Source organism: Gekko japonicus, unplaced genomic scaffold (assembly GCF_001447785.1).
Source record: "Gekko japonicus isolate JY-2015 unplaced genomic scaffold, Gekko_japonicus_V1.1 scaffold510, whole genome shotgun sequence".
NCBI classification, from domain to species: Eukaryota; Metazoa; Chordata; class Lepidosauria; order Squamata; family Gekkonidae; genus Gekko; species Gekko japonicus.
In genome coordinates, this window is record NW_015165250.1 from 159,821 (window position 1) to 231,909 (window position 72,089).

Genomic DNA, 72,089 nt, shown 5'->3' on the forward strand with positions numbered 1-72,089 from the left:
CAGTCTCAGCATGAGCACTGAAGTCTCCAGGGACAACAAACCCTGGTGTCCTCAGTGCTAAATCCAAGACTGGCTTGTCAGCTCAGGCAGGGAGAGTGTTGGGCAGCAGGGTGGGTGGTATAACAACAAAATCCCTATTGTGTCCTGGATCTCCAGCATCAGGGATGTGTTTGTGTTAAGTGCCATCAAGTCACTTGGGACTTATGGTGACCCTATGAATTAGTGACCTGCAAAATGTCCTATCAGGTCTTGCAAACTGAAGGTCATGGCCTCCTGTTATGAGTCAGTTCATCTCATACTGGGTCTTCCCATCTTCAGCTTTTCCTAGCATGATTGTCTTTTCCAGTGACTCTTGTTTTCTCATAATGTGAGTGTGACCAAAGTACAATAGTCTCAGTTTAGTCATTTCAGCTTCTATGGAGAATTCAGGTTTCATTTAGTCTAGACAGAACCAGGTCCACATACTAACATTGGGGTTTTAGCTAACAAGGCACCTGGTAAGTGCCATAGAGGCCCCATAAACATAGCCACCCTTGCTCCTACCTCCAAGTATAGGCTGATGATACTGCACAAGGAAGCCTGGGGAGCAAAGCTGGGAGATAGCCAGATTACAACAGTCCCTTTGGTTGAGAGAAGGAACAGAAGAATGGTTGGGCACTACACGACAATCTCTTCTTCCCTTAGCTGGCCTGTCCTCCTCAATAGTGGCATCTTTTGACCCTTCCCCCCAAATGCTACTCAGTCATATGATAAAATAAATACAGCCATCAGGTGCCCACTGCTCCTGATCAAAAGATATTAAAAAATCTGTCCTGGTATCCTGTCTGTCAGCCACCAGAGGAGCATTTTCACTCCTGGGCATTTTGTAGTCAGTCCTCTTGTCCATAGCTACTGTTCTGGTTCTTATGATGGTGTACTGCCTTTCAAATAGGGCAGACCAATGGCAGCTGGGTTCCCTACCAGTCAGGTGACCCTCTGTCTCTGCCACCACAATGTTGTTCTTGCTGCTATAGTACAATGTGCTCACTTTGCCACTGTTGCATTTGTACAATGCTGTCCATTGGAGCTTTTGGGTTGTGAACAGCTCTTATCTCCAGCCCCAGAGAATGTCCCCCCCCGTTTATTTTCATTTTTCAGAAACAAAAAATTTCATATACATTTGCATTTCAAATTAACAGAGAATCTTCCAGAGATTACTTAACTCTTCAGTCTTTCACTTAGCTAACTTTCTCAAACTTTTTGTAGCCATATATACATTTTAGTCCAATATTTATCATATTCTTTTTCACTTTTACCTTGTATAGTAAATGTTAATTTTTCCATTTCAGCAACTTCCATTATTTTGTATATAAGTTCATCTTTCATAGGTATATTTTCATTTTTCCAGTACTTCGCAAATAGAATTCTGGCTGCCACTAATATATGCATAGTTAAATATATTTCGTATTTCTTAAATACCTCAGGTAACATATTTAATAAAAAGAATTCTGGTTTCAATTGTATATCTATCTCAAAAATCTCTTCTAACATTCCTTTCACAATTTTCCAAAACTTTTTTGCTCTTTTACATACTCACCAAATATGAAAATAAGTGCCTACATTTGCCTTACATTTCCAACACTTTACAGAGATAGTCTTGTTAAATTTATTAAGTCTTTCCGGTGTAATATGCCACATATAAAACATATTAACAATGTTTTCTTTAAAGTTACTTGTTTTTATGTATTTTAAGTTTCTAGACCAAAATTTCTCCCATTCTTCAAAATCAATGTTTCACCCAATATATTGTGCCCATTTTATCATTTGGGGCTTGCATATTGTATTCCAGTAAATAATTATACACTTTACCAATGACTTTTTCATTATTATTTATCCATACCTCATCTAGCCCCGTAGAATAAAAATCTATATTTTTATCTTTTGCCCATCTAGACCAGCCCCAGAGGATGTTGATTTGGAAAACATACAAGCCTGCTGTGGTTCCTTTGCAATGCATTTTGCAGATAAAATTGCTTGCATTTCCCACTGTTTAGATGCCACAATTGGACTGATGCAATCTCAGGGTACTATTGGTGTGTGATCTGGTTCTAACATTCCATTCTTCAGCAAGGTGCTTGAGCAGATGATAGCTAAAAAGCTTTAGCTGGTCTTGGAGACAGTGGACTATCTAGACCCATTTCAATCTGAATCCAGTTCTGGGTTTAAGGGGGGGAAAGGCCTTAGTTGCCCTGACTGATGACCTTGAGGGGGGACAGACAGGTGTCCCTGTCGATTCTCCAGGACCTCCTAGACGTTTTCAATACAATTGACTGTGGAATCCTTCTGGAGAGGCTGGCTAGGTTGGGATCAGGGAGCACCATACTTTGGTGGTTCCACTCTTACTTGACAAAGTGATTCCAGAATGTGGTACTGAGGGACTGCTGCTTGGCACAATGGCATACATGCTATGGGGCCCCAAAGGATTCCATCCTGTTTCCCATGCTATTTAACATCTACATGAAACCACTGGGAGAGGTTGTCTGGGGATCTGAAGTGAGATGTCATGAATATATGAATGACACCCAGCTCTATTTTTCCTTAACAGCTAAGCCAGGTGGGTCCATAGAAGTACAGAATAAGTGCTTGGAAAAGGTACTGGAATGGAGGAGGGCCAACAAATTGAATCTCAGTCCAGACAAGACTGAGGTACTGTTGTTCAGTGGAGAAGCTGCTCAGGGACTGTGAAGTCAGCCTGTTCTGGATGGGTTTGCATGCCCCCTGAAAGACCAGGATCATAGCTTGGGGTACTACTAGATTGCCTATGGTTGGAGGCATGTAGAACCATTTATCATCTCCAGCTGGTTCTCCAGCAAAGGCCATTCCTCTAGAAGCATGATCTGGCCGACATAATCCATGCTATGATCCCATCCAAGTAACATTAGTATAATGTGCTCTAAACCTTTGAAAATAGCTTGGAAACTTTACCTGGTCCAAAATGCGGTGGCCAGGTGGTCAGGGTTTGGTTACGGGGATAGTAAGATGCTGAAAGGAATTGTAAGTGCTGAAAGATCTGTACTAGCTACCCATCTATTTCTGGGTATAGTTCAAAGTTAACTTTAAGGCCATATATATCTTGGGGCCAGGATACTTCAAGGACCATCTCCTCCCATACTATCCAGCTCACATCTCAAGTACTGCTCCCTCTGTGTCCCTGACTTCAGAAGTGAGATTAGAGACAAGATTTTGTGTGTGTGTGTGTGGTGGCGCCTTGTCTGTGGAATGCCCCTCCCCTTGAGGCTCACCTGGCACCTACTCTACTTTCTTTTAGGCATCAGGCCAAAACACATCTTTTAACTCAGGCTTTTAATTAGGGGTTAACCAGCTTTTTAATAGCCTGCTCTGCCTCATGGACTGTTTTTACATGGCTTTTGTTTAATGGCTTTTTAAAAATAATATGTTTTCTAATTGTAAACTGCCTCAAGCAGGACTCTGAAGAGGTGGCATAGTAGTATTCTAAATCAATAAATAACAAATTAATCTTTTAAGATATCTACCAGGACCAGAATTCATTGAAATGACCCAGCATCTTTCCCAAGTAAAAATGCTCTTATATTTCAGCATCTAAGCCGCACTGATGCTCTCCTCATGGAAATCAAAACAATATTTCTCATTGTTAATCAATGTATGCATATATTTCTTTGAGTGTTTTTATTATTCCAGTTTCCAAATGTGAAAATGTGGGAAATATGGTTGCTATCTTTTGGGTGTGCAAACACTTCAATTCTAAATTATTGGACAATGTGTGGAAAATATCTGTGGGTGCTTAAACAAGATAATAGCCCCGGTCATACAGGCAGGAAACTGCGGGGGAGAAGTGTGGCTGTTTGCCCTGGGGCAAACTACCGCGTGGTTACGCGATCAGACCTCCCGTGGAGGTCCTGTGGAGGTACCGTGGAGGTTCCATGGGAAGGGAGAGGTGCCGATCACAGGACAAGCTGGCGCGCAACAAAAAAGCGCGCGCTGCGGCAAACTGGGTTTTTTTGTTCGTACACGACAAATGCGCATGCTCCGTTGGGTGCGTGTGCACATCCACAGAGACTTGGACAAAAAAACCACACACCTTATTTGCAAGGGGACATGGGCGGGCGCGGATGCCACCGGAAACGCGATCAGACGCACGCCCTTGCCCCACAGTTTCCAGAAACTAGTACCTCCAAGGTACTAGTTTTTTGCCACGCAGTTTCAGCGGGAAGCCTTGGTTGAGCCACGGGAGTGCTACGCTTCCCAGATGTGCTGGTGAGATCACGCCCAGAAACTCTGCCTGTCTTCCGTCTCACTTGTGTGGCTACTGTTCCGTGTGACCGCAGCCGATGTATACTTTTCAAAAGATATTAAAATATTTTCAGACAGACTTTGATAAGGATTAAACTACATAATGATGTTGGAGTTCTTTGATTGGAAATCCGGATGTGGCATTTGGTCTTAAAAAGCAACCATGAGGAAGGGGAGGGCCATATGGATTGTGGCCAAAGTGGATCCTTGCACACAAATCAAATGTAAAGTGTAGAATTAAAAGAAGAAGAGCTGGTTTTTGTACCCTGCTTTTCTCCACCTTGAGTCTCAAAGCAGCTTTATCGTCTTCCCTTCCTCTCCCCACAACAGACACCCTGGGTGGGATTGAGAGAGTTCTGAGAGAACTGTGACTGGCCCAAGATCACACAGCAGGCTTCATGTGGAGGAGTGGGGAATCAAACCCGGTTCTCCAGGTTAGAGTCCACTGCTCTTAACCACTACACTGTTCTGGCTCTCATAGTCCCTAAAAGACTATGAAAGGCAAGTAGTACAGTCTATGACTATCTCTATGAGAAACTTAAGTGGGCCATCAATTATTTATCTTGTGACTGGTCACTTTGTGCTTATTTAGATTATGTTTGAGTTTTAAACTTGTTCTTGCATCTCATGATCTGCTGCAAAGCAGCCAGTTCTCATCTCCACACACTCACACTGCGTAGCCTTAGGCAAACCCGCCTCTCTTAGTTTCTTCTAAAACATATGACAGCCAAGGGTTAGAGTGTTGGTCTAAGAGTTGGGAAGTGTGGGGCAAATCCCTTTTCAGCCATAAAGGTTGCTTCACGACCCTTGTCGGTTGCTTGCTTTTTCTCTCTCCATCAGCCCAATCTATCTCACAAGGTTGTTGTAGAGGTGCCAACCTCCCAGTGGGGCCTGGAGATCTTCTCAAATTACAACTGATCTCCAGTTCCCTTGGAAGAAATGGCTGCTTTGGAGAGTAGACGCTATGTCATTATGCCCTGCTCCCCTCCCCTCCCCAGGCCGCACTTCCAAATCTCCAGGTATTTCCCAGCCTGGAATTGGTAACCCTAGGTTGCTGCAAGAATAAAACGAGGTGAGAATTATGTATGCTGCCCTGAGCTCTTTGGAGACAGAGTAAGGTAAAAGCCCTGACCTGGATAGCCCAAGTTAGCCCAATCCCGCCAAATCTTGGAAGCTAAGCAGGGTCGGCCTTGGCTAGTATTTGGAAGAAGAAGAGTTGGTAATATATCCCGCCCTTCACTACCCGAAGGAGTCTCATAGTAGCTTACAATCACCTTAGCTTCTTCTCCCCACAATAATAATAAAGGATGTGTTTACAAAATCACAGAAATAATTACATAATTAAAGGGTTTTAAAATGACAAATAAGGCTCCAGCAGATTGTGAGGTCCTAAGCTGTAGCTTATTTAGCTTATGCGTAAATCTGGCACTGGGTGCAGGGCTGATGAAGGGCCACATAACCAGGTAGGGTTAACTGAGATAGCTGCATCCCATCATTTCCCCCTACCCAGGTCTTGGTAAAGCAGGCTGGATCCATTTTCTCTTCCTCTATATAAAATGGGGGCTTGAAAACCCACAAAGGACATGCAGGTGAAAAGCACGAAAGCCTCCTTGCTTATCTCCACAGCAGGGTTTTTTCCTCCCAAGCAGGCTCAGAATCTGGATGAGGCAAAAGTATCACTGGAGGAGGGCCTGCATCAGCCCATCCGAGGGTGATAGATTTTACATGCTTCTAGCCTTGCACCCCCTTCACTCTTAAAATCATGGATTGGGGTAGACTCAGATTTAATAGACGGACGTCTAGTTTGCACCTGATACTCAAGGTAGTCATCCATCATGTTTACATTGGGGTTTGAGAAAGTTCTTCAAAATATTCGAATTAAACAGGAAGCAATTAAGCAAGCTGTGTAAGAAGCAGAAAGCTTTGTTTTATTTAAAACGAATGGCTTGGATTCAATGGAGCAGGAACAAGGCAAGAAAGGGTTCCTTTCAGGTGATGATTATATTAGGAAGGCAGGAAATGAAGTGGACATTCTCTTGTAGGCTCTCTTTACTCTCGTGCATCCGTAAAATTTTAGCAAGCTCCCATGTGCCTCAGGCTAAGCCTCCCACGCTGCCAGCTGGCATGAAAAAGACAAAACAGAGAAATCAGCATGCCGATCCAGAAGATTGCTCATTAGAGAGCTAAAAAAAGATTTTTTAAAACATATACTTTACTTCATTTTTTCCAATGGGTATGCAAAGTGGCTTACTTCATTCTCTTTCCCATTTTATTCTCACAACAACCCTGCAAGTTGGGTTAGGCTGCAAGAGAGCGACCGGCTCAAGGTCACCCAGAGTGGGGATCTGAACTCGAGTTTCCCACTACTTTATGTTGGCTGACTCACTATGTCCCTAGTTTGCACTCTCACTTTGTGGGGCAAATGCAACCCATGGTTTAGATTAGGGGTGTCAAAACATGTGGCCCGGGGGCTGGATCAGGACTCACAACAACCCTGTGATGTAGGGTAGGCTGTATGATTGGCCCAAAGTCACTCCGCAAGCTTGTATGGCAGAGTAGGGATTCAAATCTCAGTCTCTCAGATTCCACCATCACAATCTTGTATGGCAGAGTAGGGATTCAGATCTCGGTCTCTCAGATTCCACCAACACCACAGCCTTGCTGGATCTGACCAGTGGGCCAGCCAGTCCAGCATCTTGTTTGACACAGTGGCCAACCAATTCAGAGGTCCAACAACAGGGCACAGAAGCTGAGGCCTTCCCTGGATGTTGCCCCCTGCCACTGGTATTCAGAGGTGTATGGCGTCTGAATGTGGAGGTTCCCTTTAGTCATCATGGCTAGTAGCCATTGATAGACCTCTCCTCCATGAATCTGTCTAATCCATTTTTAAAGCCATCTGTGCCCGTGGCCATCATGACATCCTCTGGCGGTGAATTCCACATTTTAATCACTTTTGTTTGTCCTGAATCTACTGCCCATCAGCTTCATTGGATAACCCCTCAGTTCTAGAATTTTAGAAGAACTTTTCTCTGTCCACCCGGTGCATAATTTTACAAACCTCTATCATGCTCCCTCTTTAGTTTTCTCTTCTAAACTGAAAAGTCCCAGTCTCTTCAGCCTTTCCCATATGAAAGGTGCCCCAATCCCCTAATCATCTTGGTTGCCCTCTTCTGTCCTTTTACCAGCTCCTCAATGTCTTTTTTTGGATACTATGACCAGAGTAACAAAATGTTAGAGCTATTGAAAGCAGCCCATGATGTTTGATAAAATATTTTTGAACATCATTGCTGATCTGTATCAGCAAAAAAAATTTAAATCATGGTTCAAAATTTACCTGGAGCAATTATTAGTTTCAGAATTAGCCTTAAACAGGCAACAAGACCTTAGAACTGCCTTGGCGTACCTCTGTTCACCTTTTTCAGTTGTTCTTCATCACTAAAATCCAGGGCTTTTTGGGGCAGGAATGCACAGGAACAGAGTTCCGGCTGGCTCCTGAGTTGGCCACGCCCAGCAGGAGCTCATTAGCATAACAGGCCACACCCAACAGCAGAAACTCATTAGGATTGGCTACATTAGGGGTGTGTGGCCTAACATGCAAAGGAGCTCCTACTACAAAAAAAGCCCTGGGTTTTGACAACAAAAGGTAAACAGAATAAGAAGCAAAAGGTGGGTGTGCCTGGATGACCACACTTCTGGTATAGCCTAATATGCTAATGATCTGTACTATCAGGGGTGTGGCCTAATATGCTAATGAGTTTCTGCTGTTGGGTATGCCTTATTATGCTAATGAGTTCCTGCTGGGCTTTTTCTACAAAAAAAGCCCTGCTAAAATCTATACTCACACGTAGGCATTGCAGAACAAACACTGGTTGCTATAGGTTATTCCATCAGTACCACAAAGAGGACGGTAGTCATAGGTGCACGCTCTTCTGGGATACCCTGTACAATCCAGCTGCAAAGAGAACAGCAGAAAATACACTTTAAATGTTATCTTTAGAATACAGGACTTAAAAAAAAAAACCATTAGGCACCTGAGGCAGTATGGAAAATGATTTAAGAAAGATTGTGGAAATCCAGATTTAAATCCCCACTCTGCCAAAAACTCACTCAGGCCCCGGTCACACAGAGATTTTGCCGCGTGAAAGGCACGAATGTCAGGCAGATTTTCAGGGAGATCACACCACAACATCTGGGAAGCATAGCGCACCCGTGGTCAACCCGTGGTGTCCCGCCAAAGATGCGGAGTTAAAAAGTACCTTGGAAAGTGCAGTAGTATCCGGAAAATGTGGGGCAGGGGCGGGTTTCTGATCGCAGGAGCGCTAGTATCCCATGGCATCCGGCGCCCATCCACGTCCCATCGCAAACCGGATGTTTCCCGTAAGTGTATGCGCTCAAACACGAAACTGAAAGTAGTGCTGCTCCGTGGAACTGCGCATGTGCACAAACGCGAAACACTTGTGTGATTGCGCTGCACCGCTTCTTTGCCACGCTGCAGCATTGCCGTGTGAGCGACAGCTAACAGCCGAAGCACGGAGATTCAGGGGACCATGTGATCGGGCTATTTTGCTCCGGGGCGAACAGCCACGCCTCCCCCCGGTGTTATCTGGCCTGTGTGACCGGGGCCTCAGTTGACTTGAGTCAGCCACTGTTTTTCAGTTTAACCATGATTTGTTTGTATGTGTGTGAGGCTAAACATAGGCAGATAGAACCAAGTATGCTGCCCAGACCTCCTAGGAGGAAGGGTGAGATAAAAATCTAATGAACAACAATAAAGGTAGATTCAGGTGGGCAACCGAAGCAGCAGAACAAAGTTCAAGTCCAGTGGCACCTTTAAGACCAACAAAGTTTTATTCTGGGTATAAGGTTTTGTGTGCAAGCTCACTTCCTCAGATACAATGAAAACTGTGGAAGTACGTATGCATACAAAAGCTTACATCTTGAATGAAATAATAAAGGTACTTACTTAAATGAAACTACTTACTTAACCTAATGGCCTTGAGCAGTATCACCCAAATAAAGTTGAAAACAGTAGTAACCCGACTCCACACTTGGACTCATTTATTTATTCATATTACTATATCTTGCCATAGCTTGGGGGAGGGAAACTTTGCAACAACCAAAGTGGCCCTGTGTTCAATGCCTGCTAGGAGCACTCTCAGTTTCTCTCAGTTGGGCTTCCCTTGAAGAAGTGGCAAAATCCATAATTCTGTTATATCCTAATAAAACACACATTCCAAAAGACAGTGTTCCGATGTATCAGTCCACCTCAATTGACCCAAACATAATCTTTTCGAGTGAGGAAGTTTCTTATAGTGACCACACATTACCTGAGAAGGCTATCGTGTTTAAGCTGGCTAACATAACTGCTCTTCTATATTGTGGAATAGTTAAATATTTTAAATATTCAGGAAAGGCCCTTGGATATGATATGATAAATAAAGGGGGGAGGAGCAAACTATGTGTGATCTATCACAAGAGCTCAGGAAATCCAGTTCATACAAAAAACCCTCAAAATCAGCATTTGAGCAGCTTCCATCCCAGAGGACCTCAGGTCCTCAATCTGAATTCCCCAAAAGGAGAGCTTAGAAATAGCTGGAACCACATCTGAAATGCAGCAGTCCAGGGTATAGTTCCAAAGAGTGAACTCCCAGTTCTATCCATGGTATATTTCCTGCTACACAACCTGGAATCCCAGTGATTTTTTGTAGAAATTGTATCTTAAATTCTAATAGCAAAGTCAGCCAATCTTTGGATAGTTATATCTGGTGACAGGAGCTGTGAATGGGCAAGACAGATCTTTTTACAACCCTGAAAAGGGCCCTGGGTTTGCAGAAAAATGTGACATCTAAAAACAACAACACTGGGGCTTAAAAAAATAATAATCCGAAAATGATAAAAACAGTGCCTGTAGCCTAGGGGGGAGTCGCTCTTTCGGCCGAGGGTCGGAGAGCGAGGCTCTCGCCATGCCCTGCCCCAATGGACGTTGCTGCGTGAGCGACCCCGAACAGGGTATAGCGGAGCCACCAGACGTCACCGAGTGATAAAGCGACCATCCGCAAAAATGGAAAAAGAAAAAGAAAAGATCGGCTTAACTGTGAGTTGTCAAAATGCAGAGAAAAAGAACTGAAAATTGTTTTCCCCCCCCTCCCAGCGAAAAAGGCGAAGAGGTTAATCCTCCATCGGTACAAGCGAAAAAGAAAAGGAGGGGGGGGATGAATTGAGCGGACAGTGATGTTTTCCTTTGATGTATTTCAAAGCGAGAAACTTGTCTCTCTGGAGCACATTTTAAGAACTTTCTAAAAGTAAACAAAAAAGAAAAGATGTCGGAGCTGGGCAAAAGCGAGCGGAGAAGAAGGGAGGGACTTCCGTCTGGGCGTTTTGTTTGTGTGCGAGAGCCGGCTGTTGAGTGTTTGGACTGTTTATGGCTGTGAATCCGACGGGAGTTTTGTAAAAAAGATAAGTTGGAATTGTGACAGCGAGAAGTGCCTGACAAGCGCTTATAAGTCAACAATTGCGAGGAGGACCCATAGAGAGTCTGGGAGCGAATATAAAAGCGAAAATGAAATTGATACCATTCTCGAAACTGGGGACCTCTGGTAATGGCATGAGAAGAAGAGGATTTATAGTACATGAACTGAGCGTATTAACAACAACCCGAAGGAGGATCTAACAAGCCGGAAGGAGAAGACAACAGAGGAAGCTCCTCCACGTCAGCGATAGTAAAAGTACCCAGCACGCAAAGAAGCGGTTCTGAATGTGCACAGAAGAGATCCTTTTTATTAACAGAATCTCAAAGGAACATTACTAACATACTAACAGAGAATACGTGTAACAGGACTAAGAAAAGAAGTTTGGCAACACACAGAAGAAGCCTAAGAAGATTAATTGGATATTACTAACAGTTTAATTTACCAGTTTATATATCACTCAGCTTTCTCTTCCTCCCACTGTCTACCCTTCCCTTTTTTTCTTTTAAGCGAAATACCTCCCCTTTTTAGGGGAGCTAATAAAACCTTTATTAAAAAAACAAACAAACAGTGCCTGTAGCTTTAAGCAACAGATTCTCTCAGTGGCTGTTGTTGGGTCACAACAGTGTTGCAGGCTGAGTTTTAGTGTGTAAAAGGCAAGGGGAGAGGGCAGGTCCCTTTCCAGGCCTATTTTGGCAGTTGACTCACTGGGTCCAGCGGCCTGTTAGAGAATGAACTGGATATTTGCTTTATGAACTATATTTATTGCTACACACAATGGACTGTGCACACACACATAGGCTCAAAGAACTGTACACTTTAAGTCACCTGTTGTGATGCAACACATAGAAGGTGCCTACACAAGCCTTACACGTGAATAAGGTTTCAGCTACACAGTTACCAGCCTGGTGAAAGAAGCACACACCTCCATTATTGTGAGCAATGAGAAACAACAGCTCTGAGCAGAGACAGCCCCCATTGCTGAACTGTTTGTGGTCACGTACCACCCATCAACTGCTTTGTTCCTGCTTTGGTATTTCCTGCCAAATGGACATTTGGTTCACAATGAGAATGGCCAGCTTCATCAACACTACAATGAAGTTTCCTGATGCCAAGGTTTTCACACCTGTCCAGATGCCATCCTTTGAGCAAGGTTTTAGGTTTCAATATTGGCCACCCCTCTTAGGTAATCACCCCTCCCTCCATGCAACCAATAGGATTGTTTTTGGGACAGACTAACAGGTAGGTAGGACAAGAGGTTGGCACGGTTACCACCCATCTCTTGAAACCACTAGAAAAGGAGAGAACCAGTCACCTGCCCCCCCTACCTGCAACTACCCCTGTCTACTTTTAACCCCTCTTAAGTCCCCCTTGCTATCCCCAACCCTTGCCTCTACTGCCCACGCGTTTCGGCTGGTTCTGGTCGTGTGTGAATTCCTTAGTTTTTTATTTCTTCCCCTCTATTCTTCATTGGGACCACCAAGCTGCAAGACAGATAAGTATCACCTGCCATCACCCCCACCTGCTAATGCAACTGTGCTTATTTCCTACTGTAATTCTTAGGAACTTGATTGGATGTCTGAGTACATCAGTATTGTTTGTATGAGATTTATTCTTTAAGTAAAAGACATCTATTTTAACAACAACAGTCTCGTTATCCTTCTCTGGTAATCCTTGTGGGAACAGGACCTTGGTATAAACTGGCAAGAACCCATTTATAAATTGCCAATTGCTGTAAATAAAGCAATTCGGCTAACAGGCCTGACTGGGATTGACAGCTCCAGGCTGGGGAATTCTTGGAGATTTTGTGGTGGAGTCTAAGCTGGGCAGGGTTTGGGGAGGTAAGAGGCCTCAGCTGGTTATAATGCCATCTAGTCCACCTTCCAAAGCAGTCACTTTTCCCAGGGGGACAGCTCTCTGTTGTCTGGAGGTCAGTTGTAATTGGGGGAGATCGCCAGGTCCCACCTGGAGGTTGGCAACCCAAGGCCTGGCAGCAAACACTGGGTGACTTGATAGCATTCTATTTGCATGACTCAAGTAGCCTAGCTGCTTGCTACTGTTCAACATGAAACAAATGAAAAAGAGTATGACAAAATAAACACTTTGAGTTTTTGAACAATTTTGTTTTTTTAAAACAATTATTAATTTTACACATGCAATTTTTTTTTGGTTTTTTCCTCCACAGAAATGAACAGTGCATTAAACATCACAGGTTCACAACTTTAAAATAGTTACTGTGTGAATCTATCAGATTCTAAATCTGACTGCTGACATTAGTTTCCACAATTGTTCTTTGCCCCATTTTGGAAAAAGCATCCTGTAAGCATAACTTCCAGTTAGGGTTGCCAGGTCTCCATGGTCACCAGCAGGGGAGGGGGGAGGTAGATTGCCAAATCCGGGCTGGGGAACTCCTCGAGATTTGGGGATGGAACCTGAGGAGGACAGGAACCTGGGGTACAATGCCATAGAGTCCGCCCTCCAAAGGATCCATTTTCTCCGGGGGAACTGATCTCTGTAGTCTGGAGATGAGCTGTAATTCTGCGGGATCCCCAAGCTGGCATCCCTACACCCAGCCAGATAGAAAGAGTGAGGTAATAAGAAGAAATAGCTGGAACTCACCCAAGTTGCTTCGATGGTAGTACCTAGAATGAAAATACCAAAAAAGTAAAAGCTGTAATGCAGATCTCTGGTTTGGGTCCAAACTAGTCTTTCCTCAAGCACGAGGACTTCTCCTAATGGGGAACAGTTTCCCTCTATCCCCTCCAAATGCCACACAGCTGGCTGCTGTGAGAAGGGGAAGGCATGTAAATTAGGCTCCGTGAGTGGAAATCCTTGCACCCATGGAAACCTTCATTTGGATCCTGGCTTGCATGTTGAGAACATTGTTTCCGCCACAGAAAATAGAATACATTTTACCTTATACTTTAAAAACTTACCTCAAAAATGCAAATATTTATTTTATTAGAGTTTAGTGATATACAAATTAATGTACATGCTAGATTTATCTGTTAAGGTTAGTAAATCAACTAAAATTCTTCTGTTTCCCTTCAATCCAGAATATGTTTTTTCCACAAACTCACTAAAAATATTAGCTGTTGTAGATTTTCCAGGTTGTATGGCCGTTGTCTTGGCATTGTAGGACCTGACACTTCACCAGTAGCTGTGACTGGCATCTTCAGAGGTATGACACGGAAAGATGGAGTACTCTCTGTGTAAAGGTGAGAAGAGAGTACTCCATCTTTCTGTGTTATACCACTGAGGATGCCGGTCACAGCTACTGGTGAAACATCAGGTCCTACAATGCCAAGACCACGGCCATACAGTCCAGAAAATCTACAACAGCTAATGAACTCCAGCTGTGAAAGCCTTCAACAACATATCACTAAAAATATGTCTTTGTGAAGACAATCCCATTGATGTGGATAGGAAATCCATCATATGTGTATAGAACTGCACCTAAGTTCTACTTTGAGTAGTATTGCATAGTTCTACTTTGAACGTTATTAGCAGCAACTCTAAGGGAGGGTTTAACAATTAAACGTTGCTCGCCATACGGATTGGCCCTACTGCATGCAGAATCTCACTGCGGTAGCAATCACCACCTGGAATATGCAGTGCTGCTGTGGAGTATTTCCCTATAACAGAGACAGCCCCAAATGCAAATCATCTCAGCTTTTTTAAAAAAAAATTCATATCCTGGAAGTACAGAAGTCCTGATAAACAAAAGAATGTCATATGAAACAGTTTTTATAATGTCCAGGGATCCCATCATAATACTCAGTGGCAAAGCTCTCCAAAAAGGGAATCTCTGCAATATTACTCACCTGTGTAAAAGAAGAACAGTGTCAGACTGAGGAGCAGAAATCCTCCTGCTTTCATGACTGTTATTGGTTTGAGTCTGTTAAGCAGATGTTCCTCAGATTCTACTGGCAGAAGAGAGATCTAACTTTTGCCCCAGTCTTTAATACATATAAACAATCTCTTTGACCCCAATGTATGAAATCTCCTCCCAAATAGCTATTAGATGTGAAAATTTGATATTACACAAGTCTGCTGTGTATTACAAAAACTGCTGAGGGCTAAGAAAAATGAAAGGAGCATGTGACTGTGGCAGCTTGTTAGCAAACAGTTGCTGTAAATTACTATATTGTCTTGACCTTGGACCATAGCAAAGTCTATCTTATACAGATAAAAAGGCATCATTCTGACAAATAGCATATGATACACCATATGACACCAATAAAAATGGCCATAAAAGAACACAAAGCAGTCATTCTTATTTACTTTTATTGAAATCTACTAATGGATTTCTAAATAAGACTGTTATAGTTTTACCACTTTATATGCAAATATAGTCACACCTTTTGCTGTTAACAGCTATGGCTTTATTGCTGTTTGGAAGCAGAAGCCCAGAGTTTGTTTCCACCACTGGACCTATCCAACCCAAAGGAGAGCAAGGTTTTTAAAAGCTGGACTCCTTAGAGATATAATAACAAAAACAGACAATGGGGGTCTCTTCAACCACTTCTGTATCTCAGTGGATATGAGCCTATGGAACATTCCTACAACAGTCTGTTCCAGTCTTAAGAAGGTGAGGCCTCTTTTTAAAACTATGTTGTCAGTTTTGACACTATGTTATTACAGTTAAGAAACCTACTTTTGCCAGGTGGGTGGGTGGGTGGAGCATTACTTCAAACCAGCCACATGAAAACGAAAAGTCTCATTGGCTGTCTTCAGGCAATGCATTAACCACCTATCCATAGCTCTGTGTGGAAAATGACCATTCATTCTAATGATCACTCTTTAACAGTTTCCTCCCTTATGACCAACGGATCTAGAAGTGTATTTATTTATTCGAGGTGCTGTGAGAAAACTTCATATCCATAGACTAAAATATGTCTTTTATTTAGATAGAATTAAAATAACTATTCTTAAACTTAAGTTTAAGGATCCAAAATAAAAATGAGAAGGTACACATAAGGAGATGGGACAGGATATATAGATGGATAGAACAACAAACAGAGATCTAACTAGAAAAAGATGTATCATAAACTCTAACATTAATTGTTATATGACTAACTGACTAGTTAAACAACTGAATGTAAATGACTCTGAGTGAACTGTAACTAATGGATGGAATGTAAATTTGTGCAACTTTTTATCTAAACTAATAAAAAAACTATAAATAAAAATAAAATAAAATAACTATTCTTGAAATTATTAAGGAAACGAGAATCACCAATATATAGAAAACAGTAGGATAACTGTGGAACTCTTCTAGGTGGTCCAGACTTATTGGAATCTTGCCTATAAGAGAAAGTGGACTGTAGGTTTGCCAACCTTTGGGGGGAAGGCTTGGAGATCGCCGAGAATTACAACTTCTTTCTTGACTGCAGAGATGAGTTCCCCAGGAGGAAATGGCAGTTTTGGAGGGTGAGCTACTGAGCTTCCTCTCCTCTCCAAATTCCACTCTCTCCATGTTCCACTCCCAACTCTTCATGAATTTCCCATGCTGGGGTTGGCAACCCTATCCCCCCACTTATTGGTGACTATGATGAACTGTACTTTAAAATCTTATAAGTGCTGTGTATACAGGTAATGGACTGTGAAGGGTTAATTCCTCACAGATCCAGAGAGCCTTGAGTGATAGGCTGCTCCAAGAGAGCTGATTGGTTAACATCAATTGAGTAGAGAAAGACTTGAGAACTGAATGCTGAGGAGAATTGAGTCTGAATTCAGGTCTGACTGAAGAGTCTAGTACTGATGAGTGAGTCTAGCCCCTGACAGAGGTAGTTTAGTACCGACAGGGTTTGTGCTTAGCCCTGACTGAGAGCAGTTTAACACAGACAGTGTACTGGGAAGGCTGGCAGGAGGAGTGGGTAGTTAAGTGAAGACTCCCATTTGGGCCAGAATAGGGGAAAGATCTTCTACTGAGAGAAGAATTTTCCCACCTGGCTAAAACAAGGAGATAGCTCCAAGGAGTTCATTTATTTTTATTTTATTTCATTCTATTTATTAGTTGCCTATCCCATACCATCAGAGATTTTACTTCTGATTTCACCTGACCTTTCCCCTCTACTTTGAATAAAATATTTTGTTATTATTAAACTATTAAAAGCCTCAAGTACCATATCACTGGTTTAAGGGAGATCTCGATCCTTCCCTCAGGTTCCTGGGCTGAGCCAGCAGCAAAATTTCATACTGTGACAGAGTGGAACAGCCAGAGTTCTTCAGAAAAGAAGAAAATTAATAAATTAATAATTAATAAACTCAGTCAGAAAGGGAGGGAACATAGTGCCTCTTAGGTAGGGAAGTGGGCAAGGTCATCATAGGCTGCGATCAGATGAGCTGTTTGATCCAACGTCATCACTTCTCCCTTCTGGATTTAAAATGCTCATTCAGACAGCCTCATTCCCATCCTGTCCAGCAGTCATCGGCCCCTTGTTCTCACCCCGACTTTCTCAACACCTGAGAAAGTCTGAGCTTTACAGATTCAATTGGTTTCACTGTGCATTTCCTGATGTCTGAACTCTCTTGTGAACTCAAGCCATTTGGGAAGTCTGATTGCACACATCATTTTTTTTTCCAGTTAGCAATATGCACATAAGCAGATCTCCACCACAGGGTCATGAGGCTGCACGTTTATGTGCTGCAATGTTTTGTCAGGATGGGGAGCCTCTTGGGGGGGGGTGTTGTTTTTCAGTGACAAATTCAAGAAAAAAACCCTTTCTGCCATTTCTTGTGGTGGGATGTCAGTGAAAATAGTCCCTATTTAGGCTCCCATATCGATGGCCAGGATTTCATTCCCAAACCTTTACTCCAGGCCACTTCATAATATTGCTCTGGCAGGAAAGCTCTATGGGGAGAGAAAAAGGGAAAACACCCCTATGAAATGAGTGGGAAAGGGAGTGATTTCTGGTGGAGAAATACAGTTGTATAGGAACCAATGATCACAGTACTTGGCAGAAGGATAGCAGAATTGTCCAAAAAATTTTTTCAGTGGAAGGATTTGCATTTATTTTCCTGTTGTTCAGCCTACACGTTTAACCAGAAAACATGAAGCTTGGTTCTTTTCTTCCTCACCCTGCCAGGTTATGGGCCACAGGATTGTGGATCCCCCATTCAAAACCTGAACACAAACAAATAATTATTGAACAATGAGGGACATTGTTGAACAATTATTGAACAAAAAACAGAAAGGGAGGTTTAACAAAACAGTATGAAAAACAGTTATAATGGCAGTCCCAAACTAAGGGCAAAAATAGAAGGAAGTCTTCTAGTCACTTTTCCTCAGAGTCAGGGAGAAGCAAGCAAGCTACTTTTCCTCACAGGATTGACAGCTCAGTCCAGAAGACAGAAGTTCTTCCACTAACTGCCTCTCTCTCTGTTTCTTTCTTTCTTTTTACAGAGTACAACAAGCAGCTTACAAAAGTTTTAGTAACTTAACTTCGAATGCCAACTTTATATAAATATGTAATATAATATTGCAGAGGACTGTGGTGAATTCTAAGAATTGTAGAGCAAATCTAAGCTGTTGTAAGAATTACAGAATAGATAGTTTCATTAAATGATCTGTGATGTAGCAGTCTTGCTGAAGTTAAGGTGAGTCTAGTATGGGGTGGATCTTGTGATATATGTGCAAGCAGATCTTACTCATATCCCCCCATTGCCAGCAGTCCCCTTTGCCTCCTTCCCTGTTGCAGCCTTTTAACCCATGTGGTCATTAATCCATGTGGATCTGTGCCCCTAGGAATCCACTTTCACAGGACTGGATGTGACTATTGAAGGGAGGGAACTGTGGGAAAAATCCACAGCTTTCAGAATCTTCTGCTGATAAATAGCTGAATCCAACCCATGTCTGAATGGGAGACCAGCTGAGATGTGGATATACATCGGCTGAGGACAGACTGGCAGTATGAAGCATGAGGGAGGTGGGGCAAAAAGACCAGGACCACGTTGTGTTGGGGATTCCCAGTCGCACTGCACCTACTGATGTGGGAGCATACTGGGGAGGAGGTGCAAGGGAGCATTCACACTGTTGGCCTGCCCTTGGCAGAGGCGCAGCTGTAAGTGGCTTTGTTTCACTCCAGTGACATGTGCCTATGTGCCTATACGCCTATTTCTCCAGCTTTTAGCATGCACACTTCCGGGAAGTGGGATCAATGTGCTCTCCAGGGTTTTCTACCACTTTCACATGGTACTTTTTTAACGTGGTAGGGCATCATCATAGGACGGGTTGAGTATGGCTGAGGAATGCCTGACAGCTGTGCCTGTGTGAACCAGCCCCTTTAATCCATTTGTGAAATGTGCCTATATCGGGCAAAACTGCTAGTCTGAACTCAGCCATCGTCTCAACTCAAGTTATAAAGAATATCACCAATTTGGATCAGGAATTCCACAAAAGAAAGGTGAAACATAAATATATGAACTAGAACATCTTTATTTATGCTGTGTCTAGAAGAATCCACACATGTGGCATGCAGCTTGTTAGCATATCGTAATTGTAGCAATCTATTGTTTTCACCATAGATAAGCAGGTGGCAGCTGTTGCCAAGAGTGCCTTTTACCAGTTTCAACTGGTTAGCTAGTATGACGAACTTCTGTCTCTTCCGCACTCCCAGGCAGGTTTTCCTGCCAAAACTTTAGTTGCCCTCAGTGACTGAGTCATCTGTAGGTAGTGACTCTTTAGCTTAAGATCTTAAGCTGTCCCACCCTGTCACAGACAATCATTTAGGCTTTTGATCCAGCACAGGAACTTGAGGGAAAATACAGCAGCTGTCTTGTCTTACTTTTAAACCCTTTTGAAATGGCAGTTGAGGCAGAGTAACTTTCAAAACAGAATAAAATTTTTATTTAACAGGCAGAGAATATATAAGAGAGTGTGGTTGTAGCTTAATTTCAGAGTTTCCTGGAGAACAGATCTTTCTTAGTGTTTCTATATTTCTCCCCTTAGAAATCTGATTTCTCGCTTCAGAAATCACAGCTCTCTACTAACTCCTGAGCCGTCCTTGGCTTCTTTTCAGATCACAACCCCTTTTATTGGCAGGAATTATTCTTCTTTTCCCTAAGAAGCAATAACCCTTTTCTACATGGATTGATTGAGAGTTTCAACCTAACTGCCCAGTCACCCTTGTCAGATCTTTCTTCTAGTACTGTTGTCTGTGTAAAGCAGTTTGTAGCTTTATGGACCTAGAATCTCAATTCTCCCTCAGAGTAGTTCTAATACTGTTAGGGCAAAGGAGACTCTTCCCTTCTCTCTGTAGAAGACCCTTTCTGACTAACCCAGTGAGAACAATGACCCCTGTTATAGATGAAAAAACCTAACAATGTCAAAGTTTTCCCCTCCAGAACAGCTGATGTTATGCTTTATCTCAGCTGATGCTGGTCAATCAGAGAACATATAGAGCAGCTTATCAAAGAAATTCTCCATTCTAGGGAAGAAATAACTCCTAATCTCCCTGCTTTTCTGTGCAAACTGTCACAGCTAGCTATGACCTTTCCTAGACAGAAAAGATCTGGCTACTGTGGTGCAAGCCCTGCTTACATCCAGATTAGATTACTGCAGTATGTTTTACATGGGGTTGCCCTTCAAAAGTGCTTAAAAACTGCAGTTGGTACAGAACACTGCCACCAAATGTTGACTGGAGTGGATCATAGGGACTGTATCACTCCAGTCTTGGCCCACATATTCTGGCTTCCAATTCGTTTCTGGGAACAATCGAGGTGCTACTATTGACCTTCGAAGCCCTATATGGTTTGGGACCAACATACCTGAAGGACCACCTAATCCCTTATGAACCTACCTGACAGGGTTGCCAGCCCCCTAATGGGGGCAGGGGATCCCCTGCTTTGAGCACCCTTCCCCCGTTTTGGAAGCATTGGGCAGTGGGGGGGGGAATGATGACTGTCAGGTGACACTCTAGAATTTCCTTCCTCCTAGTCTTTATGGAAGGCACAGAGTGGAAAGCTAGAGCACTGCACTACCTTTAAAAGCTGGGGTGTGCAGCCTCCATAGCACTCTCACTTAAGTTCTCACATGTTTGCCATGTTGCTGGTTCTTCCAGCACTTTTTACTGTTCTTCTCCAGTTGCACAGGCACATGGTCATGAGGTTTGTGGTGTTGCACAATCCCTTTCTTGCCCCTATCTATTATCTATTATTTTTTAATTAATTTCCACTTGGGGTGTTTTAATTTAACTTGCTTTTAAATGCTTAGCGGCTTGAGCCACCTCTTTTTCTGCCATCTTCTGTGTATGCATTTGGGTTGTTTTTGTTCTGCATCTATTGGGGGGGGTGAAGAATAAGGGGCAGCAGAGGGGAGGGGAGAGGGCTGCAGAATCTCAGTCAGATTGCAGGAAGCTGGATAAGCAAACGGGAGGGTTTGTAGCTTTCTTTTGAACAATCCACTAAACATTCAGCTTGGGGGGTGGGGAGAAGTTGAGGTTCTTTTAGAAAATCAAGCCACAATCAAGAAAGAAGACATGGCTATGAGCTAGAAACCTCTTAAACTGGTATGTTCGCTACAGTAACTGACTCCCCTAAATAGGTTGCATAGCCTTATCTTAAATTGTTGGCTTCTTCAATTTTAGACGACAAGGAAAATTCATTTCTAATACTGCATTGTTCCCAAGGCTGCAATGCTATTATCAAACATGTATTGTCACCAGCTGTCACCAGTAATGTGGCCAGCGGAGAGATTTGCTGGCTGATTTGGCCAGATATCTCTGTAACAAGCTATGACCACGTTAACACTACTTACTTGGGGGCATGGAATGTGGCTTTCATGTGGTTGTTATAATATGTAAAATGACCATTGTTTTGTCCACCAAGGAACAGAGTATGCGTGTTGTAAGAAGTAACTCTTGAACATCAGCAAACTGGGAATCTCTGCAAGGGGAAAGATGACTCACTTGAGTAGAAGAACAGCATCAAGCTGAGGAGCAGTTTGGCTTGGTCCTACCAGACTCTGCAAGCGGTCTTCTCAGATGAGGCTTTTCAGATTCTACTGGCAAAACTGACACCTTACATCTCTCTGTGTCTTTCTGTATATACACATGCAGTTGCAGCTTGATTATGAAATGCCCTCTCACCTGCTTTTTAAAATGTGAAAATATGATTTCTACAGATCCCTGTGGTGAGACAAAATGTGTGTGTTTTTAAACTTCTTCTCTGCAGAAAGCTCAAGGGAATGCATCAAGTGTATGACCTGATTACCAAACACATTCTGGTTTACACACATCAGTTGTATTCCTTGAACAGCAATGGAAACAGACTTTTCAGAGCACAACCATTACATGCCAACTAGGCAGTCCAACTTTTCAAACACAATTGGCACACACGCCAATTAAAACCACTTGCTATGTTTGTGCCTAATACCAGATCCTATTTGTCATATGTACCCGTTTTGTTGTTGTGATACTGTTCGATCTTTCTGAGAGCTTACTTCTCCCAGTTTCTTAGAACACTAATATTTAGAGGACAGGACAGGGGAGGTCAAATGTTGTGCAATGCATGTAAAAAGATACAAATGTGTGCAACGAAAATATAAAATGCACTTTGTGGTGTGTAAGATAATGTATATTTTCAACTAAACAACCAGGGCTATTTTTGGGCAGGAACACACAGGAACGGAGTTCCGGCTGGCTTCCAAGTTGGCCACACCCAGCAGGAACTCATTAGCATAATAGGCTGGGGATGCGTGCGCACCGCCGGAATGTCACCGGAAATGACGCACGACGTAGCACGTTGGGGGCATGGCCAAGATCGTCAGGGGGGAAAACCATATGGTTCCCCCCTGACGATCTGGGCCACGCCCCCAACGTGCCCTACGTCATGTGTCACCTCTGGTGACGCAGCTTCGGGGGGCAGGGTCCCCCCCCGGGGCTGATTCCGTCGCATCGGAAATCGGCCCTCCAAAGCGGGGGATTCCCCGTCCCCTGGGCCCATTTGGCAACCCTAACAGGAACGGAGTTCTGGCTTGCTCCTGAGTTGGCCACACCCAGCAGAAACTCATTAGCATAATAGGCCACATCCAACAGCAGAAACTCATTAGGATTGGCTACAGTAGGCGTGTGTGGCCTAACATGCAAAGGAGTCCCTGCTACAAAAAAAGGCCCTGGGTTTTGACAACAAACAAGGTAAACAGAATAAGAAGCAAAAGGTGGGTGTGGCTGGATGACCACACTTCTGGCAACACGGGACTGCGCCCTAGTATGCTAATGAGCTGTGGCGTCAGGGTGTGGCCTAATATGCTAATGAGTTTTAGCTGTTGGGTGTGGCCTATTATGTTAATTAGTTCCTGCTGGGCTTTTTCTACAAAAAAAGCCCTGTGTCACGGCAGGGCCTGGGGGCGTGATGCAAGCAAGCAGAGTCCAAGAGCAGTCTGAAGTCAAGCCGAGTAAGACAAGCAGCAAAGTTCAAACAGGTTTAAATCAGAATCCACAGCCAGGGTCAGACATACCAGAGTTCAATGTCCATAAATCCAAATGATGCCAGAGGAGTCAGAGACGAGAGCAGGGTCAACGAAGCCGAGGGTCAAAAGCCGAGGATCAAGACGACAAGAGTTCTGGAGCAGAGATACACGGAGCCAGGTCCTGACAAACGACGTTTGCCAGCACAAAGGCCTGCCAGCAACAGGCTTGAGGATATACAGTGCTGGCTAATTAACTCATTAGCTGGCAGGGAGGGAGGTCATACTCAATACTCAGGGCTAAGAGATCGTCTGGCATGCATGCGTGCATTCCGGCGTCTATCTCTTAGCTCCTGTCTCCATTGATTTCGGAGCCTGGTCACAGCTGGTGGCGAATCGGGCGAGGAGTCTCTGTGCTGCAGCAAAGCCTGATCCTGTGCAGGTGTTTCCTGTGAGGCTCTATCCTCCTCATCACTTAGGGAGCTTTCAGCCACAGGAGCCAGTCTTTCCCTATAAGTCTCTGCTGCAGTACGTTCCTCAGGAGCCTGTGGTGTCAACTCCCCATGCTCCTGGCTGGCAGGTGCCTCCTCAGGGTCATCAGCAGGGGCAGGTATGACACCCTGTGAACAACAATTGCAGAAAGCTGGAGGTTAAGTTATTACACCATAGGAGGTGACTTGCCTACTTATACTATTTACTAGAGAGGTGCATTTGGATCTTGTCTAATAAAGATGAACCCAAACAATCCTGTTCATTAATAAGATTATTCTAACTAATACAAATTGGGGAAAAGGCTGGAAACTTTTGGATTTGTTTTCACCTTATGGGAAGCTTAGAATTCACAGAGGTGATTGGGACGGGTTGAGAGTGAATCAGCAGATGTGTAACTAACAAGGACACATTCATTTATTGGAGACATTTATTCCCCACTTTTCTCCAAGGATTCATCGTGGCAGCATATACTAGCCAGCAGAACCACACGTTAATCTTGCCACCCACAACAACAAAGACTACGATACCACTGCTGGCTACCTGACTTGAGGGGAGGCGGCTTTGCTTCAGTATCAGCTAGGGTTGCCAACCTCCAGGTGACAGAGATCAGTTCCCCTGAAGAAAAGGGCTCCTTTGAAAGGGTAAACTTTATGGTATGATACCCCCCAGAGGTATCATCCCCAAACCCTTCCCTTCTCAGGCTCCAACCCCAGGTCTCCAGGAATTTCCCAACTTGGAGCTGGCATTCCTAGTATCAGCAGTAACTCCTCCTTGTTATTGTTCTGTTCCATGGAATGATGTCTCCTAAGCAAACGGGGAAACGTTTTGCACTGCAAACAGGGTGTGGAGGAATATGGTCAAATGTTAATGTTATACCTCCTTCCTCAGTGTGTACCCACAGGATGGGAGGGCAGACAGATACAATATTGGTTTTATTTCACATACCAGAGAGGTATGTCATTTTCCCGCAAACACGTACAGAGAGAAATAAACCTTTGTTGGTCTTAAAGGTGCCACTGGACTCAAATTTTGTAACACAGAAAGAAAGACGGACTTAGAGATCAAAAAGATCAGACATGAGGGATCTGTGATGAAACTCAGAGACTGATTTCACACAAGAGCTGCACCACAGACTTCCGGTTTATGGCAACACGCAGGCAGACGCATCTCTCGGACCTCCCGAGGATGTAATCTGCACACCAGCGTGTAGGAGGGGGTGTGACGGGTTGCGACCCCTCTGGAGCCTTGGCAAAAGGCTCCTAGCCATGGGGCTTTTAAGGGGCGACCTCTTCATCGGTGCGATGCCGGAGAATTGAGGCACTCCTCTGCCCCAACGGTCCTGCCGCTGAGTGTCCGAATGGACTTAGAGCTGCTGACCGGGACAAGCATCGGAGATCGAGCGAAATGAATGATGCCAAGCATGGCCGAATGGCCGACAATGAACTGTGAGTCGGGTTAAAGCAAGCATGAGAATTTAAAAAGAAAGCCCCCCCCCACGGAGTGATGAAAAGTGAGTGGGGGAGGGGCCCCTCCCAAACGCATGAACGAAAACACGAAATAAAGAGGGGGGAGCGGAAGTAGAGCATTTAAATCTGTTTTAAGAGACTTACCAGAGCATGGTTAAGTGTAAGGGCGAATTTCAGAGACTTTGGCAACTTTTAAAATAGTAAACAATCCATAAAGATGGCGGGAAGAAAGCAGACAAAGACAAACTGGTGAAAGCCTTCGGGGAGGGGGAGATACAAATTTAAATAAATAAATAAATAAATAAAGCGAAACTAGTGGGTCACCCTCGAGCAGAAGAGACTGCTGAGCTCTCTAAAATGTTGGCAGATTCCTTGCACCCTCTGCTGGACGAGATGACTAATATCAAGCAGCAGTTGTCAACAATAAGTCAGAGTATGGCATCTCAGCAGCTCCAATTGACTGAGTCTTTAAAAGTAATGGAGCAAACAGCTGAGAAGGTGAAGGAAATGGACGGCAACACTAAAAGAGTTAAGAAAAAGGTGCAAAAGCTGGAAATGAAACAAGCTGAGGAAGAATCACAACTTTTACAGCTGCAGATGGAGAAAGGAAATCTGGTCCTACGGTTCCAAGGGGTACCAGAATTAAAAGGAGAGAATCTGAAGCAATTACTGAGTGAAGCATTAGCCCCAGTAACAGATTTGAAAGTGGAATATCTTTACAGGGAGATGGATGTGGTCTACAGGTCCTATTCCTCATACACAGGGCCGGCCTGAGGCGGGGCTGTGCCCTAGGTGAGGCTGCAGGCTGCAGGTGCCAACCTCCCGGTGGGGCCTGAAGACCGCCCCACTGGGAACCCAGCGGGAGGCCCTGGATGGGGCGGCAGGCCCTGGATGGGGGTGCTGAAGTTCACCTCCCCCCACCAAAAGCCAACGCCGATCCACAAGGCTCCCCTCTGCATCCCTCCACGTCCTTCCTGCTTGCCTGGACCCTCTCCAGTGACCCATGGCCAGCGTGGAAAGGCGCCGTCAGAGCGGGCACATGAATAGGGGAGCCCGCATCGGGGCCGCGCTTGCCACCACCTGCCGGGGGAGCCAAGGCCGCTGGAGCTGCTGCAGGCGCCGCCAGGCAGGAGGTAAGCACGCCCTGCAGAAAGAAAGCACCGCGGCCTCAAGTTTGCGCACTGGGGGGGAGGATTGTGTGAATGATTCTTGGCGGAAGCGGTGGAGAGATCGCAGCCTCTGGGGGCCAAGCAATGGCAGCATTTCGCCTCCCCCCTCCCCGGGGGCAGCCTGCCATTTGCATGGGCCCCGGAGGGGACCGCCATCGCCTGAGTTTCCCAGAAGGTAGCTGGCGGTGGAACTCCAGGTTCCGGGAATGATTCACACAATCCTCCCCTCCCTCGTGTGCAAACTTGAGGCCGCGACGCTTTCTTTCTGCCGGCACGTGGTCCCAGGGCGTGCCGAGGTGGAGGGCTGGCTGGCTGGCTCAGGCGCCGGCAGAAAGAAAGTGCTGCGAAATGCCGCCATTTATAGATAACGTCTTAAAAATTATAATGAAGGGGATGTTGGGGAGTAATATTTTCTTTTTTATACACTCTGTAATATATAATTATCCTTGATATATACGATTGTGTTATATAATCCATCTTCACCTTTTTGTATCCCCTCTATCCTATTATTTTGTTTTCTAAAATAAAACTATACACATACACACACAATTGCACAAAAGCTTTCCATTTCTTCCTTTTCAATATCTATAGTAGGAAGATGGGTATGTTTACAGGCTCTTCATGAAGTCTGATTGATATAAAGACCAACAACAAAACTTTCTTCAAATACATTAGAAGTAGGAAACCAGCCAGGGAGGCAGTGGGGTCCATCGATGATCAAGGTAAAAGGAGTACTGAAGGATGATAGGGAAATGGCTGAGAAGCTAAATGTATTTTTGCCTCTGTCTTCACTATGGAAGATGAGAAGTGTTTGCCCACTCCAGAACCACTGATTTTGGGAGCGGTGTTGAAAGACCTGAGTCAGATTGAGGTGACGAGAGAGGAGATCCTAAGACAACTTAAAAACTGATAAATCACCAGGCCCAGATGGCATATATCCGAGAGTTCTGAAAGAACTCAGATGTGAACTTGTGGATCTCCTGACAAAAATATGTAATCTTTCATTAAAATCTGCCTCCATTCCTGAGGACTGGAAGGTAGCTAACGTCACTCCCATCTTTAAAAAGAGTTCCAGAGGAGATCCGGGAAATTACAGGCCAGTCAGTCTGACTTCGATATCAGGTAAGTTGGTGGAAACTATTATTAAGGAAAGAATTAATAGGCACATAGATGAACAAAAACTATTGAGGAAGACTCAGCATGGGTTCTGTAAGGGAAGATCTTGTCTCACTAACCTGTTAGTGTTCTTTGACGGAGTGAACAAACATGTGGACAAGGGGGACCCAATAGATGTTGTTTACTTTGACTTCCAGAAAGCTTTTGATAGTTCCTCAACAAAGGCTCCTAAGTAAGCTCAATAGTCACGGGATAAAAGGACAAGTCCTTTTGTGGATCAAAAACTGGCTAATTAATAGGAAACAGAGAGTGAGTATAAATGGGCAATTATCTCAGTGGAGGGTGGTAAGCAGTGGGGTACCGCAGGGATCAGTACTGGGTCTGATGCTTTTTAACTTGTTTATTAATGATTTGGAGTTGGAAGTAAGCAGTGAAGTGGCTAAATTTGCAGATGACACTAAATTGTTCAGGGTGATGACAACCAGTGAGGATTATGAAGCACTCCAAAGGGATCTGTCGAGGATGGGCAAGTGGACATCAATGTGGCAAATGGAGTTCAATGTGGCCAAGTGCAAAGTGATGCACAGTGGGAGGGCTTCCTGATGGCACCTGGTATTTTTGGCCACTGTATTGGACTAGATGGGCCATTGGCCTGATCCAACATTGGCTTCTCTTATGTTCTTGCCAGTTTGGTGTAGTGGTTAAGTGTGAGGACTCTAATCTGGGAGAACCGGGTTTGATTCCCCACTCCTCCACTTGCACCTGCTGGATGACCTTGGGCAAGCCATAGTTCTGATAAGAGCTGTCCTTGAAAAAGAGCAGTTTCTGTCAGAGCTCTCTCAGCCCCACCTACCTCACAGGGTGTCTGTTGTGGGGAGGGGAAGGGAAAGGAGTTTGTAAGCTGCTCTGAGACTCCTTTGGGTAGTGAAAGGCAGGATATAAATCCAATCTCTTATCTTTTTCTCTCTCTCTTCTTATGTTCTTATTATTCTGCATAACAGCTCCTGATTGCTAAATTTCACCTCGCTATTAGATCAATTCCATTTCTTCTGTTAGTCATATCCCAAGTAAAACACTGTAATTTTCTGACTGAAGATGCCCTAATCCAGTCCACTTTAGCTCACGCACTTTCAGGATTGCAATGTTGAAACATTCCATTCCACATTTTATGATTTGGAGCTCACCTTGATCCACACTTCTCACACTCCATGTTCCTATTATATGTGTCCAACAGCTTTGGACTTTCCTTTTGCATCCATTCAGATCAACAACTTAATGTCCTTTTGGCTTTTATCCAGTTGTGTCATTAAGACTAGTGCTGTTCATACTTGTCCTCTGCTCTTCCACAGTAACTGAGTGTCACCCAACCTGTGGGTCCTGTCTTCCAGCACTATGGTTTTTTTCCCTGTTTTGGATTGTTTCATTATGGGGTTTTCAAGACATGAGATGATTAGGAGTGGTTTACCATTGCCTTCTTCTGTGCAGTACTAACCAGAATTAGCTGAAGTGTCAGTGCTATTGTATATGACAGATCCAACTTCAACTTCCACTACTGCTGCCGCCCCTTAGCTAGTGGTTTACCATCCTCCACCCCCATCACCATTAGAACTGTCTGTTCTCTTCTGTTGATGTGGCCATTGGTCATCAAAGGGGGTTGATACATTTTAGTCTCAGCTGTGACCATTCCACCTTGAATGACTATGCTAGGAGTTCAGCTTCTTGACAGAGTTTACAGTCCTTAGGGAATTAGAAAGCCAGTGTGGTGTAATGGTTAAGAGTGTCACGTTAGTATCTGGAAGATCCAGGTTCAAATCCCCACTTGTACCATGGAAACTCTCTGGGTGACCTTGGGCCAGTCACCCTCTCTCAGCCTAACCTACCTCACAGAGTTGTTGTGAAGATAAAATGGAGGAGGGGAGAATGATATAAGCCACTTTGGGTCTGCATTGGGGATAAAGATGGGGTATAAATGAATTTTAAAAATGAATACATAATTAAACAAAAAAGGGAAGCAAAGGCCACATAAATATTGCTGTCAGCTTTGCTGACACAGACAACATTCCTCACTTTGGTTGCCCCTTAAAATGAATCCAATAAGGCACAGGTTAGAACTCATCTGAAAGACTATCTGGCCAACAGGAGGAGTTGGGCTGCTCTGCAGCCCACTGTGATCGTTTTGCTAAGCAGGGCTCTTTTTGTAGAAAAAGCCCAGCAAGAACTCATTAGCATATTAGGCCACACCCTTACATCACAGCTCATTAGCATATTAGGCCACACCCCTGACATCACAGCTCATTAGCATATTGGGCCACACCCCACATGTTACCAGAAGTGTGGTCATCCACCCACACCCACCTTTTGCTACTTATTCTGTTTATTTTGTTGTCAAAACCCTGGGCTTTTTTTGTAGCAGGAATTTCTTTGCATGTTAGGCCACACACCCCTAATGTAGCCAATCCTAATGAGTATCTGCTGTTAGGTGTGGCCTATTATGCTAATGAGTTCCTGCTGGCCGTGGCCAACTCAGGAGCCAGCCGGAACTCCGTTTCTGTGCGTTCCTGCCCAAAAATAGCCCTGTTGCTAAGTATTTTGCAGATAAAATCCCTTGCATCCATTCCAACTTGGACTCTACAGATGGTAACCTGAGAAAGGACCTTCTCTGTTATGGCACCAAAACTTTGGAACTCCCTAGGGAGATTCATCTGTCACCCTGTATACGTGTCATTTGCCAGCAAGTGAAGACTTTTTTGTTTTGTCTGGCATACCCCCAATAGCTGTTACTGCCTTCTTCAAAGTTCCTGAGTATCCCCACCTTACAAAAGTTTTTAGAATCTTAGCAATGTGGAAGTTTTCCTAACAACTTCAGGAAAATTATTGCACATAATAGGAGTGGCACTGAAAAAGTTTTCTGTCTAGCAATTGTCTTCAGACATACGAACGCACAAGTGTACATTTCTTTGTTTCTGTAAACTTTTATAAATTGTCAGGAAGACCACATTTTAATAGGCAAATGGCTAGTATTGGTTTATGGCATTTTTATTCCATACTTAATTATATGCCATTTTATGTCACTTATACATTTATGCCATTTATACAACTTGGATGCAAAAACAGCTGCCCAAATTTTGCTAATATGATAGGGGGAAATGATGTCTATAGTTTTGTCCTCACTGTGGAGACATTACGCACACAGACAGACATAATTCAACTTATAAGTTCAGTAACATTCTTTCTCAGAGACAGTCTGAAAAATTGCTTGTTTTGCAATTGTTGCCTGATATACCCTCAAGTTGGAACCTCTTGAACAATGTCTTTGTTCCTGGTCTATTATCTCTTTTTTTCATACTTGGCAAAAATTGGTGGCCCAGGGCTAGTGTGACATATTCCAAGAAATGGTAAAGAAGGACAGCAGTTATGACTGATATGCCTTGGGTGAGCTTCTGGATTATGTAGCAGACTAGGAGCATATGGAACAAAAGCAACAGTGTGCCCATTAAGAACAGGGGCTTCTCAGTGGAAGTGCCTTGAGGTTGAAACCCCCTATCCCCAAACAAATCTTCATATAAACACATACCTGGTATTGTGAAAGACAAAATACTATCTATACATTTCTATACTATTAAAAAAACAAAACAAAAACACAGTTGCAGTTTAAATGTTTTAATTCCAAATGAGACACCCTGATTAAAGATCTGCTAGCAGTAATTAAGAAAAAAAGGTTTCCTGGTCATCGATCAAGTAGTCTGAAAATGTTGGAGGAGAAAGCGCTTTCAAGGCTCTTCCTAGAAAGACAAGAGTTAAAAAGTAAGAAAACAGAATGATGTGAGACTACAGACCTGAAACAGAAGTACTTTGTTTTTTAAAATGCACAACTTTTAAAGATGAAAATATATCCACACTCTGGTTCCCTTATTGCTGCAAAGTGTCTCTAGAACTGTTTTCCTCTAAGCCACAAAAGAATACTTGGGGTACTGCCCTACGTCACTTCAACTGTATAACAGAATCTTGGGTAGTGAGTTGTTTTCTTCACTATTTAACTAGCAAAGGAGATTTCCCCCCCCGATGAGCTCCGCCACGCCCCCAACGTCAGCAATGTGGCTGCATCACTTCTGGCGGGGTTCCCCCCGGGGGCCAATTCCGCCGCGGTGGAAATCGGGCCTCCGAAGCGGGGGATTCCCCGCCCCCCGGGCCCATTTGGTAACCCTAGGGTCCAAAGATGGCTTTTTCAGAAGGAGGTACAACACTGCCTCCTTAAGTGCCTCTGGGAAGTGCCCCTCTAAGAGGGACTTGTTGATAATCTCCCGCAAGGTGCCCCGGAGCCCCTCGTGGCTAGCTTTAATCAGCCATGATGTACACGGGTCAAGGGGGCATGTGGTAGAGCGTACAATTAGGAGCAATCTGTCAGCTTCCTCTAGGCTGAGCGGGCTGAAATAATCCATAATGTGACTAGAAGATGTGCTAGGAGCCTCGAGTTCATTCACTGTATCAATTGTTGCAGGAAGGTCACGGTGGAGCAACAAAACTTTATCTGCAAAATAGCTCGCAAAAGCCCCCCAGCCAATATCCAATTCCCTATGATTTAGTCTAAGTTGTGACAGAGCAGTAATAGACCGAATTGTTCTACACAATTGGGCTCGGCGTGAGCTTGCAGACGCAATCATGGTCGTATAATACTGTCTTATTGAAGCCTTGACTGCCATTTCATAAACATCCTATAAGATGCTCTTGTAGCTTTGTTATGAGCATGCCGCCACTGCCTCTCTAGCCGTCTCAGCCCCCCGTTTCATAAGTCACAATTCCTGGGTAAACCATGGAGCGAGTCTAGACTGGGCATGCAGAGGGCGCCGGGGAGCAATCTTGTCAATGGCTGTCGAGAGTCGGCTGTGCCAGTCCTCTACAAGCTCATCCAACAAGGCGCCAGGGGGCTTTGGATCCCGAAGAGCCATCTGAAGCCGCACTGGGTCCATTTGTCTCCATGAGCGAGCCCAAATTGGCTCGCTGCCAAAACAGGGTTGGGGTGTAATATTTAAATGGGCCTTCAAGGCAAAGAGGCCCAACCATGGCACTGCCGAAGCAGTGATCCGGTCCACTGTAACCCCCATTATGAAGATCAAATCGACCTTGTGCCCAGCCCGGTGAGTGGGGGCCGTTAGAAGTTGGGAGAGTCCCAGGGCTGCCATGGATGACAGTAGGTCCTCTGCCTGCATAGAGGGTGCATCATCAGCATGGACACTGAAATCGCCCAGGACTATCAGCCTAGGGTGTTCCAAGGCCTAGCCTGTTACAGCCTTTACCAGGGATGGTAGGCAATTGCTGGTGTGTTGGGAGACTGGATCTTCCCTGATCAGTGGCAAGAGAAGAGTAATGATCTCATGAGTATCCTTTCTGCAGTTCTAGAATCTTGATTAGGCAGCTTCCCTGTACAATATTGCGCCATAATGCAGATTTAGAAATTGATTGAAATTGACAAATTGATTACATTAGCTGTTGATTGATTAAACTTTGTCATTCTTTTCTACAGATTTACAATGCAGTCATAATTAGAATGACAACTTTTTAATGCCCTTGACTTCAATGTTCTTAGAGAAGCACCCTTGACTTCAATGTTCTTAGAGAGGATGAGGATCCCACTATTATTTTCTAACCATAAAATTCTTAGTCTCCTTACCGCATCTTTGTTCTCTTTCATGCACGGCCCATCATGTTTCCGGCCAACATTTGTCTTGTGGTCTCTGAGTAGGAGGGAGAATGAAAGAAGAGTTAGGAACCTTAGCAAATAACTCCTTATATTTTGGGTGATAAAACCACCTCTTTTGAGCTTCTGAGCCTTGAAAGCTTCAATTGATGAACTTCTACTACCTTTACCCCAATGTTGTTTTTTTTAATGAGTGCCTCATTGTTATTACATTTCTTGATCCTCCTGCCATATTTTGATATTGTTGGGACTCTATTCCACTGTGCATATGCATGCACAAATGCACACACACACATATACATATGAAGGGGAAATTAACAGATTGCCCTTAGTGTAGTATAGTAGACTAAGTGATAGCTTAAGTAAACCTGGATACAGATCCTCACTGAAGCTTAGAAGGTAATTTGGGTCAATCACTATACCTAGACCATTGGATAGTGCTGATAGAGTTCCCATGCAAACCACCTTGAGTTCCATGGTAGAAAGTTAGGATGCAAATGTGATGAAGAAAAACATCTGAGATTACTAAAAAAACAACACCCCAACCCTGATGTTGTGAGGTAATGACGGGATATAATGAGATATTATTAATATTTATTGCCAAAAAGATACCTATATCTGCAGTACTTACACATTATGTTGACAAATCATGCATTCATTTACATATTCTTGATCATCTGTGCCACAGACTGGATGAGGAATGGATGGGCATTCAAGCTTCTCCGGTCTCTCCATAGAAGTCGGAATCTGACTACAATCAAGCTGTAAAAGAAGATAAATATAGTACCCAGATATCTGCTACATAATTGTACCACCCTTGATTCCAGCTATTTCTAGTGCATACATAAAGTAAAAAGATCATACTCTGAAGCTACCCTTGTCTTCAAAATTCTCCTTTCTCTCACACAAGGAAGATGGGCTATGTACATGATTGTACTGTAGCAGGTGAACCCCCCTTTAAGTGAATCGTTCGTTTTAAAAGAGGCTCATGGAAACAAAATGTCTCTTTGCCTGTCCCAAAGCAGGACATTCCCCACAAAATCACAGGGCTATACTGAGATGTCTACTTTCTTGGATACCCAGGCTCTCTAGGTTACAACTCTCTGACTGAAGAGAAGTCAGAAGTTTATTTCAAGGAAAATCCTTGCATCCCAGCCAAATATCACTTCTGTTTAGAAGAAGAAGAGATTTGATTTATACCTGAAGGAGTCTCAGAGCAGTTAAGAAATCTCTTTTCCCGTCCCCTCGCCACAATAGACACCCAGTGAGGTAGGTGGTGCTGAGAGAGCTCTTTTGAGGACCGCTCTTGAGATAACAGCTCTGAAAAAACTTGTGACTGACCCAAGGTCATGCCAGCAGTTGCAGGTGGAGAAGTGGGAAATCAAACCCGGTGCTGCCAGATTAGAGTCGGCATGCCTAACCACTACATCAAACTGGATCTCTTTTATCTTTTAAGTTTTTTTTAGATCAATCTATTAATTCTTGAAATTAGTAAATATGAAAGGATCACTATGATACAAAATATTCTTGCGCATGTACATGAAATCAGAAACAGAAATACATAATTTATCCCTTATTTAAAGATCAAAATACAATTTCTGTGTTTCTCATCTAAGCACTCTCAGAAAGATCAGGTAGTCTCATGCAACCCACATCTGAGAGATTCAGAGGTGTTTGGGTTGAGGCTATCTGAGGTTGGGATACGGAGTACACAGCTGAGAAAGTAAAATCTGTACATACTCTGCAAGTCTGAAAACTAAAGCAAATTGGCAGGCTTGCTGTTTGTTCAGCCAATACCTTTGACAGACAAGGGTCTATGACTGTGACAGTACAAAAGAAAATTAACTGGATAACTAGATCTAATGTGCATTCCTTACTCCCTGAATAAAATTTAAACTCTAACTTGAACATCTTCAACGGGAGGACTAGACTTCCCTAATTTAACTTCATACTATGAGGCAATAAATCTGGCAGATACAGTTAGGATTTTGTCTGATACCACAGACTGCAAATGGAAACAAACTGAAGAATCATACTTCGAACCAGAGGTCATTTCGGGGGGGATTGCGGGGGATCGCAGTTCCCCCGGGTGAGGTACGGGGGCGGGGCACATGATGAAGCCCCGCCCCCTGCTTCCGGCCACCCCGCTTCCGGCCCTCATTCAGCCAGGAGGAGGCAGGAGAAGAGGGAGGGTAAGTTGCTTCTTCCCTGCCTCTCCCCACCCCTGCCTGCCTGGGGCCACGGAGGGCCTTTGCGGGGCTTCCTTGCACTCCCGCCGGCCTTGCAGGTCCACCGCCAGGCCCCTCATGGGGCTCGGCAGTGGAGCTGCAAGGCCGGCGGCGGCCGGGACTGTTGGGGGCGGGGTGTGTGGCCTTATGACACACTTCCAGTGATGTCAGGGGGTGTGGCCTTATGACACACTTCTGGTGATGTCAGGGGGTGTGGCATATCCTAATGAGTTATGCTAATGAGTTCCCCTAGCTCTTTTTCTACGAAACGACCCCTGCTTCGAACCCTTACAACTCTCAGAATTATTTTGGAATCAAACAAAATTTAGACCAAAAATAATACAGGAAAATGAATTTTTGCAGAATTCACTAAAAAAAAATTGGGATAAATACAAGAAAAGCCTCTGTCCTGACCTCTCTCAAATGGCTACTTTTATAAACCAACAGTGGTTTACACTAGGACAAAGAAAATCTAGTTTTTAAAAAATGGAAGCAAGTGGGTATAACTCATATAAAAGACTTAGTAAAAAAGGGAAAATTGTACAACAAAGCTGAATTGGAATCAAAAGTTGGGAAAAAAATCCATGGTATACATATTTACAAGTGAATCACATGGTCCATATGCTATAAGATTCAGAAACTTTTACATGACATAACTTCCTTTGAACTCATTCTTGAGAAACAAAATGGAGAGATTAAAGGTCTCATTTCAAACGTATATAAATCTTGATCTCTGCAAACATTGTAATCACCAAACAATATCAAATACGGACTGCCAAGACAGAATAAAAGAAACAAATTGGCCAGAATTTTGGAAATCTCCTAGTATGTCATCTAAGATTTTTGCTATAAATTTTAATTCTTTTAAGGTCATAAATAGACGGTACCTTCGTCTGATAAGAATTCACTGTATAAATCCTAAATTAAGCCCAAAATGCTGGAAAAACTCTAGCCAAATAGGAAATTATGTACATTGTTGGTGGCTTTGCCTAGTTATGAAAAAAATTGGCTTCAAATTATAAAACATATTCATAATTACAGGGACTAACATACCGGAATCAGGTCTCTCACATTTCCTGAGTTCTGGAAAAAATTCAAATAAAACAAAATTAATCTCTTATCTTTTAGCGATTGCACAAATTTTAATAGCAAAAAATTGGAGAGAAAATCCAAGTCCTACTCTTCAAATGTGGCAAAACAAGTTATGGAAACACTTCGTATTAAGTAAGATTATGTGCCAATCAACAGAGCCTAATTTGCACAATGATCAACAAACATTTCACATTTTCTGGTTTCCTGTAGTGGACTATTTAACAGAAAAGGAGATAATCCCTAAAAATCCATATTATCAAGACTTGTTATATTTTTGAACAGTTACAAAGTTATGTTTAAATTGATTTGCTGTATCCAATAAGATTTATGCAAATTATGTATAGGAAAGGTAAAATATTCAATATTTGTTTTACAATTAAAATTAAAAATTGTTTTATAAAAAAATAGTGTGGATTCCTTAGGTAGCTATATAAGGAACTGCTTAGTAGGAGACAGCATATATCATCTCAGACCCAGAATATCAGTAGTAGGCAGATGCTTTCTCTGAGTGGCAAAGCATATTAGACTACCATAGATGGCATAGGATTAAAGGTTATAGAATTAGGAAGCCAGTGCAGTGCTTTTAGCACAGGCTGGATGTGCTCCCAAATAGGGAGTTTTATCAACAGCCTGGCTGTGGCATTTGGCACCAGTTGCAGCTTCCGGATTTGCAACAAGGGCAGCCCCATGTAGAGGGCATTACAGTAATCTAATCTTGAGGTGATCATCACATGGATCACTGTTGCCAAGTCACCATGTTCAAGAAAGGGAACCAACTGCCTAATCAGCTGAAGATGGTAAAAGGCCGACTTGACAGTGGCTGCTCCCTGGCCTCCATCGTTAAAGAGACATCCAGGAGCACTCCCAGACTCCTAACCTCCGACGCTGGCACCAATGGGGCCCCATCAAAGATTGGAAGCGGGATCCCTACTCTTGGACCACCGCGGCTCAGGCACAAAACCGCTGTCTTTGTCAAATTCAATTTCAGCCAGCTCAGCCAAAGCCAACCAGCCACAAGCTGTAACACCTAGTCTAGATCTTCTGGTTTGGAGTCAGACTGGCTGTCCAGCAGCAGATAGAGCTGGGTGTCATCTGCATACTGCTGACAACCCTAGCCCATGCCTCCGTGCAACCTGGGCAAGAGGGCGCATATAGATGTTAAAAAGTATTGGGGACAGCACCACCCCTTGGGGCACTCCACATTCCAGTGGGTGCCTTCGGGACAGCTGATCCCACAGCGCCACTCTTTGTCCCCGATCATGGAGAAAGGAAGCAAGCCAGTGCAAGGCTAGTCCCTGAATTCCAGTGTCAGCAAGGAAGTGAATCAGTAGCTGAGGGTTGACCACATCAAACACAGTTGACAGGTCTAACAATAACAGCGCTGCTGACCCACCCCGATCCAGATGCCTCTGGAGGTCATCTGTGAGGGGGACCAGTGCCATCTCCATCCCGTGACCCAGACGAAAACCAGACTGGAAGGGATCTAGAATGGAAGTGTCATCCAGAAAACCCTGTAACTGGATTGCCACTGCCCTCTCTATTATCTTGTCCAAATAGGGCAAATTGGAAACCGGCTGATAGTTGGCCAATTCGGCCGGGTCCAAAGATGGCTTTTTCAGAAAGGGGTGCAACACTGTCTCCTTAAGTGCCTCCAGGAAGTGCCCCTCTAAGAAAGACTTGTTGATAATCTCCTGCAAGGCACCCCAGAGCCCCTCATGGCCAGCTTTAATCAGCCACGATGTACATGGGCCAAGGGGGCAAGTGGTAGGGCATGCAGTTAGGAGCAATCTGTCAGCCTCTTCTAGGCTGAGTGGGCTGAAATAATCCATAATGTGACTAGAAGAAGTGCTAGGAGCCTCGAGTTCATTCACTGTATCATTTGTAGCAGAATAGCTCGCAAAAGCCTCACAGCCAATATCCAATTCCCTACGATTTAGTCTACCTTGTGTCAAGGGCGTAGACTTTGAAGAGAATGACAGAGCCAATACAAGCCATGGGGGAGCAGATAGAAAAAACATTGGGGGACCAACTGGAGAAGCAAACTCAGATTCATCTGAAACATCTAGAAGAAGTCCAGGAGAAGAATATAACAGCATTGAAGGAACTGGTTACTACAGAAATAACTTCAATCAAGCAAGAAATGGAAGGAGTTAAGAAGGATGTTCAAGCAAATGCAACCAAGACTACAGAGACAGAGGAGAAGATACAAAAAATAGAAGAGAAACAAGATTCTTTGACTCAACAAATTACAAGATCAGAGACAATGATGGAGTTCAGAAGGATGCAGACTCATCTGAGATTCAGAGGCATTAAGGAAACAGAGAATGAGAACTTAAAAGAAAAAATGATGGAAGTGATAACGGCTTTTTTGGGCGAGGAAGAAGGGTCAATGGACTCAGACTTTGATTTGATTTATAGAGTGAACTCCAGAATTGCAGAAAAGAAGAATTTACCAAGGGATGTAATTGTACAATTTGTAACAAGATCAACAACAGAGGAGATATTCAAGAAGCAATTCAACGTCCCTTTTGTAATAGAGGGAAACAAAATTATGGTGATGAGAGAACTCCCAAGAACAATACTGCAAGACAGGAAAAGGTATAAATCCTTGGCTGACAAACTCAGAGCTTTGAGCATCAGATATAGATGGGAGATTCCACAAGGTTTATCCTTTACGTATCAAGGTGGGAGGATTCAGATCAGATCGATGATGGACTTTTATAAATTTAAGGCGGACAATGCGGACGTCTTTGGAGAACTTTAAAATAAAACGCATAATGGAGTACAAATTGTTGTCATGGAATGTTAATGGATTAAATTCACCAAACAAGAGGAAAAGAATCAATCATTGGATACAGAAACAGAAATGCAACGTGATATGCTTGCAAGAAACACATATTAGAAAACAGGATATAAAATATTTAAAGAATGCTTTATTTGGAATTGAATTTTGTTCTGCGGCCTCAAACAAGAAAAAAGGAGTTGTGACATATGTGAAGAAGGAGTTACAACCTACAGAAATTTTTAAGGACATAGATGGCAGATACGTGGGTGTGGAATTAATGATTCAGCAGAAAAAAACATTGTTGATCAACGTGTACGCACCCAATGGAGCAAAGGAAAAATTTTTTAAGGATATAACTGACCAATTACAACAATTGACTTATGAGCAAGTTATTATGGCCGGAGACTTTAATGGGACAATAGATCGTGTAGACAGAAAACCACAAAAGGACAACGAATTCAGCGGAAAACTGCCAAAGAATTTTTTTGAATTAGTTAAGCAAGAAAAATTAGAAGATGTTTGGAGGAAATGGAACCCGATGCAGAAAGACTTTACTTTTTATTCCAATAGACATTGCTCTTTTTCCAGAATTGATATGATTTGGATGTCTGAAGAATTATCAATGAAAACACATAAGACTGAAATTTTGCCAAGATGTAATTCAGATCACAATCCGGTGGTATGGAGTTCCACAGAAAGGAAAAAACCCTTTCTGTGGAGGATTAATGAAGACTTGTTGGATAAGAAAACAGTAATTGAGATGTTAAAGGAAGAAACGAAACAATTCTTTCAACAAAATTTAAATAAAGAAACACCGATACAGATTGTATGGGATGCTTATAAAGCGGTGATGAGAGGAATTCTCATCTCGCAAAACGTGAAGCAAAAAAAGGAAAAACTTCAAAAACAAACAGAAGTGTTAGAAAAAATTGCTCAGAAAGAAAAGGAGGCATGACTAAACACCAAGGCGCATGGAATGCTGTTACCTTCCCACTGAAGTGGTACCTATTTATCTACTTGCAATTTCTTGCTTTCGAACTGCTAGGTAAGCAGTAATAGACCAAATTGTTCTACACAGTTGGGCTGGGCGTGAGGTTGCGGATGCCATCATGGCTGTATAGTAAGGTCTTTTTGCGGCCTTGACTGCCACCTCATAGTATCTCATAAACATCCTATAAGATGCTCTTGTAGCTTTGTTATGACCATGCCGCCACTGCCTCTCTAGCCGTCTCAGCCCCCGTTTCATTAGCCAAAACTCCTGGGTACCTCCGAGAACTAACACCTCCTTGAACTAACACCAAAAGAAGATGTCCTCCTCATCATAGGGGACTGGAATGCTAAAGTAGGAAGTCGAAAGGTAACCGGAATAACAGACAAGTTTGGCCTTGCAGAACAAAATGAAGCAGGGCAAAGGCTAACAGAGTTGTGTCAAGAGAACACACTGGTCATAGCGAACACCCTCTTCCAACAACCTAAGAGGCGACTCTACACATGGACATCACCAGATGGGCAACGCCGAAATCAGATTGATTATATAGTTTGCAGTCAAAGATGGAGAAGCGCTATACAGTCAGTTAAAACAAGACCTGGAGCTGACTGTGGCTCAAATCATGAGCTACTCATTGCAAAATTCAGACTTACACTGAAGAAAGTTGGGGAAACCACTAGGCCATTCAGATTTGACATAGATCACATCCCTGATGAATATATGGTGGAGGTGAAGAATAGGTTTAAGGGACAAGATTTGATAGAGTGCCTGAAGAACTATGGACAGAAATTCGTGACATTGTACAGGAGGCAGCAATCACCACCATCCCAAAGAAAAATAAATGCAAGAAAGCAAAGTGGCTGTCTGATGAGGCTTTACAAATAGCAGAGGAAAGAAGGAAAGCAAAAGGCAAAAGTGAAAAGGAAAGATTTACCCAACTGAATGCAGATTTCCAAAGAACAGCAAGGAGAGATAAGGAGGCCTTCCTGAATGAACAGTGCAAAGTAATAGAAGAAAACAATAGAATGGGAAGGACTAGAGATCTCATCAAGAAAATTGGAGAAATCAAGGGAGCGTTCCATGCAAAGCTGGCCATGATAAAGGACAAAAACGGTAGGGACCTAACAGAAGCAGAAGAGATTAGGAAAAGATGGCAAGAATACACAGAAGAACTATACAAGAAAGACCTCAATGTCCTTGACAAACACGACGGTATAATCACTGACCTTGAGCCAGACATCCTGGAATGTGAAGTGAAATGGGCCTTAGAAAGCATTGCTAACAACAAAGCTAGTGGAGGTGATGGTATTCCAGCTGAACTATTCAAAGTCTTAGAAGATGATGCTGTTAAAGTGCTGCACTCCATTTGCCAGCAAATTTGGAAAACGCAACAGTGGCCACAGGATTGGAAAAGATCAGTATACATTCCAATCCCAAAGAAGGGCAATGCCAAGGAATGTTCAAACTATCGCACAATTGCACTCATATCACACGCTAGCAAGGTCATGCTCAAGATCCTACAAGCTAGGCTTCAACAGTACATGGATAGAGAACTGCCAGAAGTACAAGCTGGGTTTCGAAGAGGTAGAGGAACGAGAGATCATATTGCCAACATTCGCTGGATTATGGAAAAAGCAAGAGAGTACCAGAAAAATATCTACTTCTGCTTCATTGACTATGCTAAAGCCTTTGACTGTGTGGATCACAACAAACTATGGCAGGTCCTTAAAGAGATGGGAGTACCAGACCACCTCACATGTCTCTTGAGAAACCTGTATAAGGGCCAAGAAGCGACAGTTAGAACCGGATACGGAACAACTGATTGGTTCAGCATAGGAAAAGGAGTACGACAAGGATGTATACTGTCACCTTGCTTATTTAATATATATGCAGAGTACATCATGCGAAATGCTGGCCTGGATGAATCACAAGCGGGAATTAAGATTGCTGGGGAAAAGATCAACAACCTCAGATATGCAGATGATACCACTCTAATGGCTGAAAGTGAAGTGGATCTAAAGAACCTCTTGCTCAGAGTAAAAGAGGAGAGCGCAAAAGTGGGCTTGAAGCTCAACATCAAAAAAACTAAGATCATGGCATCCGGCCCCATCACTCCTTGGCAAATAGAAGGGGAAGCTGTGGAAGTAGTGACAGACTTCACGTTCCTGGGATCCCAGATCACCGCAGACTGTGACTGCAGCCATGAAATTAAAAGACGCCTGCTCCTTGGGAGGAAAGCGATGGCGAACCTAAACAGCATGATAAAAAGTAGAGACATCACCCTGCCAACAAAAGTCCGCATGGTCAAAGCAATGGTATTCCCAGTAGTCATGTATGGCTGCGAGAGTTGGACTATAAGGAAGGCCGAGCGCCGAAGAATAGATTCTTTTGAACTATGGTGCTGGAGAAGACTCTTGAGAGTCCCTTGGACTGCAAGAAGAACAAATCAGTCAATCCTCAAAGAAATCAACCCTGACTGTTCCCTGGAAGGCCAGATAATGAAACTGAAGCTCAAATACTTTGGCCACCAAATGAGAAGGGAGCACTCACTGGAGAAGACCCTGATGCTGGGAAAGATTGAAGGTCAAAGAAGACGGGGACGGCAAAGGATGAGATGGTTAGACAGTGTCACTTTTGAATTATGGTGCTGGAGAAGACTCTTGAGAGTCCCCTGGACTGCAAGGAGATCAAATCAGTCAATCCTAAAAGAAATCAACTTTGACTGTTCCCTGGAATGCCAGATACTGAAGCGCAAATACTTTGGCCACCAAATGAGAAGGGAGCATTCATTGGAGAAAACCCTGATGCTGGGAAAGATTGAAGGTCAAAGAAGAAGGGGACGGCAAAGGATGAGACAGTGTTATCAAGGCGATGAACATGAAATTAAGCAAACTCCCCAGCACGACAGAAGACAGGAGGGCTTGGCGTGATGTGTCCCATGGGGTCGCGAAGAGTCGGACTCAACTGTGCGACTGAACAGCAACAATCAGCTTCCAGATTTGTGACAAGGTCAGCCCCATGTAGAGGACATTACAGTAATCCAATCTTGAGGTGACCATCGCATGGATCACTGTTGCCAAGTCACCATGTTCTAGGACGGGAACCATCTGCGTAATCAGCTGAAGGTGGAAAAAGCCGACTTGGCAGTGGCTGCTACCTGGGCCTCCATTGGGGCCCGTTACAAGTTGGGAGAGTCCCAGGGCTGTCATGGATAACAGTAGGTCCTCTGCCTGTGTACAGGGTGCATCATCAGCATGGACACTGAAATCACCCAGGACTATCAGCCTAGGGTGTTTCAAGGTCCTGTCTGATACGGCCTCTACCAGGGCAGGTAGGCTTTTGCTGGTGTTTTGGAAGTCTGGATTTTCCCTGATCAATGGTAAGAGAAGAGTAATGATCTCATTACTATCCTTTCCACAGTTCTAGAATCTTGATTAGGCAGCTTCCCTGTACAATACTGCGCCATAATGCAGATTTAGAAATTGATTGAAATTGACAAATTGATTACACTTTGTCATTCTTTTCTACAGATTCACAATGCAGTCTTAATTAGAATGTGAACTTTTTAATGTTCTTTCCCCCCCAAATATATTCAATGTTCTTTTTCCCCCAAATATATTTTATTATTTTAATACAACAAAATAGAAATATCAGAACAGTACAACATTACTTTGGAACGTTAACATTCAAAGAATTGAGGAAAATTTATCTTTGTCAACTCCGTGCACTCCATGCATAGTTTCATAAACCTCTATCATATCCCCCTGCATACATCTCTATGATGTCTCCCCTGAGTCATCTCTTTTCTAAACTGAAAAGTTCTAGACTCTTCAGTGTTTCCTCATAGGGAAGGTGTTCCAATCCCTTACTGAAACTATTGGGAGTGGTCTGCCCCTTTCTAAGAGGCAGTAGGATCACTTCCCACTTTATGCAGCGGCAAATCCACAGTTTCCAAGGAGTGAGCATGATGTGGACTTATAGACAGTCACTGCTGCACATTGGCATATATTTGCATGAAAGACATATATGTTGCATGTATACTTTAGAGTTCTGCATGCACAGTAGACATCTTAAGTGCACACCTAAAAATTTTGATGAAGTTAAATGGCCCTTTGTGACCACTTTGTAAGGTAACATGAAATATTCTTCTGCACAACTGAAGTAGAGCCAGCATGGATGAAATTTTGTGTCTGACACCCCCAAAATAGCATCAGAAAATTGCCCCCCTCCACTCGGCCGCTCTCTGCTTGGGCTCAGAAGCACGGTGGACCTGCACTCGCTGCTGCAGAGGGGCCTGAGGAACGGTCTTCAGCAACGCTTCTGCCCTGTGTCCCGTCCCGGCCTATGTCATTTCCCGGCTTGCCGAGAAGGGCCGGGGCGGGGGCGGGGCCGGCCGGAGCTTCAATTCCTGGATGCAGCTGGCAGAGCCTCGCGCCCTCCGGATGCCCCCGTCCACCAGCTGGCCGCCGGGGAGGCTGTGCCATGCGAATGGCATAAGGGGCCGGCTTCTGGACTCCCGAGTGGTCGGCGCTGCGGAGGGGGTAGGTTCTTTGACTCCGCTTCAGGTGGAGGAGCGGGGGGCGGCAGGCTGAGGCAGAAAAGGAGGGTGGGTGAGGGCTGAGGCTGCTGGTTCCCCCCCAGCCCCGAAGCGAGGGTCGTGCAGCTTGCCGCGCGGCCCTCGCTGCTTGCAGAGCGTTCCCTGCGCATGCGCAGGGGACGCTCTGTAAGTTTCGGGGGGATTTAAACATCCCCCCGTTTCCCCCCCAGGATTTAGGATTTTTGTGCAACAAGCATCTCCCTCCCCCCCAGGTCCCCCCGATGCGCGGATTTAAGTATCCGCACGCACGGGGGGACCTCGGTATTAGATATATAGATACAACAATGAGGAAAAAATAGCTCTTTAGTAAGAAGTCAGTTACAATATTAACTTTTAATGAAAACACTACTCTCCATTCTTATTAAACAAGGTGCGAGCTATCTATAATATCTATTTCTTTGTAGACGAAGAAGAGGATATTGGATTTATACCCTGCCGTTCACTACCCAAAGGTGTCTCAGATGGGCTTACAAACTCCTTTCCCTTCCCCTCCCCACAACAGACACCCTGTGAGGTAGGTGGGGCTGAGAGAGCTCTTGACAGAAACTGCTCTTTTTTCAAGAACTGCTCTTATCAGAACCACGGCTTGCCCAAGGTAATCCAGCCAGGTGCAAGTGGAGGAGTGGGGAATCAAACCCGGTTCTCCCAGATTAGAGTTCGCACACTTAACCACTACACCAAACTGGTATTATTTATCACTATTCTTGTTCCTAAAATTATTCTTACTTGGTATTAAGTAATTTAAATTAAAATTAGAAAACTAAACTCTAAAATAACTTCCTTAACTACAAGCTTACCTAACCTGTTCCTATCTAACAACTAACCTTAATACCTGCAGGTTTTGCAATCAAAAGCAGGAAATCAGAATTAAAATCCTAACCCTCTTAAGGTACCTTCTTCCAAGAGTCTCAGATATGCTTTCCCCTTCGTCCCCAACCTACCACTATAACTAATTCTGTAGTATTATTTATACACAAAACATCTTACTATTAATGTGCTGCAAAACGTTCTATTGCTTAAGATAACATAACCTAATATATTTATAATATCAAAAATCAACGTTCTGTGTTTGTTCTTGCATGAGATACTAGAATTTTACTTTCCTTGGATGGAGTTGTGTTAAATTACAACTTCCGTTTTGAGTTTCTCTTGTCGGCTTCATCTGGGTTTTTTAAACCTAGTTTCAGTAATACTCAGACCAGCTGCAGGGCTTGTTGCTTGCAGACATTCACCTTTATGTATAACTTGTAGAGTTGCTGGACAAATCCAATTGTATTTAACTTTAGCCTCTTGTAGTTTCATAGTGGTGGGCTTTAGCTCTCTCCTTTTACTTATGGCCTCTGAAGGTAAGTCTGGGAATGCTTTAGTTTTATGTCCTTCAAAATCAAGTGTTCTTAATATTCCTTTCCTTACTCTATAGTCTAAAGCTATTATTACAATATTTCTTGGACCTTTCGTTTGGGTGTTTCTTGGAGAACCAATGCAATAGGCCTTTACAATCACTGGTACTACATCCTTCTCTAGATTAAGGATAATTGCTAGCCAGTTTGCCATAAAGTCAGAAAGTTCCTCATTTGTATTAAGTTGTTCCAGAAATCCTCTAAATTTAATGTTGTTCTTACACATTTCCATTCCAAGAGAGAGGATTTTATGTTGCATAGTTACATTTTGAGTTTGCAAAATGTGCGTTTCTTCCTGTATTGTTTCAGCCAGAGTCATTGCGCACTCCACTTTTTTGTGAATCTCAATTATGTTTTTCTTTATTTCTATTAGTTGCTCTTGAACAGGTGTCAAGAAACAAGTCTCTCAGACATGTAAGTATTTGCATTAGTTAGTTAGATAGTAAGTTTTAGCTGAATAACATGAGGAAAGCAGGTTAGTCTGATATCAACCACCTGTTAACAAGCATTAGCTGATACAACTTGGTGCACCTGGGTATTGTCAAACCTCAGCATGACTAAGGAAAATCTTGACAGCCGAAGTTCTAGATCACCACGTGCAAACCACTAATTAGAGTAGTAATTGCTTGACAGCTGAGCTGCTATTAAGTAGGAAGCAAGCAGGTATTGTCACCTTGCTTATTTAATATATATGCAGAGTACATCATGCGAAATGCTGGCCTGGATGAATCACAAGCGGGAATTAAGATTGCTGGGGAAAAGATCAACAACCTCAGATATGCAGATGATACCACTCTAATGGCTGAAAGTGAAGAGGACCTAAAGAGCCTCTTGCTCAGAGTAAAAGAGGAGAGCGCAAAAGTGGGCTTGAAGCTCAACATCAAAAAAACTAAGATCATGGCATCCAGCCCCATCACTCCTTGGCAAATAGAAGGGGAAGTCGTGGAAGTAGTGACAGACTTCACGTTCCTGGGATCCCAGATCACCGCAGACTGTGACTGCAGCCATGAAATTAAAAGATGCCTGCTCCTTGGGAGGAAAGTGATGGCGAACCTAAACAGCATGATAAAAAGTAGAGACATCACCCTGCCAACAAAAGTCCGCATGGTCAAAGCAATGGTATTCCCAGTAGTCATGTATGGCTGCGAGAGTTGGACTATAAGGAAGGCCGAGCGCCGAAGAATAGATTCTTTTGAACTATGGTGCTGGAGAAGACTCTTGAGAGTCCCTTGGACTGCAAAAAGATCAAATCAGTCAATCCTAAAAGAAATCAACCCTGACTGTTCCCTGGAAGGCCAGATAATGAAACTGAAGCTCAAATACTTTGGCCACCAAATGAGAAGGGAGCACTCCCTGGACAAGACCCTGATGCTGGGAAAGATTCAAGGTCAAAGAAGACGGGGACGGCAAAGGATGAGATGGTTAGACAGTGTCATCGATGCAACGAACATGAAATTGAGCCAACTTCAGAGGACGGCGGAAGACAGGAGGGCCTGGCGGGAGATGATCCATGGGGTCGCGAAGAGTCGGACTCGACTGTGCGACTGAACAACAACAAGCAGGTAGCAAAAAGGCATCCAGATCCAGCCAGAAGCCAAGAGTCAGAAGCTAAGTATGGAGGGTAGGAACTACATGCATCTATCCAAAGAAATGCTGGAGTGAGAGGCCGGGATTTTTGCAGAAGAATTCTAGCACCCTTCAAGCACCATGTTGGATAAGATGAACGGCAACCTTGGCATAGGGCCGTTAAACCAGAAGGAGGGACGGCTATTTCCTACCATCAGCCCAGCTTCTTCAGCATTGCTGCTGCGAGCCAACTTAGATAGTTAGGTTTTCTTTGTTTGTGTTTGTGCATTGTGCACTCCTCTTTTCTCTTACCAGTTTGTTTTTAATCTGTGTGTTGTCTTTGTAATAAATATATATATATATATAATTGGATTGAGTCACTGGCCCATCCATCAAGCCTTCGAAATCGGTCAAACTATTAGCATATAAGCAGGCAATATCTTTTACTTATCACTACTGTGCTGGTTGAAATGACCCAAATTAAGGAAACACAGCCCGGAGTCTCTAAGGCAGCCCCAAGTGAAGGTGATAGCACAGAGGCGATAGGGCGGGGTTATGACAACAGGTATAAGCAAAGATCCCATTTTTAATAGCACCCTGTCCTCCATCTCCATTAAATCAAGCTTTGAGAGAGGGGTGAGGATCTCTTGATCCTCTATGTTCTTGTCCGCCATTTTAGATTGGCTGCGACTCCTGCCCCAGCAAATTCGCCATTGGATAAATCTCAGAAAAAACAGTTTTACCGACCGAATTTCTGCAGCTTGATGATTTTTAGACAGTCACATCTCTCTCTGCTGATTTTTTCAATGTTTGTTTTGCAGATTTTTGTTGATTATATATATATATATTGATTTATATAAGCTGGGGAAGAGCTTTGGGCTCAGGTGTCCATTCCGTCTCGCATGATGCCATGCCCCCCCGACTTCAATGTTCTTAGAGAAGCACCCTTGACTTCAATGTTCTTAGAGAGGATGAGGATCCCACTATTATTTTCTAACCATAAAATTCTTAGTCTCCTTACCGCATTTTTGTTCTCTTTCTTGCACGGCCCATCATGTTTCCGGCCAACATTTGTCTTGTGGTCTCTGGGTAGGAGGGAGAATGAAAGAAGAGTTAGGAACCATAGTAAATAACTCCTTATATTCTGGGTGATAAAACGACCTCTTTTGAGCTTCTGAGCCTTGAAAGTTTCAAGTGATAAACTTCTACTACCTTTACCCCAATGTTGTTGGGGGGGGGTTATGAGTGCCTCATTATTATTACATTTCTTGATGCCTTCTGCCGTTGGGACTCTATTCCACTGTGCATATGTATGCACACATGCACACACACATATATACATATGAAGGGAAAATTAACAGATTGCCCTTAGTGTAGTATAGTAGACTAAGTGATAGCTTAAGTAAACCTGGATACAGATCCTCACTGAAGCTTAGAAGGTAATTTGGGTCAATCACTATACCTAGACCATTGGATACCCATGCAAACCACCTTGAGTTCCATGGTAAAAACTTAGGATCCAAATGTGATGAAGAAAGACATCTGAGATTACTAAAAAAAACCCCAACCCTGATGTTGTGAGGTAATGACTGGATATAATGAGATATGATTAATATTGTCTATTGCCAAAAAGATACCTATATCTGCAGTACTTACACATTATGTTGACAAATCATGCATTCATTTACATATTCTTGATCATCTGTGCCACAGACTGGATGAGGAATGGATGGGCATTCAAGCTTCTCCGGTCTCTCCATAGAAGTCGGAATCTGACTACAATCAAGCTGTAAAAGAAGATAAATATAGTACCCAGATATCTGCTACATAATTGTACCACCCTTGATTCCAGCTATTTCTAGTGCATACATAAAGTAAAAAGATCATACTCTGAAGCTACCCTTGTCTTCAAAATTCTCCTTTCTCTCACACAAGGAAGATGGGCTATGTACATGATTGTACTGTAGCAGGTGAACCCCCCTTTAAGTGAATCGTTCGTTTTAAAAGAGGCTCATGGAAACAAAATGTCTCTTTGCCTGTCCCAAAGCAGGACATTCCCCACAAAATCACAGGGCTATACTGAGATGTCTACTTTCTTGGATACCCAGGCTCTCTAGGTTACAACTCTCTGACTGAAGAGAAGTCAGAAGTTTATTTCAAGGAAAATCCTTGCATCCCAGCCAAAGATCACTTCTGTTTAGAAAAAGGAGAAGAGATTTGATTTATACCTGAAGGACTCTCAGAGCAGTTTACAAATCTCTTTTCCCCTTCCCTCCCCACAATAGACACCCAGTGAGGTAGGCGGGGCCCTTTTGAGAACTGCTCTTGAGATAACAGCTCTGAAAGAACTTGTGACTGACCCAAGGTCACGACAGCAGTTGCAGGTGGAGAAGTGGGAAAACAAACCTGGTGCGGCCAGATTAAAGTCGGCATGCCTAACCACTACATCAAACTGGATCTCTTTTATCTTTTAAGTTTTTTTATTTAAAATCAATCTAATATATTCATAATTACAGGGACTAACATACCGGAATCAGGTCTCTCACATTTCCTGAGTTCTGGAGAAAATACAAATAAAACAAAATTAATCTCTTATCTTTTAGCGATTGCACAAATTTTAATAGCAAATAATTGGAGAGAAAAATCAAGTCCTACTCTTCAAATGTGGCAAAACAAGTTATGGAAACACTTCGTATTAAGTAAGATTATGTGCCAATCAACAGAGCCTAATTTGCACAATGATCAACAAACATTTTATGCTTTCTGGTTTCCTGAAGTGAACTATTTAACAGAAAAGGAGATAATCCCTAAAAATCCATATTATCAATACTTGTTATATTTTTGAACAGTTACAAAGTTATAATGTTTAAATTGAGTTGCCTCCCCACTTTTGCTTCCCCTTCTGACATCACTTCCGGTGATGTCAGGGGGCATGGCATATGCTAATAGCCTAGTAACTAATTAGCATACCATATGCTAATGAGCTCCTGCAGCTCTTTTTCTACGAAAAGACCCCTGAATTCATGTATAGCCTGACTTTCTCACCCTGGGAACCCAAAGTGGCTTCCATCATTCTCCTCTCCTCCATTTTATCCTCACAACAACTCCGTGAGGTAAGTTAGGTTGAGAGAGTGCAATTGGCCCAAGATCACCTAGTGAGCTTCCATGGCATGGGTGGGAAGTCCAATCTGGATCTCTTAGAGACTAGTTCAGCACTCTTAGCCACTACACCACACTGGCTGTAGTTGAAGTATATCCCTACAGAAATCTTTTTTCTTTTAAAATATTTATTCAAGACCTAGCCAACCTTACAAATATCAAGCACAATCCTGTATGTGTGTCACTGAACTGAATATGAACTACTGTGCTCTTCCATACAGGGCCAGCTTCAGGTTTTGAGGGGCCCTCATCTGACTAACCAGGGGTCCTCATCTGACTACCACCAAGGCCCCACTTAATGCCTTCCTTTGAACCCCTGACATGTGCATCCCCCCCACTAACCTTGGTGTTCTTCTCCCATTTGCAAGTTGTCCCAGTGCCCATGCTCAGTTATCTGCACCATCTGTGCATCCTGTCCCTGACAGCGCTGTCCAGTGTATGCAGCTGCCATTGCCACCAGGAATGCCATCCCTGTGCACCACCTACACACTCTTCTTTGATGACTCTGAGTAGTTGGGACACTGATACAAAGAGGTGGCAGGGAAAGTGGGGGAGGTTAGCAGCAGTGGGCCCCACCAGAAGTCCTGGCAGCTGCCCTACCTCAGGGTATGCTGACACTGGCCCTGCTTCAACAAATGTCATTTGCGCTAGTTGCAGAGGAAAATTCCTGGGAGGACATACCTGATTTATCTAGAAACTGAGCACACTGGCCTTTCCCTGATTTGGTGAACTGATATTTGGTGGACACTGTGGAGAAACACCCCCCCATCCTGGAATTCAACCACTGGGTTACACTGTATCCACATCACAGGAGCCCTCTGCAAATCTTTAGCTAGCACAGAGGACAAGTACTAGGAATGATGTACCCATCTCCCAAGCACAGAGCACTCATGCTCTTAGTTATGCAAATAGAAATCCAGGGGGAAACAAAGGGTTTAACATCTCACAACTTGCTAGAATATCACACCTCAGATGATAGAATCACGGACAGCCAAATGGCCAGAAAGTGTCTTTTTCGGTAGAATGATCTCTCACTCTTTCACTCTCACTCTTTCACTCTTTCATCCCTTCTGGCGCCCCCCCCCTGCGCCCACCAATTTCCAAAAATAAATGCATTTTAGGAAGAATGAAAAACACAAATAATCAAGAAACTCCCAGAGTATGGGGCCGGGTTCAGTTTGGCGCCCCTAAGGGCCATCCTGCTGTAGGCGACCGCCTAGTGAGTGAGTCGGCCCTGCTAAGCACCAGGGTGCACGGAACTGCTTTTGAACTGCTAGGTTGGCAGGAGCTGGAACTAGAGACGGGAGCTCACTCCGTTATGCCTCACGCCTTCACCTGTTGGGCCGAGGGAAGGAGAGAGTGGAGGGAGAAGCGCTGCTGCCCCGCCCCGGAGGTGAGAGAGGAGAAGGCGGGCAGGGGGCGCCCCTCTGCCCTACCTGCCTGCTGGGGCCAGATGGGACTGTCGCGGGAGGAGGGCGCCCCCCCAAAGGGATGCGTCTGCGTGGCTGGCCAGGGAAGGCAAGGCCAAGCGGGACGCATCCCTTTGGGGGAGGCGGGCGCAGTTTGGCGCCCCTGAGGGCCGGTGTGCTCTAGGCGAGTGCCTAGCTTGCCTAGTGGGAGAGCCGGCCCTGCATGTAGGACTAAATCTTCACTTAGGGACTCTATCTCGCCTATGCAGCAAGGGACAAGGGGGAGAAGTCTCAGTTCTAATTTACTGCAACTTCAAGAAACACTAGCCTATCCTAATTAAACATTGTTAGTGATATAAGTATCTACTGTAGGGTGGGGGGGACTGCATATTTTCACCCTTTCTTTGGATCTTTGATCACCTTGAAATTTGAACAGACCACATATACTTTTTTTATTTTGGTTTATTAAATATTCTTGTATTTTGAATGTTTTAAGCCTGATCTCTTTAAATGCACCACCTATTTGGTCTTGTTATCTGAGTTATCGTAATTGGGAGGAGCAGCAGGTAAGCTCACCATCCCTGGAGTGCAGTAGTTCAAAGCTACAAAAGTCCCTGAGTTTGTAGGGTGAAGCAGGTGGTGTGGCAACTTGGTGGAGCCTCTAAACAGCATTGCAGGTACAGAATGCTGGATATGCTTTCTGCTCTATGCTCTCTGATATGCTGCTGCTGCTGGTTACTACCTGTGTCCCGGTCACACCAGTGAGATAATCTGGGGGTGAAGCGAGGCTTTTTGCTCTGGAGCAAAAGGAAGTGCAGTATCGCGATCAGGCGTTTTCCCTGAGGCTCCGTGCACATGCCCTCAGCCTTGATCACACGTTGATGGTGAAGCGTGGTAAAGAAGGGTGAGGCAGTTCAGCAGTACGCATTTGTGCGCATACGCAGTTCTGCGTTTGTGCGCATACCACCGGATGCGACGAGATACCAGCGCTTGCATGATCTGACGCCTGCCCGTGCCCCGTGTTTTCCGGAAAATAGTGCACTTCCCCGGTATCGTTTAACTCCGTATCTTTGGCCAGGCGATACGGGTTGCCGATGGGTGCGGGACGCTTGCCAGATGTTCCCAATTGTGCCCGTAAAATCTGCCCAGCATTCGTCCCTATCACACAGCTAATTCTGCGTGTGACCGGACCCTTAGTTTGTTTTTGGTACCAACTGGAAGGAAGGGGAACGGGAAGCAACACTGAGCAGAGATAGGTTAGTCACCGAGTTTCCAGCCTCTGGGAACCCAAAAGAATGGCTGTGAATCATGCTCTATCTCTGCCAACAGGTTATTTATTGTTACACATAATTTGTATTTTTACAACTTGCTGGGGAAAGCAGAAAAGGCAGCACTTACTTTTTCTGGTTCTCCTTTTGGTACTTCTAACTGACTGAAAACTCCTGAAAGACAAAAAAAAAAGAAAGAAGAAGACACATCTTAAAGACACATTGAATTCAAATAATTAATCTGTGAAATAAGGGAGTGCACAATTGTTTATTCCTTCCAAATACTGTAACTCAAAACAACTTTTCTGAACTGATTATATGTTATAACAGAAACACAAATCATAAGATGCTCTAACATGAATTCAGAATGATTGCTCAGTCTTATTAGCTCTTTGTAGTATAAGGCAGTTGGGCTGATTCAGTATATAGTACAGTGAGATAATATTTGAACAGTTCTGGTTATGTGTTTCCAGAAGAGAAAATGAGCAGGACTTTATATGTGGACATCAGCATTTCTTGTCATTATTAATCTGTACCTATAAACAGGGTCATTATCTTCTTATTGGCCGCACTTAGGGTGACCAAAGGGGATTAGTTGAGTAGAACAAAAGATTTCAACACATTCCAAGTTTATCTCTTGCACAACAAGCAGCTCTTGCCTAAACACACTCATTTACTCAACAACTATTTCTTTGTAAGTGAGTTTGTTTAGAAATGTATACCTCATTTTTCCTAGCCAGCAGGAACCCAAAGCGATTTACATAAACCTACTGCCTCCATCTTATCCTCACAACAGTGTTATGATATAAGTTAGGCTGAGAGAGAGTGATGGGCTTAAAGTCATCCAGTGAGCTTCCATGGCACAGCAAACCTGATTATCCCAGAACAATCTGACACTGTAACCACGGTACAATGCTGATTATACATATAAGAATATTGTCCTTTACTTCTGGTCTCCCTATCCATCTTATAGATGCTGCTAAAAGATTGCAAAGAGATTTGTGTGTCAATATTAGATATAGCATTGTAAGAATCAAATGCACTCAGAAGTAAGCCACATTTGATTCAGTGGGGTTTGCTCCTAGGAAAGTATTCTTAGGATTTCAGCCTGAAGACCTTCTTTTAGGAGGGACTCACCTGAGACACACAGAAGTGCCACAGCAAGGACAAAGACACCCATTCTGGTCACAGAGGAAACAGTGATGTAATGACTGGTGTTCAGTTGAGGACGATGTTCTCTTACTGCATAGAGTTTTCCAGGTGTAGATACTCCCATATATATATGTGCAGTAGTTTACATAAGAGATTCTCGTTACGAAAGACTTGGCACCCTAAGAATAAGTCCAAAATGAAAGACGTGGCAACATATGGGAGGATTGTTTCATCTGAAGTGGAATGGGGCGGGTTTAACATAGAACTGGGGGAACCTTTAACCTTTTCCTTCTCAGCTGTTTGTGTACTCAAATTCCACCAATGCTACTTTTCTTCCCATTCCAAGTAAAACTTGAACATTGATTTATTTTTAAAAAGCAAAAAAAAGGACAAGGGGGAAAATACTTAAACTCCAGCAATTAAATAAGATTTTGAAAATAGAGAAAGAGAAAAGAAAAAAATGAAAAACAAGATACTCATAAAGACAAAAAAGTAACAACAATGGTGGCAAATCTATAGATAAGTTTCTATAAAAAGTTTTCAAATATCAAAAAATAAGTCCATATGCAATTGATACCTATATGTCATGTGTTCAGATACTGATAGAATTCTAAGGTTCTTAATCCATTTATCCATTTATTCACTGGAGATGGACTTATATCTTTCCAGTGTTACAACAACAAATACCTTTTATTGGCATAAATCTTTCCAGTGTTGTAACACAAGTTTTTTTTAGCTATAGTAAGGGCACAGAGGGCTCATATTCACTGACCATTGGTTTACCTCCAAGAGACAGGCAGATAGTTTAAAAGTACAAAAAATCAAAAATATGAGTAATAATTTCTTCCCAGAAAAACTGAATGACTGGACATGCCCAAAGCATGTTTAAGGGACAAATCCTGTGAGTTAAAACACCAAGAATTAAACATTTTATTCAACCCTTTGCTAAGGAGTTGCTATGGTGTCCAGTAAATCCTAAACATTTTTTTGATGAATAAGTCTCAACTTAAGGTAGATAGAGATGGCAGGTATAGACTTTAAGACCATATCCCATTGCTTTAGCAAAATAAGGTGATCTAGCTCCTTATTTCACTCATTCCTGAAACTGTGAATATCATATTTATTCATCAACATAAATATTTATAAACAAAGATTGTAGATTTCATTTTAAGCCTCGATTCAATTAGAGTTTCCTAGAGCAAAGGGGACTCTGAGACAGTTAATGCTGTAGGGCCATATTTAGATACCAACAAATGTTGCAATTGTAAATTTTTCCTTCTACAGAAGGTAACAAGTCATATCTAGACCTCAGCTGGAAAAAATAACAAAAATTCATCATCATAATCTATCAATTGGTCCATTGTAAAAATCCCCTTATGGGTCCAAGCCTTCCATAAAAAGATTTCTTCCAAACTTTTAAATCTGGATTTTCCCACAATGTCAATTTAGCATGTGAAAATGGATCAAATTTATATTGTCATGCCATTATATACCATTGTTCTCTAGTTTCAGAAACTGTAGGAGGAATAGGATCCATGCTATCACAAGAAGACTCTAATGCATTCCACTTAGAGAGGGGCACCAGACAAGAAGCCTCCAAAACAGTACATAGTCTAACTGCAAGGAACAATCCCAATGATTAGTGCAAGTTAACAAGTATGCCTGATTATATAAAACTAAGATCAGGGAAATCAAATTGAATAGAAGTTGCATTCTCTTTAAAGAAATTTGAGGCAACGAGGAACCCCACATAAATTTCTGAAACAAAGTATTAATGTTGTGAATATATCTGCAAAGCATATAGAAATGAATTTCATGGAAAATATAAATAATCCTATGTATAATATTCATTTTGCGTGTATGTACTTTGCCACATAGAGTCAAGTTTAAAATTGCCCATCTGTCCAAATCCAAAGATATATCAGCAATTAGCTTGTTAAAATTTAGCACAATCATGTTTATAATCTCTCTGACTCCTCACATCATTTATGTCTCAAAGAGAAAAGCAACTCTCTCTGTGTGTTCATGTGTGTGATTTTGTGTGGACAAATAGTCAGAAAGGAAAGGGTTAAACAGCACCTTCTTCCCTGGAAACAAAAGCCACCTGCTGCTCTTGATGTGAACCTCACCACTTCCAAGACTGATGGCATTTAATGAGGCATAGTCTTCTGTCCATCAACAAAAGGAGCAAAACAGTAATATGAACATTTGGTTCCATCCCATGCACTTTGTAACCAGCATTTGAAAATAATCCTTTGTTGATGTCACCCCACCTGCCCTCAGCCAAATTAAATATTAGAGCTACCCAATTTTTCAAAGGAAAAAAATAACATTGTCAATAGTTTTATTGTAAGCACAGTAGACTTTGACAAATAAAGGCTGGTGTCCTTCCTGTTGAAGAATCATTGGTTCAAAAATTATTCCTCAGGGTACATGATTTTGGAACCAATAATCCTTCCACAGGAAGGACACCAGCCTTCATTTGTCAAAGTCTACAGGTGGGGTGACAGAATTGCATCCGTGAGAAGGTTCTCCTGTCCCATGAATGTCATGATTATTTTTGAAGCTCAGTTACTGAGGAAAAATACGGATGACTGGGATTAGATATGAGGAAACATTTAACAGTGGTTCAAACCTTGTTTAGATTATTGTGTTGGGGAGACTATCTCAGCAAGATGGAATCTTTCCTTGGTGTTCCATAGGGAAATTATCCCCAGTGCTGTTTAGTATATATGTCAGACCTTTGACAAGGTTAATGCTTTTGATTGTGGCCTATGGGCAAATAGGTGGCCATGCTATGTGAGGAGTATGGCAATTTATGAAATGGATGCCATGGGACCTAGGGCCAATCATGAACTATTGAGAAGTTTCAAGCCAAGTGCCCTCCTATGACTAAGGCAGCAACCCAAGTTGTACCCCTCCTTTTTTGTTTCCTCACAATGTTATCCTCCACTTGTGCACTGAAAACTTGACTTCTTCTAGTTAAAATAAATGAAACCAATAGTGAACCAGTAAATTCAAGCAAGTCCAGCAACGAAGAGAAGCAACAGAGGCTAAATTCCCAGATTATCATCTGTAGAGGCAGTTGGCAGCAGGACATTGTGATTAGACTGACCACCCTGAAGCTGTTGTGATTCAGCAGCAGCAAGAGCAGTCTCAACCGATTTTGGGGTGACCTCTTGGAATGAGATTCAGCAGTGCCTCAAGCTCAAGGGCAAAGGGGTGCAGAGCTACATCTGGCACCTCTTCTTTGGTCCATGCAGAGATCTCAAATCAGGGGAGAGAGGGGAGGCAGGAGTTGGTAAAAGAGGAAAAGATGGAAGTGCACAAGGAGTTGCTATCTCAACCCTTTGTGCATTTCTTCTTGCCCAAAGTGGGCTCCATCATGCTGTATCTTCCCTAAATCCTTCTGAGGAGAATGCTCTGGTGGTTGCAGCTGCCAAACAGAGTGGGTGCATCACTATTTCCATGGTACAGAATTATCTTTAAAGCACAGAGGATCCACATTATGCCCAGTGCCAGATGAGTAGGAATAGAATCAGTTGAGGGATTCTATCAAACAGGTTCAGAAGACATTTGAAGAAGCACTACAGTCAGTGTTTCTGGAGTGGGGGGAGGTCTAGTGGGGTAGCTATGCATCCACCAGCCAGCCAAGAAGGGAGTTGCTCCGTGATCCCCTCTGATGGTCTGCCCTTCAGATCTCTTGTAGACAATGGATGTTAAACATCTGTAACTGATTTGTTTTTCACTAGTGTGCCAACAGGTGGGCAGAAGCAGGCAGCAGGTGGTCACTTCCTTGATTGGTGAGATGATCACTTGGAATAGTAGGCACTTTCCCATAGTTGAGGACCTTGGGTTCCACAGGCTGATCCAGTATGCATTTTCCATCACACAATCCCTGCTTGCATGATATTGACCAGGATTATGGCACCCTCCCTTTGCCTCCCCAAGAGTGCTGCGATCAGGGAGCCTGGACCTCCTTGAGGTTCCAGGCCCCCGGGACATCAAGCTCGCCCAAACCAAGGCCAGGGCTTTTTCGGTGGTGGCTCCTACCTGGTGGAATGAGCTCCCGGTGGAGATCCGGGCCCTGCGGGACCTTGTACAGTTCCGCAGGGCCTGCAAGACGGAGCTCTTCCGCCAGGCTTTTGAGTAGGAGCCGCCCCCACCGCCACTATACCACCACCGTGGCGTGATCTACCATCTACCTGGCCTTGGGTAGGGAGAGACGCTGCCCTGAAGAGGAACACTACCCTGGCGCTCCGGCTTTGACATCATCGGCCGCCAATGAAGATCAACCATCTTGAACTTTTTAATTGAACTGTAGAGCACCATTTTTAATTTGTATTTATTGAAGTTTTAATGTAACTTGTGTTTTATTTCCGGCGTTCGCCACTTGTTTTTGCCGCCCTGGGCCATATGGGTAGGGCGGGATATAAATCCCAGAATAAATAAATAAAATAAAATAAAAATCTGCCAGGGAGCATACAAAGGCACAGTTGTCTCATGCTTGGGGGAGGACTGTCCAATTCACACTGGGCCTCTGGAACATCTTCAAGTCACAACATGTGCACTTATTGCTGACTGCACACTGGTGTTAACTTGAGGAGATTCTGAGTGGGGGTGAGCAGAGCAGTATTAGGCAGGATGAGGGGGAGCACTCGTTTAGCTACATCCAGGCTTTGCTGCATGACCAGGTGACGGACATGGCACACACCGTGGCAAACCTCTCTGCCACCATCCAACAGCAGTTAGGGGATTCAGTAGGCAGAGATGTCTTCATAGGCAACTTGGTGATGAATGGTGGTGCAAACATTGGAGAAGTGGAGGAGTCTGTGAGAATCACAAGAGTTTATTGTCTGGCCTGCCTCCTTCACCTGGTGGTGAAGGATGCCCTTGGACTGAGTTCCTCAAAGAATACCAGCTGGTATGCTGAGCCTCCTGATCTCCTGTGTCTGCTGCAAACCTTCTAGAAGATCACAGGTCACTTCTCACACAGGGTGAAGGCCTCCCCTTCAAATGCATGACAAACACGTACAAATTGGCATGCCGGGCAACCACCTGATCATCAACGTCTCCGTCCACTGGAACTCCACTTACACCATGCTCAGGTGTCTGATGGAACAGAATGCCCTACACAAGGTGTCCTTGTGCCCAAATATACCCAAAAAATACTGAGAAGGTGTTTTTCAGATATATTTTTGGTTTGGGTAGATCTGAATGCACACCCCTAGTTGGAGTGTATAAAATATGTATAAAAATTATTGAATGACAGAAGTCTGTGGAGGCTGGGATAACAGTGAAAATATGTATGTCAGACACTGCCATCTGGGGACCAGTTTTGGAACGAGAGACGTATCCTTTCTTTATATGAAAAAGTAAAGTAGCTCTCAAGTTGTACAATATGTAGGCAGTGCTGTGCTACAGAGACAGCTGACAATTTGAAACAAAGGTGCAGGGAATGATTTCTTTAGTATTACACTACTGGGATGCTCCAGAACCAAACTTTAGGCTGATGCAATAATAACCTCTGTTCAGCTGGTCTCCCCTATATTTTCCCTTGAGACATTGATGCAACAACTAATTCCTAACAGAAAGAAGTGCTGAATGCAAATTATGTCACTGAACGCACATGCTGCCAAACTTCAGGGAAGTCAATAGTGCATGCTTACATGATCAATGCAGTTAAGTTCAATAGAGAGATTTATCTGAAATATTAATATAACACAACATTTGGATTTGACTCTGCAATATGTTAGCTATACAGCACCAAAGTCTCCAAAATGTTCATTTGAACAGTGTCAGTGTGATGCAAGATCATTTACAGCTAATTTATGTGGTTAAAGGAGAAAGCCTATCTGTTCTCCAAACAAAGCCTCAAACCACACTGCCTTATGTGAAGCTTCATAAAACACAACTCAATCAGCTTTATATAACAGATACAAAGAAAAACACAGCACACAATTGTATCCTACAGATTGTCTAAAATGGGGAGTAAAAATTCCCACGGATTTATTGTGCGTGTGTGGAGGGAAATTCTTCAATCCCTATAGAGGTAGCATATTTGTAGTTCCTTCTTTTCTTACTTTAATAATTCTAATTTTAGGAGTCGCATTGTGGTGCAGGAATGTTTCTTTGCACACAAGGTTTCATCTGTGCCGAAGACACATTCTGGAGACTAGAGAAGAACCCTAGATAGATAATGGGGTGATTGATACAAGTATTCATTTTGGTCTTACTTCACAATTACGCTATATAAGATGTTCAGAAGGCTCCTAGCTCAACTGTTACCCCTTTCTGTTACCCCAGTCCAGAAAGCATATTACTTACTGTATACCTTCTGCAGCTCAGAGAATAGACATCATTGCATTAATATCATAACCGGTGTGGTGCAGTGGTTGAGAGTGCTGGACTAGGATCTGGGAGACCTAGGTTCGAATCCCTACTCCTGCCATGGAAGCTCACTGAGTGACCTTGAGCCAGTCATACTCTCTCAGCCCAACCTACCTCACAGGGCGGTTGTGAGGATAAAATGGAGGAGAGGATAATGTGGTAAGCCAATTTGGGTCCCTATTGGGAGGAAAGGCAGTATTCAAATGAATTAAAAATGAATGGATTAATGGATGAATGAATGGATGGATGCAGGGCTATTTTTGGACAGGAACGCACAGGAACGGAGTTCCGGCTGGCTCCCAAGTTGGCCACGCCCAGCAGAAACTCATTAGCATAATAGGCCACACCCAACAGAAAAACTCATTAGGATTGGCTACATTAGGGGTGTGTGGCCTAACATGCAAAGGGGTTCCTGCTACAAAAAAAGGTCCTGGGTTTTGACAACAAACAAGGTAAACAGAATAAGAAGCAAGAGATGGGCGTGGCTAGATGACCACACTTCTGGTTATATGGGGGTGTAGCCTAATATGTTAATATGCTGTGCTGTCAGGGGTGTGGCCTAATAGGCTAATGAGTTTCTGCTGTTGGGTGTGGCCTATTATGCTAATGAGTTCCTGCTGGGCTTTTTCTACAAAAAAAGCCCTGGATGGATGGATGAATGAATGAGGAAGCAAAGGCCATATTCCTTGTTTCAGGAAAACTGAGTATTGCTCAACACTGGAACAGACTGCAGTCTATACTGGGAACATATTCGGGAACAGGAAAAGGGGAGGAAAGCTATACAGTCCATTTGTCTATGTATGTACAAGCAATGGAATGTGCATGACAGCTTAGCAAAATTGGTTGTCATGTTTTTAGGAATTGCTGCCAGGTTGTTGGGTTTGCATAACTTTTCAAGAGGTATGGGTGCTGTGTTGTCCCATTCCATCTCTGATTTTTAAGAAATTAATTGCCTATTTATTTATTTATTTGTTTAGAAAATCTGCCCAAGGTGGCTTACAAAATAAGGCAGCTTATAAAATAAACTAGACTTTATGATGCAGACATGTGGAATTGCAATCCAAAAGTAGTTGTTTTGGTTGGCAGTGCAGTGAGGAGTACGCGCTGCTCAAGTATTTCCCCTCTGGCTGTATTTCCAATTAAAACACAGACTTATGCATTTATTTAATTATTAATTATAATAATTATGGAAATGGGGTGTTTTGTAATTCGTGTAATCAATATGGAAATGTATTAATATGGAAATGAAACAAATTCCCATCTAAACAGTATATATTGAAAAAACTCTTGATTTTATTTCTCTTTTATTTGTTATTGCAGCCTTGCCTCTTCCTGACTCTGCTGGTTTCATTTTTGCAAGGCAGCCAGCATTTCCCTAATAAGAGCATAAACTGTGTTCCTGAGGGGAAGAAGAGAGAACGGGGGTCTGGCTTTTCTTGACTGACTATAAGATGCAGCCATTCAGATTATGTCTAAGTGTGAAGTGTTCCAACTCTGAAAGATGTGGGGAGGGATTTTGTCTTCCACACTCCTCCCCATGTCTCCCCTGCTGTGTCAAATTTCCCCTTGCAGCCTGTGCTCCCCTGCTTGGCCAATGCTCTCCAAACCTTCTTCCTCCATCCAAGTGAATCTACTTCAAGGTCCTCCTGCTGCTGCTGCTGCCTGCCTGCACAGCTGCCCTAACCATCAGGGCTGGATTAAGGCCAACTGATGCCCTAAGCACAGACCAACAATGGTGCCCTTCGGCCCTTCCATTGCTTGACTGACAAGACATTCAGACTCAATTAGTGTTGAAGGTGAAACAAGAAATTAAGAAATCAGTTTTCTCCCAGGCCAACCCCCCCCCACGGGGTCTATCTATGCAAAATTTGGGAGTCTGGATGTCCCAGGGGAGTGCTACAGTCCTGAGTTTCGTCCATTTGTGATGGGAAACTATGACGGTACAGACCCAAGAAGAAACCAATGGGAAATAACAAAAAAGAATGATGAAAACAAAACAACAAAAACAAAAGAAACAATAATGAAGCAAAACCATACAAAACCACCCAATAATGAAACAATTCCGTTTGAAATTAATAACAAAAATGAAAGAAAGCAAACAAGCTCCCATGCACAAGTCTCTTAAGACCATCTTCTCCACATTGCCTTTTCACTCACTGGGAAAGTCATCTTTACCTTCACGGCTGGAAAAGGTAGTTTTTGAATGGAAAAATAGCCAGAGAGAAGAATTAAAAGCCCCCGCCCTTCTTCCAAGCAATTTTACAGGCTGGCACAGCTGCTTCTCATTCACAAAGGCTATTATTTGTTTGCGGTACATAACTCCTAGTTGGCTCTTAGCACTGTAACTTTTCTTCCACTTTAAGATGGTGGTGACCAAGTGTGCTAATGGATCTTCAGAATGAGGTCAGGTGAAGCTATTGCAATAATCATTTGAACATTGTCACTTTCAGTGTCACAGACAGGATCACTAAGAGTATATAAAATACTTTTGGCGAAAAAGTCTAGGAGTATTTAATTAAAATTGTATTTTAAAAAATCATTTTGATGTTGAAGGCTGCTGAATCCACTGCCAACAGAGTGAATGCCTGTAAGTGAATGCTGTTCATATTCTCGGAACAAAATGTTAACTTGACACTGTTGTTCAGACCAAATGAAAGCCTGAAATTCAAGTTTGTACCACTAGAGAGGGGAAAAAAAATCTGATTCAATAGGTTTGTAGCCAGAAATTTTACAGTGAGTGGGCATGAACACACATGGTGCATGTGGGGGGGGGGAATAGGGTCACCATCATCCCAGACCTGGAGATTCATTGGGTGGGGGCCTCATGATGTCTTCTTGAGTCCAGTGATATCAAGGGGTGGCATCTGGTGATGTCACACTGAATAGCAATATTAATAGTACATCCACACACCACTCCTTATGTACCATTTGGAATGTCACAACCAGGTAGCTTTTAAGAGATGGGCTTCTCACCAGGCTATAAACCAAGCAACAAACAACAAAAACAGGGAATTTACAATGTGTAAAATATAGTCGAGCTTTTAGTGCCAATCATTGCCTTCCAGCTCCAGTCTACATGTGTAACAGTTATCCAATCTACATGTGTAGTAATTATCATTACAGGAATCTAGAGAGTCCTAAACGAAGTTATGTGTGTCCCTTACCCCACACCATCCAAGGAAAAGTGAGTTGTTTATGACCACACACTAACTAATTTGTTGATTTAATAGTGTACTGAAGGGTGGAGGAGAGGACAGTTTAGTGATCTGGTTTAGGGATGTTGTGAATTTTAAGGTGGACCTATTTGGCATGCTGTGATGCCCCATCATACGTGGGTTGCATGGGGTCTTGAAAGCACCAGTTCAGTCACTGCTTCTTTGCCCAGATGGTTTTTACTTTCAATTGACTGCTCTGGGTATCCGAAGGTATGCTTTTTCTTCACCCACCTGTCAGGACCCACAGTCAATCACTTAGCACATACTTCCAAGAAGGTTTTACTTTATTGTGAGATCTATGGTAGCATAAACATATTCACTGTTAGGAATAACTACTATTGAGCCTACAGGTATAGATACAGTATACTCCAAAGGGGCCCCCTATTGATGGGCCAATTAGGCACTCTACCGCGGGCGGGAAAACCCGTTGGTGGGTTGGCGAAGAAGCGAAAGTGATCCAACAGTTAAAATATGGGAAGACACTACACAAGAGAGTGAGCTACAAGGTCAGAGATAAGGAGCAGAGGCGCCAAGGGGAATGGAATGCAGGACTGGCTGGTACACAGGTCAAGCGTGTGAACTGAAACCCATAAACCTAATGGCAGCGTAGCTGACACCACCTCAGACTTACAATACGTTAGAAAGAAGAAGAGCCACAATACAACTTCCTGTCTCTTTGCCTAGGAACCTTGCCGAGACAATTCTTCTCCCTCCCTGGATTTCTTTTCCTCTTCCACCTTTTCCTCCTGGCAGCCTTGGCTTTCCTTTCTGCTCCTGCGTCTTCTACCTCCAGCCAGCCACCTCCCACTTCCCTTTCCTCTCTTTTTATAGCCACAGCTTCACTCCTGGCCCTTGATCTAAACTCTACCATCCTCTTCTCTGTTCCCTACTCTCCACAGCCATACCCTGCCTTAAAACACCTGGGACCAGAAAGCCATTGTTTCCCCATCCATGATTGCTTCCCTGGCATAGACAGTCAAAGCCGTCCTGTCACTGCACCCCTGTGCCTGGTCCTGCTCTTCTCCACCCAGGTGAGTCCTGCTACTGGGCTCAAGGGTGTTTCCTACCCTGCCAGGCAGATCATTGTAAGGTAGCCTGCCGCACACACAAACATGTTTGACACTCATGAAGAGACTGTGTGCCAATCCTGGATATGATTGGCTTGAGCCGCTGCTGAACATACTTGCAGATGCCCTGTTGTGCAAAAGCCAGTTCCCAGCTTATCCCCAAACTGACTGGGTACTGACTTCTGATCTCCAGCTGGGGATATTTGTATATTTAGGGGAGGAGGAATCAGAAGTCAACTTCCAGATGATTGTGGAGATAAGCTGGGAGTTGGCATCTGATCACTCCAGCAAAACTTTCCTGGCATCAACAGAACTGAGGTGTTTGTTTTTTTGTTTTAATGGGGGGGGGGACAATTTCACAGTACAATAACTATGTTAGACAATGGTTGCATCCACACACGTGAGATAATGCGGGGGGGGGGGAACAAGGCTATTTGCTCCGCAGGAATTTGACCTGCATTTGCACGATCACACAGTCCCTGGGAGTTGCGGGGGCAGCCCGCCACTGCGTGATCAGACGCACCTGTGGGTGAATCGGGTTTTGGTTTTTGCCATGTGTTTCTGGTGCACCTCAATGGGGGATCGATGATTCGTATCTTTGCACTAAGTGTCCCCTATGCAGTGTGTGATGATGCGCATACTGAAACGGGGAAAAACAACAGCATGAGCGCATGCTGGCGTGATCACACAGGGGAAAGTCCGTTCCTGGCCCGTAGCAAACCCGTTTGCTACTGGATTTTCCCTAGTGTTTTTTTTACTCTGCTTCTGCAGCGGAGCAAAACGGGTTGCCAATGGGTGCAGGATGCCTGGCAGATGTTCTAGTGTGATTGCACCTTTAAAATCCACCTGGCATTCGCACCTATGGCGCAGCTAATTCTGCGTGTGATCGCACCCATTATGTGGCAACTGCCCCCCTCGCCTTCTCAGCATTTGAAAAGTTCCTAAAGTACTCATTCTACTTCTCGTAAGCAGTAGGAGACCAATTAATTATTTCCAGTGTAGATGGCTGCAATGGGACACCCTGTACCTTGCAGAAATTAGCATTAACAAAGGATTCAGGTATTCTGTTATTCTGGAGCAGCACTATGCAAATGTGTATTTTTTTTTAAAGTTGTATTGTGCTATTCTTGAGCAATGCTGTTCTTGAGCATGCACCAAAATTGTTTTAAAAGGTGGGCAGAGAATCATGGGTGGTGACATGACAACAGTGGTGGTGGAGGGGTGCAGTCTGCATCTGGTGAGAAAGGGAAACCATGAATGACAAGAGTGAGAGAAACAGATGTGGCCATGTGGAATCTCTGTTGTATGTGAGAACTGAGTGACAATTGCACTGGTAACAGGATCACTACAGAAAACCCCTCATGTGGTATCAGCCCAGGAGGAAGGCAGGATGAGAGCAGCCCTTTCTTTTTAGAGACCACTTGGCTTGAAGATGCTCTCTTGCTGGGTCTTAAGGTCTCCAAAGGCCTCTCCCTCACATTACCCTCCCCGCCTTCAAGTTGTCTGAAGTCTGAGAACTGAGTGGCCCACATGCCTGTGAGATTGCATCGTAGACCCATGCATTATTTTCTTAGGCACTGACTGTTTCCATATCCCATATTATTTATTGTAGCCATATGCATATTGGTGTTCTTATTTCTTTGCTTTCCCTATGTATTTGTGTATTATATCCATTTGATTCTAGCACAGCCAGTGCGAGACTCACCCAGTCTGCTGGGGCCTTTCTGGCATGACCGGTGCCACAATGACATCACTTCTGGCCCGGGGTGACCAGAAGTGACATTATTACATCACTGCTCTAGTATTTAACAAAAACTCTATGGCTTAGCATAGAGTTTTGAATGAAATCCTGGTGATGTGATGACATCACTTCCAGGGTAAACAGGAGACTGGCAAGCCTGTTTGCTTCTGTGGTATATTATGTGATAGTACCAGGGGTCATTTCCTGCAGGAGCGTACAGGAGCGGAGCTCCGGCAGTAAAGAGCCCAGGGGGCGGGCACATGCAACAAGCCCCACCCCCTGCTCCCAGCAGCCCTCAGTCAGAGCAAGAAGCAGCCAGTAAGCCGCAGAGCCCCCCCCCCAAGACCCAAAGTGGCACCTTTAAGACCAAGTTTTATTCAGGTACAAGCTCTCCCTCCTCTGTGAGGACAGATCTGCACATCCCCCCCCAATAGCTAGCAATCCAAAACAGTCCAGTGGAGCCTGAATGGTGGGTGTTGCCTTCTGACACACTTCCAGTGATGTCAGGGGGTGTGGCACATGCACATAAGTTATTCTAATGAGCTCCTGCACCACTTTTTCTACGAAATGACCCCTGGATAGTACCTTTCAATAAACTAATTGATTCATATCAGTAATACCTTGGAGTCTCTGTTTTCCTGCTGGAGTGAAAGGAACTCCTAGTAACAGAAGCCTCCTGCTTAAGAAGACATAATTAACACACTATCATGGAGATTTGCTGGGTGACCATGAACCAGTCACACTCTCTCAATTTAACCTACCTCACAGTTGTTGCGAAGATCAAATGGAAGAGGGGGCAATGATGTCGTGTCAGTTTGGGTTGCCATTAGGAAGAAAAGTGTGTATAATTAAATAAATATAATGTCCATGTATCATGCATGACCTTTTGGATCCTGGCTGTTCTGATTTCCTCTGAATTATGCTAGACACCATAGAAATGTGACCTGTTCAGTAGACATGCACTAAAACTTCCTTGTAAATATTCTGCTGATTAATCTTATATATTTGGCCTTATAGAGAACCAATCTTCATGAGATACATTAAAAAAAGAAAACAAGAGCCTGGATAGCACAGGCAAGCCTGATCTTGTCAGCTCTTGGAAGCTAAGCAGGGATGAGTCTGGCAAGTACTTGGATGGGAGACCTCCTTTGAATACCAGAGGTGGGAGGCAGGGGCAGGCTTTATTCAGCCACCTCTCTGAATATCCTCCAGGCCCCCAGTAGGGGTCAGTCACCAGAGGTCGCCATGACTTCCAGGTGCACACACACACACACATACCCATATGACAAAAATAAAAGAAAAGGCAAAATACAGCTTGATTTATATTATGAAGCAAGATCATTAACTGGTAAACTCTTGGATCTTCTTTTATGACATATCAAGTATGAATAGGTTCTTAGGCAAGGTCTGCTGGAAGAGAGGAATGGCTTACTCTCACTGTTTTGGTAAACCAGTGCCTGGACTGTATCTCTTTGGGCTGTACACGTCTCCCGTGACTGAACTGAGAAAAGCTGTAGCCTAGCATTGGTCTGTTTTGTTGTTTTTCAAAAGGTGGCAGTGAAAGGGATTTACCTCCCCTATTTTAATTGATTACATTTTTATCCTATCCTTCCTCCAAGAAAATCAGGCAAATTTGATTCTCCCTTCTTGCATTTTACCTCACAGCAATACTGTGAGGCAGATCAGACTGAATGTATGCAACTGGGACCAATTTCACACAAGAGCTGCACTGCGGTCGTGCCTCCCTTTGCCCCACTTCTATTGGTCAATTTCCCACTTGAAGCCCCGCAGCCGCATTTTTACCTGCGGCTTTGCCCGATTTTCCCCGTGGTTTCATGATCCTGTTTTTTGAGGATCACAAAACAGCAGGGAAAATCAGGCGAAGCTGCAGGTCAAAAGGCAGCCGCGTGGCTTCGAGTGGGAAATTGACCAATAGAAGCGGGGCAAAGGGAGGCACGACCGCAGCGCAGCTCTTGTGTGAAATCGGTCTGGCTCTCCTGTTGAGCTCCATACCTGAGTGAGGAATTACATTAGGACTAGTGTGTCTGCCCCCCCCAGTTTCTGAAAGACAATAATACAAGAAAGCTGGTGTTGTCGAACTCTACATCTTTTTTAAAAACACAGCAAATAAGAGTGCCAAGAAGAACCTAGAATTCTTCCTGATATGATTGTTGTAGATGTATACAGAATAAATTTATGAATGGATGAGCATTCAGTGAATCCTTATTTGTAGTCTAAAGTGGAACAGCCCAGACACAAGTTTTCTACCTTAGTGAGAACTAAGCTTAAACCAAAAGGAGTTTCTTTATGTAGGTTGATTTGTAGAGGGTCTGATGGGTAAAAGATGCTGGTTTGTAGCAGAGGGGTGGTTATACCAGAAGATGGTTCACTGGTTCCAATACTATGATTTATGATTTTTGGAGAGTACTTGCACATTCTCCCAAATGCCTGAGAGTAAGAGGCACCTTGCTTATACAAAAAGAAAAAGAAAAACTCACAGTTAATGTCCATCTTCATATCAATAGCAAAATTCACAGGAATTTCTAACAGAGCTGGAAGGCACACAGTACTAAGAAATAAGGTTAGATCCAGCAATCCCTTAGTGGAAGATGCTGACGATCCCTCCTGCCTCTTAGCAAACGCAGCCGCTAAGCTCCACTAACAGAATAGAAATAGGGGAATATATGTCACCCCCTCCCTACTTCAACCCCCCAACCTGTACAGCTAATTACTCTGTGTGGGTCCCATAATCACAGGAACAAACTTCCCCTGCGCCAGAAAGGAATACTTGGGATGGGGAACATGGGAATGATCCACAGTTCTTGCAAGATACTAATGATGGATCCAAAATATTGTAATCCACCCTGAGTCTTTGGGAAAGGTTGAAATAGAATAGAAAAGAAGGAAAGAAGGAAAGAAGGAAAAGAAAAGAAAAGAAAAGAAAAGAAAAGAAAAGAAAAGAAAAGAAAAGAAAAGAAGGAAGGAAGGAAGGAAGGAAGGAAGGAAGGAAGGAAGGAAGGAAGGAAGGAAGGAAGGAAGGAAGGAAGGAAGGAAAGAAAGAAAGAATTGTTGTTCATGTCCTTTCACAGAAACCAGCAAAAGAATTGTAAGGGATTTAATTCTGGTCAAGAACTTACCCTGGATCACTTAGGCAGAATCCCCTATGTGATTATGAATAATTTAATATGAAGAGGTTGTTTCGAAGTAGGGCATTCGTCCTTAGTAATGCCTGCTAAGACATTTTCTACTGGTATGACTTGGGGAAAAATTGGTATTCCCCTTTTAAAAAAGCTAACATAAATCCTTTATCTGAGTTCATAGGGTTGCCAGACTCCAGGTGGGCCTGGATATCTCCCAGAATTAGAGCCCATCTTCAGACAACAAAGATCAATTCCTCTGGAGAAAATGGCTGCTTTGAAGGGTGGACTTTTTACCGTTATATATCAATGAGGTTCCTCTCCTTCCTAGACTCCACCCCTTAATCTCCAGGTATTTTTCAACCCAAAGCTGGCAACCCTCAGATATACCGATTTTGAGGCCTTAAAGATTAACACCAGCACTTTCAATTGGGTTTGGAAACAAACTGAAGACAGTCTACTCACCAGACAGCATTGCAGAATTCGCACTTGTTGTTATATTTTTCACCATTTGAACCACAGTGAGCTTTATACTCTCTGGTGCACACTGGTGGTGGACTAACCATTAGCCCACAGTACGTCTCCTGGAAACAGCAAAACAACATTCACTGAACCTATAATTCCTACTTAGGACAATTCCTTCTCCTTTGTGAAGGCTGAGTTAATATGATAATGCTAAGCACTCTGGAATGGGAGCTGAAACAGGAAATTATTTTAGAGCAAATTAATATTTGCCCCATTTGACCTAAGATATAAAGGCTTCCATTAAAAAGAAAAGCTTTCTTTCCTATCTATTAATAGGTTGATATGTAGTGTAATAGCCCAAATCCAGCAAGAGTAGCATTCACATCCCCATTTAAAATAAGGGTTCCACCTCTGCAAAGGGTGAGTATTGCAGCCCAAAAGGCAAAGAAATAAACTAGCAAAAGGGCTCATGCAAATCTTGTGGAAGCCTTTGAAGTAGTGAAATGGTTATAGCCTTCTTCCATGGTGCTTTTTTAAAAGTTAATTTACAAAATGGCATAGACCCGGGGGAGGCAATTACACTATCAGAAATGATGTCATGCGCACCCACCAACGAATGCATATGACATAAGAATCCCATATTTTTCAAGGATCTCCAGAAGAACTAACTTCTTGGACTCAGGGCAGGAGACAGATGGCAGAATGTTTCAGATGGAGGAAAACATTCTTACACACAAACTCTTCATTGTGTGAAAAACGATCACAGTGTAAGGTCTTTGCTTCAATAAAGACCAATTAAATGCACAGTTAAAATTTTTGTTCCTATGTAACTCTCTATAAGATTTTTTTGGGTAGACTGCTGCTGCTTTTCTCATTTCTCAGAAGCTAAACAGAGACAGTTAGTTTACCAAGTGAAAAATTAAACAAAGTTTACTTAATTCTTAAATGTATATGGTGCTGCAATACAGATTACCTTGGCTTGTTTGGTAATATGCTACAGTTACTCTTGCTCTGCCCACTTCTATTGTTCTATTGCTATGTAAAGTTGGTAGTTTTACCTATCCCACCATGCACTGATGCAACATTTTGTCACATCTTGCTTTTTTGGTTAACAGAAGTAGATGGTTGGATAGGAAGAGGAAACAACCCCATTGTATATAACTTAAAGTATCTTTGCCTACAGCATTTCCTACACAAAATCTTTACTTGTAGATTTTGCCATATTCTCCTCCATTTTGCACAAATATCAACCATCTCCATGAAATGGGGGAAAAAAAACACTGAGTGAAAAATCCACAAAAAGAT

General features: G+C 43.4%; 1 protein-coding gene across 1 annotated transcript; it reads right to left on the minus strand.

Annotated features, from left to right (window-relative positions):
* Positions 1-6,200: 6,200 nt before the first annotated feature.
* LOC107109483 (ovomucoid-like) lies at positions 6,201-54,816 on the minus strand. The gene is made up of 12 exons (XM_015410121.1): positions 54,755-54,816; positions 53,748-53,791; positions 50,310-50,339; positions 49,438-49,568; positions 48,803-48,866; positions 36,407-36,436; positions 33,757-33,887; positions 33,099-33,162; positions 14,603-14,720; positions 13,398-13,420; positions 8,154-8,263; positions 6,201-6,430 (listed from the first exon to the last, which is right to left on the minus strand). The coding sequence occupies exons 1-12, from the start codon at positions 54,795-54,797 to the stop codon at positions 6,385-6,387; spliced, it is 834 nt and encodes a 277-aa protein (XP_015265607.1). The 5' UTR covers positions 54,798-54,816; the 3' UTR covers positions 6,201-6,384.
* Between the last annotated feature and the right edge of the window lie 17,273 nt (positions 54,817-72,089).

What these genes read in the sequence shown, in the direction of transcription:
- LOC107109483 (XM_015410121.1), bottom strand. Translation starts at nt 54,797, where the DNA reads ATGGGTGTCTTTGTCCTTGCTGTGGCACTTCTGTGTGTCTCAG. An exon ending in GGCACTTCTGTGTGTCTCAG is followed by an intron (nt 53,792 to 54,754) that starts GTGAGTCCCTCC and finishes TTTGTCTTTCAG; the next exon opens with GAGTTTTCAGTCAGTTAGAA. An exon ending in CAAAAGGAGAACCAGAAAAA is followed by an intron (nt 50,340 to 53,747) that starts GTAAGTGCTGCC and finishes TATTTTCTCCAG; the next exon opens with AACTCAGGAAATGTGAGAGA.